At 41.0% G+C, this 72,089-nt stretch overlaps 1 protein-coding gene across 1 annotated transcript; it reads right to left on the reverse strand.

Moving 5' to 3' along the window:
- Positions 1-29,696: 29,696 nt before the first annotated feature.
- Positions 29,697-59,184, reverse strand: CA8 (carbonic anhydrase 8; the record flags this gene model as incomplete). The annotated part of the gene is made up of 7 exons (XM_084510919.1): positions 29,697-30,342; positions 40,140-40,312; positions 49,668-49,780; positions 52,580-52,628; positions 54,011-54,073; positions 56,510-56,605; positions 59,146-59,184. 6 exons carry the CDS (start codon positions 59,182-59,184, stop codon positions 40,178-40,180), a joined length of 495 nt encoding a protein of 164 aa, XP_084367045.1. The 3' UTR covers positions 29,697-30,342; positions 40,140-40,177.
- Positions 59,185-72,089: the final 12,905 nt, after the last annotated feature.

Below are 72,089 nucleotides of genomic sequence, written 5' to 3' on the forward strand. Positions count from 1 at the left end.
CTATATTTTGACATCTATTCACTTAAAGGATGGTTATTAATTAGTTTGTGCTTGGGAATGTTATGTTTTGTTTTGTTTTTTAGTTTCTTTGGAAGAAATTTTATTCAAACTTTTATACTTACTTTTTGCAATAAACTTTCCTGACAAAAAAAATCAACAAAGTGCACAAGTGTCTCCTTATTTTCTTTTTCACATTGATTGTCACATATATAAGAAGACAATAAATAGGTAAATAAATAGTCTTGTTACACACCTGAGCACAAATCGGTGACTGTGAAAGAATGACACATTGTCTAGAAATGATCTTGGCGGAAGTAACAAATCTGAAATCTTCTGTAAAGATTGTACAAATGACAGAGAGAAGCTTCAGTAAGTAAAAAACTTACCTTCTGCATTCGGGTTGGATCTGTTTTTCCTTCTGAAGAGGTCAACAAACATCCACTGCTTTCAGAGCCTGAGGGAAACTATTTCTTCTAGTGAAGAAGTAGAACCTTCTTTCCTCAAATGTGTGTACAAGCAGGCATCCAAACGTTTCAATAAGCCAAAGATTTGAGAAAACAGCTTCCTGGCACCCAAGTTACACACAGCCAAACTGTAGACAGTGATGCTCATCCTCACATGTCACTGCTATGAAGGCAGACTCATAAATAAGGTTGGTCTGTTCTCCCACATGCCTGGTGACAGGACAAGGGGGAATGGGCTTAAGTTGCGCCAGGGGAGTTTTAGGTTGGATCTTAGGAAGAACTTCTTTACCGAAAGGGTTGTTAGACATTGGAACAGGCTGCCCAGGGAAGTGGTGGAGTCACCATCCGTGGAGGTCTTTAAAAGACGTTTAGATGTAGAGCTTAGGGATATGGTTTAGTGGGGACTGTTAGTGTTAGGTCGGAGGTTGGACTTGATGATCTTGAGGTCTCTTCCAACCTAGAAATTCTGTGATTCTGTGATAAATAAGGCTTTTAGTTGGTGCAGTGTAGCAGGCCAAAAATACCAGGCTGATATTCCTGATTCCAGCTTTTTTGCCTTATTTGTCACCTGACAAGTAGCAAAAACATCAAATGCAGGTCAGTGGACACAGCCTACACTGCGTCTCTTAGGTGTGGTGAGCGCTCTGGGCTCCTGCAGGGATCACCTGCAAGCACTCATGGTGTCCATCAAGGGTACAGAACCAGTGCCATCAGCTGCACAGACCCCTTGGCCATACAGGAACATGTACCAGTCTCTCAGGGAGTCACAAACAGAGGAATCAGTAGATTGCTGCCCAAAATGAAAGAGCAAGGTTGTCAGTAGAAGATAAACAGGTTGACAGATCTGACTAACACGTCATCAATCTTCCTTCTAATTTGGTACATTTCAATAACAGATTTCCTTTATATTTGCCTTTTTCTTTATCACAAAAAGAAATGCAGTTATATTTGTGTGCTCAGAAGAATGAGATCACCTAAGAGATCCCCTCCACCTCCTGCTTGGAGGAAGAGATCTGAATCAGCTCACAGGGTCTGGGGCTGTAATATCAGATAATGTAATGACAGAAGGCTTGATAAACATCTCTTAGCAAATACCTGGTCCTGTGGAGGAGGTGGACAGATGAACTCTAGGGGTTATTTTCAACACAGTTTTCTAAGATTTTGGGAAAGCTAGTGATAATATCCATTTCTTGGTAACAATGGATATCTGGTCTTTATAACAGCAGCGAACAGTGAAGATATTATCACCAGTGATGGATATTCCAACTGAAAATCCAATCTGCAGTCAGCCTATATCTCCCTAACTCTTCTTAGTGAACATTTTTATTTAATTTTAGCTATGCTTTATTTTAAAAAAAACACAATTCACTCATGGTTAAGTAGCTCACATTCTAGGTTTGTAAATAGCTTATCTGGTAAATGGAGAAGAGATGCTGGCAGCAAGCACCCACTTTCAATATTTTGATTAGTTCTGCTTGGCTTGTATCATCAGTTGATTGAATGTAAGATTGTGCATGTTAAATAGAGTAATGTATTTATGGTGACTTGGCAATTATTTAACCACTGCATTGTACCCCAAACTCCATCTTTCCCAGATGAATAAAAAAAATCCATCATTATCCACCCAAAGTGAGAAAGGATTATTAGGACATACATGTACATATTAAGTCATAGAAAGAGGTAATAATACACTTTTAGTATGCTTTACACTGAATTTGAAAATGAACATCCTGCTGTGAAAAGAACTCCATATAGACAGCTTGTGCTGGTGTTCAGGAGGTGTCATTGTTCAAAATCTTTCATAGTCTGATGGATCTGTAGACATGATGCGTCTCTGAGAATCAGGCCCAAATTACTGTGATATCAGTGGAGGAAAAGAGGATGCAAAGGGTGCAAAGCCACCCAGTAATTTACAAAATGCTGGATGGAGGGTGTTCAAGGGGTGGTCAGACTAATTCCTCAAGATTACATGGGGAAGGGAGGTCTTGTATGTCACCAAAACCAGAACATGACTTTTAGTAATACTTTGTGATGAAATAGTGCACACACACATACACACACACACACACACACACACACACACAAAATAAAGGTAACCTAGATAATTATGTGATTCTGTGATTTTTATGATGTGTCTATCTCTGAAGTATCTTTACAACTTTTCTGAACTTGTTCATGTGTAAGGCCTCAGCTTGAGCCTTATAGGCATGCCAGTCTTATGAAAACAGATGCACAGGGACAGTGACACTGTGTTACTGGAGGCACCTAATTTGTTCCTGGGCTGCAGTGCTCAACTCTGAGTTTTCTGCTTGCTAAGTGAAGAGGGGAAGAAAACTTCTCCAAAAACAGATAAGGTGTAAGGGGACAGAGTCATCTTAAATTTGATGAAAAAAAGTAAGGTTGTGTGTTTGGTCCAATCTGTCTCTTGATTTCCTTCAAGTTTGCTTGCATTCTCAGGCCATAATTAAAGCATTAGTTGAAGTAACTTGAGGCTTCATAAAGCAAATGGTCCTAATGCAGAAACTTTTCCGTGAGATGTGCTGACTGCTACTCAAAAGAACTGAACACTGAAAGGGCTATTCATTCACCATGTACTGTTAGATGTATCAGGTCCATCTTTCATTTGCCTATTGAGTGTATTAGGATTTCATAAAAACTGGGAGTTTATTAAATTAATTTGATTAGAATTGGCAATAAAAGTGTTAAATAAAACTTTCTTCACCCACCTTTCTAACCAGTAAGTAAAAAAAAAAATATATAAAAATAGAAATATCAGCAATACAAATATGTATCTGTAAATTTAATAATAATCTTTTAAAATACCATTCTTCAAAAAATCTTTGAAGCAGCTGCAGCAGACATTGCTACCCAGTAACTTTGTGTAGGTGGACTCCCAAACTATACACAGGCCTGTTGAGGACAGCAGACAGTATCTGTGCTTTGCAACTCTTCTTGTGTGTATTGGTCCGCAGGACTGGGGCTGCGTCTCACATCTTGGAGAAATGCAACTGTTCCTGGAAAAAAAAAATAAATGTATTTTTCCACTTTATCGCTATTGCTTTAAAACTTCAGAATCTGGCAGCAATATCAAATATATATATACATTTCACTTTTTGTCACAGTTCGTTTTAATGCTTTTCTGGTAATGTGGCAGCTATTTGCAAGAAACAGCTCAGTGCAGTTGGAAATATTTAATTTCCAGAAAGTAGAAGTTTGGGGCTCCTGTCGAGTCCTAAAGACTGAAGTTAATATATAGGCCCCAACCTTGCTTTCATGTATGTCATTGGCAAAATTCCCATTGACTTCAAGTAAAGCAGGATTGGCCCCATTTCAAAGAAAACGTATTATTAAGTTTAACATTTTAAACCCACAAACATAAGGAGTAGACTTAACATTATCGTGATTGAGCATTTTATTTTCAAATACATTTGACAGTGTGTTCAAACAAAGAAATGTGGCTTATCTTTTAAACTTTCATATTGCTAGGTTGAGCAAAATGGAAGCTGCTTTCAATTAAATAATGCAATGAAATGTATTGGGACAGAATTGCATTTGGCAGGAGAAAATACTGTATTTATCTCATTGTAATCCATTCATTGGTTTATGACTCCAGAGTCCTCAAGCAAATATCATAAATCCACATGATGTCTTTGCATGTTCTAGCAGATTTCTCATTTAGGATTCAGAGTTAGCTGAAAGATGTGTTAAAACTCATGTAACTGGGCAGCTTCCTGTCAACCACCCTTTCTGAGAAGCCTCAGAAGTGGCAGTGATTACAGTGAGGTTTTGGATGAAGTTGCACACTAGAAATTGGCTCCAGATATGTCCACTGCAGAGGAGAATACCATCTGAAGGAAGTATAACTGAAATCTCCTGCAGCAAGCCAGCCAAAATGCTTTGGGTGTTTCTGACATCACATCTGTAAAAGAATGTCAGTTTTAGGGGCAGATGTATAAAACCCCTATACTAAAAGTGTTGCCAGGATGTAAGGCTATCCTAACCAGTGATGGATGCCACTGTTTACCTGGATGGAGTTTCTCATGCATTGCCCTATTTTACTCCATGGGGGTTTGCCTACCTCTTAGTTGCACAAGTGACAATACCTTGTTGTAGATACTCTGCTAATGAAAGTGCAAAAGAGATGTGCTCCAGGTGCTCCTGAGTACAGTGAGTTGTATTCTGGTTTGGGTGTAGGTACAGGGAGCAGGACAGAGGAGGGGACTGAAGGCTTCCTCAGCCCTGCTCAAAGGCTGCACTGGAGATTGTGCCGCTCTGGGTGCAGGAATCTGTCTCAGGCAGTTAATAGAGGAAACCTCCCACATCCACTTGTGTGATGAGACCTCTGTGAATGGGGTTCTGGGAGGACAGATGGTCAGGTTTGAACACACACACACACACAAACAAAACAAAACAAAACAAAACTAGTATTTGAACAGTATTCTTCCTCCATGTCTTAGATGTTGATTGGACCTTGCTTGCTCAGTTGTGTATAAATATGTATGTGTTCTATGATGTGTTTGATTTCTTTTTGTATTATTCAAATAGAGGACATAGAGATGATTCAAAGGCAGTCAAGAGTAGGGTTGTTACATCCTAACTTCTCAGAGCTAAGAGATTTTCTAGAATGTCTCATGAGAAGCTTCTGATACCAGCTTTGAATTGCATGAGCTAAGGTAGGGCTAGTTCTCTCTAATGTTTTTATAAATTATCTGGATGCAGGACTTGAATGCATACTAAGTAACTATGTTTGCAAACCACACTAAATTAGGAGCCACTCCTGATTCCCTCAAGGGTGGGAGGTCTTGCAGAGAGATCTTGACAAACTGGAGGGCTGCTTCATGAAGTTTAGCAAGAGCAAGTGCGGGATTCTACACCTGAGATTGGGCAACGCCAGCTATATGTACAGAAAGGGGGACAAGGGGCTGGAGAGCAGCCCCCCAGAAAAGGACCAGGGGGTTCTGGTCAATACCAAGTTTAACATGAGCCAGCAGTATGCCCTGGCAGCCAAAGGGGCCAACCATACCTTGGGGTGCATCAGGCACAGCATTGCTAGCCTGTCGAGGGAAGGGATTGTCCCACTCTGCTCTCTGGTGCGGCCTCACCTTGAGTACTGTGTGCAGTTTGGGGCACCACAGCGTAAGAAAGGACATAAAACTATTGGAGAATGTCTAAAGGAGAGCTACAAAGATGGTGAAGGGTCCAGAGGGGAAGATGTATGAGGAGCAGGCTGAGGGGAGGCCTCATGGCAGCCTGCAGCTCCCTCATGAGGGGAGCTGAGGGGCAGGCACTGAGCTCTGCTTTCTGGGGACAGTGACAGGACCCGAGGGAACGGCATGGAGCTGGGACGGGGAGGGCCAGGCTGGGTGTTAGGGAAAGGCTCTGCACCCAGAGGGTGGTCGGGCACTGGGACAGGCTCCTCAGGGCAGTGGTCACAGCATCAAGCCTACTGGAGTTCAAGAAGAATTTGGACAACGCTCTCAGACACATGATCTGATTTTTGGGTGGAGCCAGGAGCTGGACTCTGTGATTAATGTCCCTTCCAACTTGGGATATTCTGTGTTTCCCGAGTATATGCAGGGACTTGAGCTGCCAAGGCCTCCAGATTCCCTCTGTCTGCTCTTGCAGTGGCAGGGGGTGAAACATGACTTCTCACTTTCAGGGAAAGTGATGAAGGTGCCTGGTGTGTTAAAGGTCTGCTAGGGCTCCAACAGTCATGGAGAAAACATAAAAAGCTGACCATGAGAAAACAAGAGTATGATAAAGTACTCAGATAGGATTTTATTTTATTTTATTATTGAAAGAAGTAACAAAAATACTTTTATCATTGTCTGTTTAGTAAACAAATTTACTGCAACATTCAACCTTCCTAACACTTGCATACTGAGTTAAAAGTAACAGGATTAGGCCACTAATGATATTACCAGTAACTGGAAAAATGCATGCTTGTTTACAAAAATGAACCTTAGTATGCTGTCAGTTGAAAGAACCTGACTGTATTTACAATATGGAAGATGAATCTTTTCATCCACTGCTTTTTACTACAGCAATTACAGATGCTGTGAGCACTGTAATTGGGGGAAAATGATTCTGATAATTTTTATACTGACAAACCCATTCAAATAAATGATAACCGCAATTTCCCCTATATCCAGAATAACTCCTCTGCAGACTTCAACATAGACCAATGAGTATTTCATTAATCCATCTAATTTCATGTTTATCATAATACAGAGAGAACATGTACTGAGTAAACAGGTTGTTTCAGAAAGTTAATAACTCCTTCTAGATGAGACTTTGTGACTAAACAAACACTGAGACATAAACATGAGCTAACTAGTCACAGTCAGCTCTAGGAAGCAAGCACAACCACATAACTCAGTTTAGGTACAGAAGATAAAATGACTCAAAAGAGTCATTTTCATTTCAGTATGCTAAGACAAATAATTCATTTAAAAATACATTTTTAAATATTTGATCCTGTTCCACTGAAGGGAGTGGTTTGCCACTGAACAAGACACCGAATTGTCAGAGCCAGTCCATTGATGAAGTCTGAAAACAGAATTAATGCAGAACGCTTATTTCAGAGTATTTCACTGTATTATACACTTTAGAATGTATATTTTGAAATATACTTGTGGCTTCCTAGAAATATTCAGTTTCTGTAATAAGGAGAAAAATAGCTGTGAGAAAATCTGTTCCTTTTTTTTTTTTCTGTAAAAAATGTATACTTTCTTGTTGATACAGGATGTAACCATTAAGTAGTCTTTGACATTTCTCTTTGAGAAGATTACAGATCTTTCTCTAAAACACCAATTTTAAATGCTGTCTTGTTATCTACAGTTGATGCTCTTACCATTCCTTTTTATAGCAACCATTTTTCAAATGCCTTTTGAGTCAGTCCTTCAGTCTAGTAACCATTGTCTCTTTAAACACTTTTTATTCTGCCCCATGACTAAACTGCTGACTATCCCAGATCTAAAAGATGAATTACTGCAACAAAAAAATATTCAGCCATCAAAATGGCTGCTGTCTTTGCAAGAGAATGCATTATATACTGGAAGTGGCCTAGCATAGATATTCCCAGTATTAATGATGTATTAACAAAATCAGAAATGCATTTACCATTTAATGTGTTAATGAGTCAAGAGCTAGTGGGATAAGCATATCAGAAAAAAACAGTGGATAACTTCCTTGTCTCTCTCTGTGTATTATCTTTTTTCATGAATTGTTGTTTACACTGAAATTTCCTGTGTCTCTACAGAAGTTATGCTACCTCTGCTGGTAAATCTGGCTGTTTGGATCTGTTTATATGTTGATCCAGCAAAAAATGTGCTTGGTACATCCTCTGCTGGCAACATTTGGAAACATCAGTTTGGTTTGTAGAGAACTGATTCTTTGTTTTCTACCTTGGTGTATCAGAGCTGCGTCTCTACCATTTAGGCACCTCTGACTTTGTTGGAGGGGCTCCCAGGAACCAGACAAGAGGGACAGGGTCGCCCCCACCATTTGGCTGCTGGGGCAGGGGACGCCAGCCCGGGGCTGTTTGCTATATGGCTTCAGAACAGCTGATGGCACTGTCACACCACGGCTCTGAGGCTTGCATGTTGCTGGGCTGTCCAGCTGTCTGAAATCGAGGAGTGCAACTCTCATCGTTTTTATGGAAAAGAAGTAAAGTTGCATAAGTCTCTCTGCTGGTTCCTTTTACCTTTTTCTCTTGGGGAAACTGTTGTAGTGCTCTGTGAAGAGCTGTCACTCATGGAGGTGCAGTAGGCAAAACCCCACTCCAGAGTGGGAGTTAATGTAGACAAGAACATACTCCTGACTCTCCATATTTAATGCAAACAGGGCAATGTAAAGATTATTGAAGTCGTTTTCTGCTAGAATGTACAAGTTTGATTTAGCAGAAAGTGACAGCCTGGCTGTTTAGAAGCAGCAAGGTTAGATCCCTTCACCTCTCCCTGCTTTTCTGTGCACACCAGCCCAGTAGTGCTAGCAGCAGGGCTGGGAGCTGGAGAAGGACAATGTCAGTTACAGATTAATTATGTGTATGAGGAATGAAGAAAGAGCTATGAAATCAGTGTGAAATTATATTAATTTAAAATTGGCTAGAGCGGGATCATCTGAAGAGCATGTTGAAATTGTTCTTTTTCTAATCAGAAGGTTTCCTATTCTACCCAAAAAATAGTTTGCCTTTTTTTTTTTTTTTCCCCTTCTTCATTCTCTAACTTTGGGAGATAGACAGGTAATGTACAAAATGTTCCACTGTATTACATTTCACTCTAATAGCAGAGGGAGATTAGTTACTACTTAATCAGATGCTGTCTTCCCAAGGCACATTGATGAGGCCATGAAATTAAGCTGTGCAAATTTCTCAGTCCCAGAGCCTTGATTGTGCTGGGGATGAATTTGTCCTCCAGGGTGAGCTGCATGATGGAAGCAGGGAGGCAGGGAAAGAAGAGCATCAGAGATCAATGGGATGTTGGCTGAACCACCAGAGGTGCCCAATGCCTGGGGCTGGGGCTGCCCTGGTGCCCCTGACTGCCCAGTTCCTGGCTGGGCAGTGGGATGGGATGTGCTTCCAGGTCCTGCCCTGCTGTCCCAGGGAGCCACCAGTCTTCATGATGCAACTGTCATACTATGTCCACATGCAAGAGGACCCAAGAGGGACTGGGGGGATGACAGGAGGAGACAGTGAGCACATTTAGTCCAGAGGAAAGGCTTTCTAAGAAGACGGGGAAGGCTCACACATGAATCTCTCTAAAGCAGTTTGGACCAATATCCATCAGTCACCCTTACTTCAGTGCTGGTATAGGAACAGAGAGTGCAGTTCACCATCCCCATAACTTTATAGCAACAACAGGTAGAAGAAGCTCATGCATGGCAAGGGGAAACCTCTTCTGGAAACAAATGCTCCAGACAAGCCTGCTTGAAGGTATTCCCATTGGATTCTCCCAGGCAGAGAGAATAAATCATTATTTTGCCTAGCCTTTTATGACCTTCCTCAGTGATCCAGGAAGGATCAAACTTTTTCATTAAGTCCTTCCAGCTCAAGAGCTGAGTGCCATGGATTCAACAGTGAGACTTCAGACCTCCACGAGGCCTGTTACGTCTACTGGGGTGGCTCTGCCTTTTTCTCCCAAAATAGAGGTGATCTTACTGCAAGTACCATGAAGTCCATCCATTTCCAGCCATACGAACAATCCCTCTTTCAAAGGACTGACTACAAGGTTGGGCTGAACTGATGTAATTTCATCATATCTTGCTGTGAACAATCAACATGTACAGCCTGCAACCCTAATGTTACATTAGTATTTGAACATTGAAGTATTTGGACAAATATTTATTCAAATTGCGTTATTAGGAAAGGCAATGTATGAGACATAGCTTCCTGGGTACTAGAATGGCTTACTATGGCTCTGGCAAGAGGAAAATATGTGCAAGTATAACATAAACCTGATAAGCAGAAAATAAATAGCTTCCAGGCCATCTCCTATTGCTCATAGAAGGTTTGCCTGAGGTGCTATGTAAGAAACAGGTCCTGAGCAGGACTAGTCTCAGAAGGTGACAATCAGTTTTGGAGAAAAGTGCTATGCTTTGGCCAAATCCAATCCACATACCATCAGATCAAGAGCTTTAAAAGTGGATAGAATGGGAAAAACATTTATCCCAAGAAGTGCACGAACATTTACATGACTTTCATGCATAATTAAACTCTGATTTGATCGCTTTGTTAAAAAATAAAAAATAAAAAGTAAAAATACATTTGTGACACCTGGCACATCCACAGAAAGAAAACTGTGTCCCTATCTAAAGCAGTCAACAACCTTTTTTGACTCTTCACCTAACATCCATCACCTGATTTCACAGACAGGGAAGATTTAAAACGGATCATAAAGTTCAGAGTTCAGCGTAACTTGTGCTTTTCTCTAGTAAGGCTTGAGAGGGTTTTCCACAGCTTGCTTCATTTTCCAGTCTCTCATGTGAGCAGTGCTCTCTTACACTGCATCTCATAGAATCATTGAGACTTGAAAAGACCTTCAATATCATCAAGTACAAACATCAAATAACCTACCGAGTCTCAAAACTAAAGCATGTCTCTTAGTGCCACATCCACACATCTCTTAAAGCCCTCCAGGAATGGGGACTCCACCCCTTCCCTGGGCAGCCCTTTCCAATGCTTGGCCACCTTCTACATGAATAAATTCTTCCTGATGTCCAATCAAAACCTCCTCTGGTGCAACTTGAGACCATACCCCGGCACAACTTCAGATCTCCACACTGTGCCTGACTGAGACTTCAGCCTGTACATGATGAGCCTGCTAACTCCCTGCAAGAGTGGTCTACATCCCATGGCCAAATGCAGATCTCAGCTGGGAGGCAGCAGGCAATGGAGTAACCCAGTGTGGTAATCACTGGCCACAGCTGTCTCCTCTCCGCAACTGATGCCTTACCTTGAGCTACAAACACCAGCCAAATACAGGATGCCTGCCTCTCCCTGATAAGACTAGCGCTTGTCTAAACTCCTCTTTCTATTCTGCTGGTGGCTATTTGGCTGCTGGCATCAAGGGCTACTGAGACGAGCCAAGCAGTGAGCTCTTTCTCTGCCTGGTCTCTGCTGGCAGAAGGAAACCACTGTGTTGGGCTATATAACCTCCAAAAAGAGGGAGCTCAGGGAGTGATGGGACTCAGGCTGAGGAGTCCTGTGTCTAACCTAAGAGGTTTCCTAGGGCCCAGAGTGAAAGAGTGACTCAAGGTGCAAATCCCAGACACTTGCAGCCTAAATGATGTGTTGATCAAACATAGTATTGCTGGATGCTTCACTTATTTTATATCTCAGGTCCTTGGTATTCGAGATTGATGGGAGGTTGTTGAACACAATGTGGATCACTGAAGGAAACTCTACGGACCAGGTGGTTCACAACTAGAGGTGAAATTACCCAAAGGATTCTTTCTGGTCTTACCATCAGGAAGGTTATTACTTTGCTAAAACTGAGGTTATACTTAGACAAGATGGTAAACCTGTTTTAAGATGCTTATTACAAGATCAAAAGCCCCATGGCCATATGACACAAAACACTAAAACAACTTCAGTCTGTCAGTTCAAATTTGTTCCAAATATTTTGAATTCTTAGTACAGCTTCAATCTGTCTTGACAGATCAGTTTTTAGCTCATCCTGCCCACTCTAATTTTGTGCTGAGTACACATCATCTGTTTATCCATAGTTGGGATAAAGTCTGGCATATATCCATACCCAGTACTCTGGCTAATTCATCAGAAATATGCCCATGTCTCACTCAGATCAGATTGGTAGCATGGCATGATCCAGGAGAAGAGAGATCTAATGCTGTTGAAGCAGAGCTTGCATGCACCCTGTTTTCAGAAACAGTACATGACAGGAAAAAAAAAATCAAGGAAGAAAGCAAAAAGTATGGAATTCTCAAGAAAGCTGATGAGGAAAAAGTAATTATATTGGATTTAAAAGGAAAAAAGGAAAAAAAAAAAAAGAAAGAAAAAAAAAGGAAAAAAAAAAAAAAAAGCATGTGAAACAGAAGAGAAACAGAAGATATGAAAACCATGCAAAAAATTGCATGCAATGCACATATGGCTACACATACTACTACAAGTAAAGCATTGAGAATACAGATTAAACATAATTCAAGACTAGGCATTAGGTCAATGAAAGCTTCTTCAACTGATGAAGGAATTACTGGATGAAGTTCTGTGGACTGTGCTATGAAGATAAGGCTAAGTAGACAGAGTTAACCTTTGTGATTTAATGTTGGTTGACTTGTTGGTTGTAAGTAATTGAAAATCACTTTGGTAAAATAGTCTGGATTTCACATATTTTTACTATAGCTCGGAATGTAAGGCTGTACAACTGGAACCAAACGGGATGAATGTACCAGTAAATGGGATGACTCTATATGGCGGAGAAGAAGAAATATCATTAAAATCTAATGAAAGGCAATTTAAGAGAGCAAGAACATTAAAAAAAAAAAAAAAAAAAAAAAAAAAAAAAAGCCACACGATCACATTAATAGTAACTGAAGAACTCTTGAGAGCAGGTTTAGACTTGACAGATTTCTAACTCCTTTCCCTCTTTTTCCAAATGTCCTCCACTTACAGGTGTGACTGCTCCATTTTTAGGTGACATGGGTCTGCAACGGGATATAGATGTAGATGTCCATCACAGATAAACTGTCATCTGGAATTCTTTGGTGCAATGGAGACCATATTCTGATGGACTCATGCTTTCCAAGCTACAGCAGAGCAAGGTATCTGAACAAATTCAGTTTCCTCTCCCTCAGAGCACACTTGGTGCCTGCTCATCAAGAAGTGGACAGGGAACTTGGCTGATTTTAATGTGTAAATACATCATAACACTTTATAATTTTTTTTCTTGAAATAGTTTATTTTCAGTTACTTGATGTATTCTAAATAAATATATATATATATTCTGCTGCAACACTCTTGAATTATGTTACCTGTGAAGTCAGTGGGAAAATAATGATTTTATCAGCAACTTTCAAAAACAAGTCAGGTATGTAGTATCAATCTTGGAATGAGCTTTAAACATTTAGAAACATAACTTCTTGTCAGGTATAAACATAGACCAATTCTGGTGAAACATCTTTAGATTTGAGCTGCTTGCTTTTTTTCTAAAAGGTGCTAGGTTTAACTATAAAAATTATTTTTCTTGTAAAACTTCTAGAAGAAGTACATTCGATTATTTATTTTATTTATTTATTTTTACATGAGCTGTAGGCTGACTTTGAATGCTTCTTTTACCAAAAATCAAAAGCTATAGAATTGCCTCTCCTAAGAAAACACATATTGCTTATGCTCATGAAAAGAACACATATGAAAGTCAAAGAGGTCTATAAAACATCCTGAACCTGACACTGCATGCACATTTCCAAATTCATCTCTACATCTTGGGTATTTGTTTTGGCTGTTTGCTTACAAATGCCATTTATACATAAATATTACCTTTCCCCACTCTGAACAGAGGAGGGAGATACATTTTCTTGCGTTACCTACAAGTGATTTAAGCAAACATTATGGAGTCTGACTTCCCAAGCTCTGTCATTAGTAGCAAGAATTTTACATTCCATGAGGTAACAGATTTCATATTTTAATGACTGAATGCTTTCTTACACAAAACAAAAAGAGAGAAGGAAAAGCAAGGTTTCCATCCCACCCTGCCCCAAAGCTCTTAAGCTTACTTTTGTGAAACTAAGTTTAGCCACTCTGTAGGCTTTTCTCTCAAGGCAACTAATTTGCTGAAAATAATTTCAGGATTTTTGCAAATGAAGGGGAGGTGTTACGGAGCAAAAGTGCAATGAAACACATAGTTCAGCATTCACATAAATGACAACAGGATTCTGCTCTAATTCAAAAAGAAGCAACAACAGCAACCTGTCAGTTGCACTTTCACTTCTTTAAAAAAAAAAAAAAAAAAAAAGATAAATATCCTCAGTGCTCTACCCCTCAGCTTCATGTAGGCTACAAAGACAGAACTTGACACTGACTTAAGGACAGTGGAAGAAAATTTCTGCACCTGATATCCACAGGACATCAAAAGGATCTTCCTTCTCTGCATTTACCAAATAAAATCAGTGTGAAATGAGCTTTAGAGTGCTTGTTAGCCTTTTAGTGATTAAAAACACAGTTAATTGTGATGGAACACTAACCACAATTACGATAATCAACTCTAAAATGAGAATGAATACTTAATATTAGATTCAATTTTGTTAATGAGAAATGGATTTAGGAACTGTTACTTGATTAACTAACCAAGAGCTGTAAAGAAACAAGGAAAGCCTGAACACAATACAGAGCTCAAATCCTTCTGAGAAATGATAAATATTATAAAATCAGGTAGCACACAAAAAGCAGCTGTGCTCTGCAGCTGCCTACTACTAAATGCATTTGGAAAAGAGACTACACCAGCAAGGGAAGGTATCAGACGAGGAGCAAGAGGAGGTTGTATCTTGGAGCATGGGCAGAAAACCAACATGAACAAGTGGCAACAGGCTGTGGACGGAGGAGACAGAGCTCAAATGTAAGCATTATAGGACACTGCAAATGACCCCTCAACATCCCACTGTACAGAGGCAAGGGTCCTGAAAGTTGCGAGGTGTTTTTTCCATCCACATCTTGTATCCTCAACACAGTAAGCCCCCAGGAAGGGGCAGAAGATCCTTGCGCCCTGGGGAAATCCTGTGAGAAACGTGTTCATATGTACTGGGTTTACATAACAAGGTTTTGGTAGCAGGGGGCAGTATGAGCAGCCTCTGGCTACTCATACAAAACAGTCCTGGTCCCCATTCCTGGTCCCCAGATTTTTGCGCCAGGAACATGATTCCACAGAGCCATCAACCATTTTTTTAGCTAGGCATGCAGCAGAGTTGGGAGGGGACTGACCCAAGACAGCTGACCCAAACTGGCCAAAGGGTTGTTCCATACCCTCCGACGTCATGCTAAACAATAGATAGGGGTGGCTAGCTGGGAGGGTGGGGGAGAGAAGAGATCTCAGAAAAGCAATTTTAAATGACATTAATGGCAAGAAAAGTCATTCTGATTCCTATATACTTTACTTGTCGTGACTAGACAGATGAAAATCTATGACAGCAAATTTGCCTTTAAGGTCATTTTCTTTTTTCTTTTATTTATGTTTATTTATCTTATTTTAACAGGCTCTGTTCTAATTTTCCTCACAGAATGACTAACAGAAATATGACCCTTATACACCCTTTGTAGTTAATTCATTAGGTCAACTCTAACCACTAAGCCCCGTGTCAGGTTATTTCTCTTAGCAATAAGGAGCAATTGACCTTAAAACATTGAAGCCAGGTAGATGAGCCTATTCCACAAGGTCTCTTGGCTCCACCTTTGTTAAGTGAAATCTGCCAGGTGGGGATCATTTGACCTTTGCTGTATAGGAAGCATGAGGACTTATGGGAGGAATAGCCTCTTCAGGGGAGTTTGAGGCTCAGGTTACCTAGGGTGCTTGGAATGGACTCAGTGTTCCCCAGCAGGCTGCTTTTTCTTCATGTTTTCTACCATCTCTGTGAAATAGTTTTAGAGACTCTATGAGCTAGTTACGTTGGTGGTGCCTTCTCAGTACAGTAAAACCCTGGTGGTGCTACTTCAATGGGAAGCAGTTTGGCAGTGACTCAAGTTCAGAAGCTGGCAGGTAAGTGTTCCACAGTTGTTTCGTGTTGGGGAGTTTGAGTACTTCCTTCACCTTTTCTGTTTTCAGTGAAGTTACATGGATTCTAAGCTTCCTTCCCAGCCCTAAATAATAATAATACAACATCAGAAGCTCAAGTGCATGCAGGTAAGGCTGACATTAAAGAATTTTAAGTATTAGTTAAGATTGATCAACAGGCTGTATGAAAAAGGTGCCTTACTGTGAATTCAGACCTCACATTGTGGTAAGAAGAAAGATTTGGGTAGATACTGGTGGCGTTATCATTACTTCTGGGAAGTGTCAGTTGTGAGAATGTGCTGTTCATAAAAGAAATGCTGTTTTCACAATACACAAGTCAAAAGCCTTTCAACTACCAGATGTTACAGTTTCAAGGAGATAACTTGAAAGGAACAAATTATTGTTGGCCATCTACCCCTGACCCCTCCATAGACTGGCACCCTGAAGAAGTGTGAAAGGGGTCATTGTTAATGGTTTCTGAGGTAGGGTCAAGGGAAGATATGTTTCCCACTTGTTCATTCTCCCTTGCTCTCCTCCAGGTGAGTTATGGTAGCTTTGCAAAGCTTCAACTATCCTTGGGATGTTCAGAGGAGCATGTTCTTCTTGGTATAACTCCAGAATGCACTTCAGGTTTTCTTTAAGGTTAAACAAATCCTTAAGAGTGTCATCCAGGGATGTGTTGAGAGGCAGAATGGCTATGTGTGGCTGGGTTACAGTAGGAGAACCAGTCCTGGTCACCAGTCCCTGAGTTTCTTTTTTGTTACATGAACAGCCAGAGAGACTCCATCGTTCTTCTCTGTTGAGTTCAGTGCTGCCTAGTCTTATGTTTTCAGTACTCAGTAGTGTACCCCAGACTTATGTATTTTGAGAGGGATTGCACTCCCCTAACACCATATAGGAATCCCATTTTTCTGTCTCAAGGGTGAATAGTGTAAGGCACTTGGAAATCATTGCAGGTTGTCTGTGTTGTCAATTGCCATGTAAATTAAGGCTTCTTAAACTAAATTAAGGCTTAAATTAAATTATTAAATTAAGGCTTCTTCAGCTACCTTCTACTGTTTCCTCTTCCCTTTCATTTGTTGTCTGGTTACTACCAAATATTACATATTTGGTGAAATGCCTTAAAATAACATTACTTCTTAATTAACAACTTTTTTCCTCTCTAGGTCTTCCAGCAGTTGACAAAGTAGAAAGCTGTGCTTTTCTCTTTCATTCTTGTATAGAGTTAGAGGCAATGCCAATTGAATACATGACTGAGGCTCTGCAATGGTGCAAGGCTATCCTACTACTTCAAATTCAGTGATGCAACCTGAGTTTATGCTAATTAACTTCCACGGATTGAACCAATTTAAAGCTTTTTGGACTACGACAATTCTTGGAAAACATTCCCACAGGTTTTTCTTTTACATTTGTTTGCTATCTCCGTCTCATTCAAAGCAGTCAGGACTGGTTTGCTTCTCTCTTCTCTGGAAAAGTTCTCTGCACCAGGAATCATTGTTAGAATCAGAATCCTGATCTAAGAGTATGATGAAATGTGTTGCACTCCAAGTTGGAAACTGGAGAGGAAAATGTTCCTGTATATGTAAGAATTGTAATCAGCTGTTTGAGTACACTTCTGCTCACATCTTTTAAGGGAAAACTTTAAACCTGAGAAGCAACAGGCAGTTTTCTATGTTTCCCTTGGGGCTAGTGTACTCTTCTGTATTTTGCTTCTATATAAACAGTTCAAACTTTTAAAGTCCCATTGTCTGTCATACAACCAACCTTGCATGGCATTTCATGTTCCCCTCTAGACAGATCAAGCCCTGAATGCAAGATCAGACAAGTAAATAATGCCAACATGTAAAACTAATTTTACAAATTTACAATTTGTAAAAACATTACTTTTTTTTTTTTTTTGGGGGGGGGGGGGTGGGGACATTTTGTGGGGCTTAACTGTACTGCAGTGAGAAGAATGTCTTCTGGTGTGAACTGAAATTATACCTCTGCCACAATGTCCTTTTTTTTTTTTTTTTTTTTTTTTTGGTGGTGTTGGGGGGGGAAGTGCAAAGTTCTTTGTGGACACCTGAAGGAGTTGCAGCATAATAAAATTAGGTGAAGGAAAAGTTCCTTCTCTGTTGTTGCCTTTGTATGGAAAAGAAAAACAGTCTTAAAATGAAGGTCCCATTTTCTGGCCTTTGGCAGACTGTAAGCATGCCGGAACACTTCACATTATACATAATCATAGTTGTCTGAAATGCTATCATACCTATGGTCTGCTGCACAGTGAAAAGTAGCCTATGCCTCAGGTACTGTTTTATGCCTTTGCTTTTGTTACTATGTCCTGGTAAGTCTTCTAAAGGGCAATGAAATTATCCTACCCAGAAAAAACACTATCCAGAAGACACTTGAGTTGTTAGGGCCTGAATTCTCACTGAAACCACAGGCAGGTATGCTTACTAACCTGAAGAAAGAGGCTTTAATCTATCCTGGCTTGTTTACTCCCAAAGGAGTGTGAAAAAGACATGTGTCCTTGTATCTGAAGAGGAGGTGAAGGAATAGCTAGTGCAAGGAGCACAAAAATCCATTGCACCAGACTAATAGGTGGTTGACTCTGAACTGGGAGACTGCAACAGAATTACAGAATCATCTAGGTGGGAAAAGACCTCCAAGATCACTGAGTCCAACCTCTGACCTAACACTAACAAGTCCTCCACTAAACCATATCCCTAAGCTCTACATCTAAACGTCTTTTAAAGACATTCAGGGATGGTGACTCAACCGCTTCCCTGGGCAGCCTATTCCAATGCCTAACATCTCTTTCAGTAAAGAAGTTCTTCCTAATATCCAACCTAAACTTCCTGTGAAATGTGTTCATCTGATTCGTGTCCATGTGGAACAATGCTAGGGCTGCATGATATGATGAAATATGGTATGTCTTACATACCCTTGTAGTTATACAAGTCTAAGAAAAACAGAGTGGTTAATGTATATAGTTCTTGTATCTTTCAAAGGAATTGTCCAGCAATTTGTGTCAATAGGGAACAAGAGAACAAAGGGGTTTCAGAATAACTGCTAACTACTAAGACTATTGTATGGGACACTATGCAAGTCTCTGATATGTGGCCAAGAGATTAAGGAGAAGGGAAAAAGCTGAAGGACGACTAAAAGACAAAGCTTTCATGGGATGCTGCGCAAGTCTCTGACATCCAGCCAAGATGGACAAAGGAGAAGGACAAGGAAAAAGCCTTGGAGGAAGACTACGAACCTTTAGCATGAGAGACTCCCGGAGAGACCATCAGAGACTGATACGCATGTGCCAGTGGGAGGGTTTGGATTCCAGGAACTAATTATAATAACCCTGCCTTTTCTAGAAGTAGTAATGAATATGTATTAGCCTAGGAGCATAAAAACTAGCCGTTTGATGTTACTTGTGTGCATTTTGGAGGAGCAGAGACTCCTGGCACACCCAGCGCTGTTTGCTTAACTCTATTCATTTAAAAAATTGTAAACTATAATTGCAATCCTATTTGGGACTCAGTAATTTATTACACTCCTCTGGCACAACTTCAGCCCATTTTCCCTCATCCTGTCGCCAAGCATGTGGGAGAGTAGAAAAACCCCACCTCGCTACAGCCTCCTTTAAGGTACCTGTAGAGTGCGATAAGGTCACCCCTGAGCCTTCTCTTTTCCAGGCCGAACAATCCCAGCTCCCTCAGACACTTGTAAGACTTGTTCTCCAGATCCCTCACCAGCTTCATTGCCCTTCTCTGGACTTGCTCAAGCACTTCCATGTCCTTCTTGTAGCGAGGGGCCCAAAACTGAACACAGTACTCAAGGTGCGGCCTCACCAGAGCCGAGTACAGGGGGAAAATCACTTCCCTAGCCCTGCTGGCCACACTGTTTCTTATGCAAGCCAGGATGCCATTGGCCTTCTTGGCCACCTGAGCACACTGCTGGCTCATTTTCTGCCCACTATCAACCAATACTCCAAGGTCCTTCTCTGCCAGGCAGCTATAAAACCACTCAACCATCTTCAGACTTACAGAGCTAGAGGAACACTTTGGCTGCAGCCTAAAAGCCATGTGTACAGAAGTTCCCCAAGCCAGACAATCTTGCCACGACCTGCCAGAAAACAGCTGCCCTGGTTTCACCTCGGATAGAGTTAATTTTCCTCCTAGGAGCTGGTAGGGTGCTATGTTGTGGATTAGGATGAAAAGAGTGTTGATAACACACTGATGTTTTAATTGTTGCAGACCACTACTTACACTAAGCCAAGGACTTTTCAGCTTCTCACTCTGTCCTGCCAGTGGGCAGACTGGGGGTGCAGCAGGAACTGGGAGGGGACAGACCCAAGACAGCTGACCCAAACTGGCCAAAGGGGTATTCCATACCCTCCAACGTCATGCTAAACAATAGATAGGGGTGGCTAGTTGGGATGGGGGGGGGGTCTACTCGGGGATAGGCTGGACATCATTCAGAGGGTGGTGAGCAATTGCATTGTGCATCATTTATTCCGTACGCATTAGTAGTAGCAGTACTATTATTGCTGTTTTTATTATTTTTTTCCTGTCTTAATAAACTGTCTTTGTCTTGACCCACACGCTTCATTTTCCTACTTCTCTCCCCCATCCAAGAAAGGGAGGGGGGAGGGTGAGCGAATGGCTGTGTGGTGCTTAGCTGCTGGCCAGGGGAAACCACAACAACAGCAGTGTATTAATGTAACCAAATTAAAGCCAAACTTTCTCATCACTAAAGCATATCCCTTAGTGCCACATCCACACATCTCTTAAAGCCCTCCAGGAATGGGGACTCCACCCCTTCTCTGGGCAGCCCTTTCCAATGCTTGGCCACCTTCTACATGAATAAATTCTTCCTGATGTCCAATCAAAACCTCCTCTGGTGCAACTTGAGACCATACCCCGGCACAACTTCAGATCTCCACACTGTGCCTGACTGAGACTTCAGCCTGTACATGATGAGCCTGCTAACTCCCTGCAAGAGTGGTCTACATCCCATGGCCAAATGCAGATCTCAGCTGGGAGGCAGCAGGCAATGGAGTAACCCAGTGTGGTAATCACTGGCCACAGCTGTCTCCTCTCCGCAACTGATGCCTTACCTTGAGCTACAAACACCAGCCAAATACAGGATGCCTGCCTCTCCCTGATAAGACTAGCGCTTGTCTAAACTCCTCTTTCTATTCTGCTGGTGGCTATTTGGCTGCTGGCATCAAGGGCTACTGAGACGAGCCAAGCAGTGAGCTCTCTCTCTGCCTGGTCTCTGCTGGCAGAAGGAAACCACTGTGTTGGGCTATATAACCTCCAAAAAGAGGGAGCTCAGGGAGTGATGGGACTCAGGCTGAGGAGTCCTGTGTCTAACCTAAGAGGTTTCCTAGGGCCCAGAGTGAAAGAGTGACTCAAGGTGCAAATCCCAGACACTTGCAGCCTAAATGATGTGTTGATCAAACATAGTATTGCTGGATGCTTCACTTATTTTATATCTCAGGTCCTTGGTATTCGAGATTGATGGGAGGTTGTTGAACACAATGTGGATCACTGAAGGAAACTCTACGGACCAGGTGGTTCACAACTAGAGGTGAAATTACCCAAAGGATTCTTTCTGGTCTTACCATCAGGAAGGTTATTACTTTGCTAAAACTGAGGTTATACTTAGACAAGATGGTAAACCTGTTTTAAGATGCTTATTACAAGATCAAAAGCCCCATGGCCATATGACACAAAACACTAAAACAACTTCAGTCTGTCAGTTCAAATTTGTTCCAAATATTTTGAATTCTTAGTACAACTTCAATCTGTCTTGACAGATCAGTTTTTAGCTCATCCTGCCCACTCTAATTTTGTGCTGAGTACACATCATCTGTTTATCCATAGTTGGGATAAAGTCTGGCATATATCCATACCCAGTACTCTGGCTAATTCATCAGAAATATGCCCATGTCTCACTCAGATCAGATTGGTAGCATGGCATGATCCAGGAGAAGAGAGATCTAATGCTGTTGAAGCAGAGCTTGCATGCTTTTCAGAAACAGTATATGACAGGAAAAAAGGTGCTAGGTTTAACTATAGAAATTATTTTTCTTGTAAAACTTCTAGAAGAAGTACATTCGATTTTTTTTTTATTATTATTATTTTTTTTGCATGAGCTGTAGGCTGACTTTGAATGCTTCTTTTACCAAAAATCAAAAGCTATAGAATTGCCTCTCCTAAGAAAACACATATTGCTTATGCTCATGAAAAGAACACATATGAAAGTCAAAGAGGTCTATAAAACATCCTGAACCTGACACTGCATGCACATTTCCAAATTCATCTCTACATCTTGGGTATTTGTTTTGGCTGTTTGCTTACAAATGCCATTTATGCATAAATATTACCTTTCCCCACTCTGAACAGAGGAGGGAGATACATTTTCTTGTGTTACCTACAAGTGATTTAAGCAAACATTATGGAGTCTGACTTCCCAAGCTCTGTCATTAGTAGCAAGAGTTTTACATTCCATGAGGTAACAGATTTCATATTTTAATGACTGAATGCTTTCTTACACAAAACAAAAAGAGAGAAAGAAAAGCAAGGTTTCCATCCCACCCTGCCCCAAAGCTCTTAAGCTTACTTTTGTGAAACTAAGTTTAGCCACTCTGTAGGCTTTTCTCTCAAGGCAACTAATTTGCTGAAAATAATTTCAGGATTTTTGCAAACGAAGGGGAGGTGTTACGGAGCAAAAGTGCAATGAAACACATAGTTCAGCATTCACATAAATGACAACAGGATTCTGCTCTAATTCAAAAAGAAGCAACAACAGCAACCTGTCAGTTGCACTTTCACTTCTTTAAAAAAAAAAAAAAAAAAAGATAAATATCCTCAGTGCTCTACCCCTCAGCTTCATGTAGGCTACAAAGACAGAACTTGACACTGACTTAAGGACAGTGGAAGAAAATTTCTGCACCTGATATCCACAGGACATCAAAAGGATCTTCCTTTTCTGCATTTACCAAATAAAATCAGTGTGAAATGAGCTTTAGAGTGCTTGTTAGCCTTTTAGTGATTAAAAACACAGTTAATTGTGATGGAACACTAACCACAATTACGATAATCAACTCTAAAATGAGAATGAATACTTAATATTAGATTCAATTTTGTTAATGAGAAATGGATTTAGGAACTGTTACTTGATTAACTAACCAAGAGCTGTAAAGAAACAAGGAAAGCCTGAACACAATACAGAGCTCAAATCCTTCTGAGAAATGATAAATATTATAAAATCAGGTAGCACACAAAAAGCAGCTGTGCTCTGCAGCTGCCTACTACTAAATGCATTTGGAAAAGAAACTACACCAGCAAGGGAAGGTATCAGACGAGGAGCAAGAGGAGGTTGTATCTTGGAGCATGGGCAGAAAACCAACATGAACAAGTGGCAACAGGCTGTGGACGGAGGAGACAGAGCTCAAATGTAAGCATTATAGGACACTGCAAATGACCCCTCAACATCCCACTGTACAGAGGCAAGGGTCCTGAAAGTTGCGAGGTGTTTTTTCCATCCACATCTTGTATCCTCAACACAGTAAGCCCCCAGGAAGGGGCAGAAGATCCTTGCGCCCTGGGGAAATCCTGTGAGAAACGTGTTCATATGTACTGGGTTTACATAACAAGGTTTTGGTAGCAGGGGGCAGTATGAGCAGCCTCTGTGAGCAGAGGCCAGCAGCTGCCCCATGTCAGATCAGAGCCATTTCCAGCCCCTCCAAAAGGAATCCACTGCTGGCCAGAGCCGAGCCAGTGAGCGATGCTGGTTGTTCCTCTGGGAGAGCAGACTGAAGAAAAGAAGAAAAAAAATACTGCTGCTTAGCAAAAGCTGGGAGAGAGGTGTGAGAAATGAGAGAGAACCAGCCCTGCCACCCCCCTGGTCAATGCAGCAGTAGGGGAGGAGTTGCTTCAGGCAGGCAGCAGCAGTTTCCCTGTGACCTGTGGAGCGGCCCCTGGTGAAGCAGGCTGTCCCCCTGCAGCCCATGGGTCCCACATGGAGCAGATCTCCACGCTGCAGCCTGTGGAGGAGCCCTTGGTGGAGTAGGTGGAGGTGGCCTGGAGAAGGCTGCGACCCATGGAGAGCCCCCGCAGGAGCAGGCCCTGGGCCAGAGCTGCAGCCAATGTGTAGACTGGGGTTTCCTGATGTTCAGGAGTGGGACTCCCCAAAATATGTGTAGATAACCTTGAAGTAATAAATGGTTACGTTATTTTTAGTATTACGAAGACCCTGGGGATTCTGCCGGGGGGGGGCAGGGGGTGGGATGGTGAGCTTGCCCCGTTCCCATGCTGGGTGTCATGCTTTCCACCATGGACCCTCATGTTAACACTGAGGTGGCACCCACCCTCACATAACTGCCAGAGCCAGACTTAACGCTGTCTCTGCTACAGGTTGCTGCTGCTCCTGGAGCCAAGCAACCTGCTTAACTGGAATTTGTGCCAACTCAGGTACATTAATTTTTATTTGATTTCCAGAGTTTATTTGTGAATTTTATCCTAGTAGATGTGATCTCAACAAATGGCTTAATCTACAGTTTCCTTTCAAATAGAAACGAGCCTCACTATATATATATATATTTTTTATTATTATTATTTTTTTTTCTTGTAGAGTATCTCTTTGCCTACAGATCTCTCCTTGAATAAGGGGCATAGGTAAAGGGAAAAAAAATGCCTGTCTGATACTAAGAGAGATATCCACAGATGCTGAATTATTTTCTTTGTCTGCCTTTTATGGTGGGAACCAAACTCTGCCTGAAGCTCTATAGTATGCAGACATCTAGTGGCTGTATAACATAGTGCAATTAAACATATTTACTGGACACCTGTAAAAATTTTGCAGTCACATCATCTGAAGGCCAGATACCATAACTTCTGTTGAAAACAAGTTATTTGGATCTACAAGTCCATTTGCCGTTCATTATGACCCTAATCACAGGTATTGACATGCTCTGGCCTTGTGTTTTTCTAGGATTTTGTACTAGGAGTGGTCAATACATACAATGCCAAGAAATGAGAAAGGTTCAAACTGCTGTGGTACATCTGCTAAAGTGCAGCCTACAATTTCACACTGAGAATCATGCACTTGATAATCATTACCAGCTTCCCTGCCAAGAGCACAAAGATCTCAGGGTTTTTGTGTTTGTTTTTGATTTCTCGTGAGTAAACATCTCCTTATCTCTGTGAATTACTGCATGTTTCTAAGCCATGAATAAATCTTTCTGCTACTTTTGGTTTGCATTTTTTCTTTTTACTCAATCACACATATATGATAATATAACTAAAGAGATCAAGTGTTTTTCTAATTATGACTCAAGATAATGACATTCAATTCCAGCTGACCTGTAGTGCATTAAAAAAAAAAAAAAAAAAAAAAAAAAAAAAAAGGTATCTTCACAATATGAAGTAAAAAAAAAAAATGTTTTCCAGAATTGCTTTATACCTGCTATTTAAAATACCACTGACATGGGGTATCATATACAGTTGTATATTTCACTGCTTTATCATAGCTTTCATCTGTTTCAAGCTCACCACTGTCAGATGTTTACATAGGGGGCACTTCAGAAAGCACTGTTTGTAGCGTATATTTATATTAAAGCCTAAGGGATGCAAGGAGTTTATGTCTATATAAGATCAAGATGTTTTCATCTCCATCTCAGACACTAACATTGTCTTAAATAATGTGCAGAAGAGTTGCTCACGTGCTTGAAACTCCAGCCTTCTCGAGTGCTTCACTTTTCAGAATAATGGAGCATGTGTATGTCTTTCTTGTCTTCCTGGGAGAACAAAAAGAAAACCACAGGGAATGTGGTGAACAGTTGGGGTTTGTGACAAGGACTGTGCTGTGTGCTGCCCAAGGAGGAGCAGCCACTTCCCTGGGGCTGGTGTGAGAGGGACAGAACAGCAGGCTCAGGGAACAAGGCTTCCTAGATGTGTTTTCTAACCACTGGTTTGGGGGCTGGCTGTGACTTCATCAGAATGGGCCATTTTCAACCCAGAATGGGCCACTTCCAACACAGTCGAGTTGAAATGGAATTAGAGAAGGAATATTTCCAGCCACATCTCTGCTAGAGGAAAGGACACTTACAGAAATTTCTCTATGCTGTCTTTGCTCTCTTCTATCTTTGCACTTTCTTTTCTTCTTTGTTGTTCAAGGCTTAAATAACTCATTGTGTACTTTATTGGGCAAATTCTTTTCAAGTTTACCTAATATTTCCCATTCTCAGAACCCATCTTCTGTTGTTTGCCTGATATTTGGGGAGGAGAAGGGTCTCTTTGAATCAAGATGGGGTCAGGCTCTGGGGAAGACAAGCAGAAATGAAAAGCTGATATTGCCGCTGTACACAGCATGGCAAGAACATTGGTGAGAAGGATGTAAAGGTACTGGACAGAAGGGCCACAAAAATGACCCAGCATTGAAAAACAAACCTTGCAGTTGAAGTCATCAGCTCAGCGAATTTATCAGGGAGAAAGCTGAAGAGGTAACCTAACTACTGAGTCAATGCTGAGCATTTAACTTTGCAGATAAAGTCATAATACATTCTTCTGGACAAGGACCACTTGTTACAGGGCAATATGAAGAGTCTCTCTCTCTAAACTAGCTGACTGCCCTGCTTCTTATGCCTGGTACTGCATGGATAGTAGCTCTGTGATCAAAGAAATGTCCCTCAGGTGATACAGGGGAGAAGGCATTTTCAAAGTGCATGTAAAGATAAGTTCATTAATACATATGAAGCATTAAAACAAATGCTATAAGAAAGGATGCCCCATGAGAAAATTAATGATTATTTCTTTAGAGCAAGTCTTGAACACCATCCAGTACAAAGGACCTGGGACTGAATAATGAATATTGGGGAAAATAGAAGGAAACAGGACTTAGATATTAGGCAAAGGGAAAAATAAGCAAATCATACAAACACCAACTGAATATGTACGGTGGCAGTGAATTGATGTCAGATGCACAGTCCTCATACTGGAATTTCTTAGCTTTAAGTAGCAATTTTAAACTTCTTTTTAAACTGTTCTTGGTTTAAAAACAGTATTTCTATGTATAGCATTCTAAGGATATGAATACACACAGTGATGTGTGCTTATGATGACAGATATGGTTTCATAAATAAATGTGCATATAAACACTTCCAAACACATTCTGCGTGGTCCAATCTCAGGAGATGTGGTGAATGGTTCTCCAGCCACCTCGCATTGCAGCAGACAGTGCTGGTGTATGAAGGAAGAACACATTGCAAAGCTAGTTCAAAATTATTTTTACATGCCCAGGACCACAGCCCAGAGTGCAAAGCATTCTGAAAACGAGTCTGAACACAGGTGGAGATCTTTATGCCTCCGAGTTTTCCTTGGGAGCTCCAGAAAACTACAGGGAAACCCCAAGAGCACATCACCTGAAGTTGGAAATCAGCCACAGCAGACATCCTGCCCTAGCTCACCTGACTTCTCCCAAAAGTTGAATTTCTTCTTATTCCCTGTGCTATCCTAAAATTGTCATGAAGGCTGCAAAGCCAGCCTTTGCTTCATGAGGCATATATCTGCTTGTATAATGTCATAAATTTCAAGATCTACAAGTGTGTAACTGCTACCTGTGAATTTCTTCTGGCCTCAACACGTACAGGAAACCTCTAATTCACATTTGTAATAAGTCCTTAAAATTATATGGTGCATCATAGACATATATAATTATCTTTAAAAATACTTCCAATGCAGATAGCAATCTAATTCAGAAGAACTTTTGTGGCTACAGGCTTGAAGAGGAAATTATTAACCTTACACTACCCTTATACCACCTTTATCAATTCTTATGATTTCTTAAAAACATTAATACAAAGGCAGGCATGTGGAACTCTAATTGAAGAGTAGCAGAGCCTTGCCACACTCAATAAAATCTCTCATGGGTGCAGTGTAACCGGAGTAATACACAGAGAGCCTTTCTGCAAATTCCTCCCTGTGGATTCCTACTGAAACCAGAAAGACTAATTTAACTTTTCCCAGCACACCATGAATGTGGGTTGACCAATCTGTAATTAGAATGGGTGTGTTTGGGGAGTGAATTTGTTGTTATAATTAGATCTGGGTCTAAAGACAAAACACAGTACTAAGTATTTTTACTAGTGTTTTGTTTTGTGTTTTTTTTCAAAGCCAAGCCTTCAAAAAAAATTTCACAAATGTTGAGACAAGTTTTCTAACCTCAGTTTCTCAGCAGTAGGATTTATACAGCTCAAACTTCACTGTCCAAGGCAATGCAGGAAAGAACTGCAAACACAGGAAGGGAGCACAGGAAAAGGAAGCAATGGACGTCAATTTTTCAGTGGAGACATTACATCATTTGCTTTGCAATGTATCTGTATTTCAAAGCCAGAATAATATCAACCAGCTCCAAGATAAGGAACGTGTTTATTCAGAGAATAAACTACTTCAAATTTCATCAGAATGTCAATATTTGCTGTATTAATATTACAGTTTCCTTCAGTTAATACCCAGTAGTTATTAATATGTTTTGTACAAAGGGAGAAGATCTTACGAATGAGTTGTTCACAGAACCTGTGAATTGCCAGGTTCAGAATCTTTTGGACGGTTCTTTCATTACTGCATGCAAGGAGATAGCAAGAGGTCTTCAACTAGCAGAAACCCGTTGACTTCCACCTCCTAGGATTTTTATTTATTTTAATTTAATTTTATTTTAGAGCCAAGCCTGACAACTGCAATAAATTACTGGGCTACTGTCAAAAACCGCAGACAATCCAGCCAAGCTATTGCAGAGCAGACACTTTGTACAGCAGACCTTATGCAGACTCCTCCCTGTGCTGTGGCAAGATATAGACCCAGAGGAAGCCAGGCTCTGCTGTTGGGGTTGAGTTACAGCTGCAGCTGCTTGAGGAGTCATTGCTGAAGGAAGAGGAGCAGCAGCCAGTGAGTGAAGCTGCTCCTTTGACATTTTGAAGTGCTGGGACATTGCAGATGGAAAACCTATTTTTGGCCAGTACTGAAATCTCAAGCCCCTTGACTAGAGAATGTGCTTATATTTCATTAAATTTGGGCAGAAGGTAGAGGAACGTTCTTAAGCAAAACCCTAAGAAATGTGTTTTTCCATAGGCCCAAGAAGCAATTTGCCAATTACAACTCTGCTAAGCTTCTTAAACAGATGACTTCACGATGGGCTGCTTGCTGCATATTTTATGTGCATTTATTGCAATACTTACTACAAGGGCAGCTGTGTCTCTCCAAAGGTTGCAAATGTTTCTCCAGTACACACAGTCACGAGAACATGAAGTAGTGAGCAGTATCCACTCCCTCTCACACAGCTCAAGTGCAGTGTGTGAGTTTGTTGTACTTTTTTCTGTTGACCCTAACATACACACAAATGACTGAGAATTCATAATTCATTATTCAGCAGCAGCCCTCCCTATTGCCCTTGAAGAGGTGGATTAAGCACGCCTTGTGACACTGCATTTGCCACTGCATAGTGATGACTTTGTGATTGATGACTCACCAATCTGCTCTGAGGGAGTAAACTCTGCTTTGTGAACCTCTGTTTGCATCCCCATTGTGCCCTGCCTGCAGCTTGCCATCTGTGCTCAGGCGTTCTTCTACTCACATAAGCCTGCCCTCATCGTGCTAGCGAAACGGACCATGCTGATAGCCATGGCGATCAAAGCTACCTTCCACCACTTTCTTACCTCTGTCCTTCGGCTACCTGTTCTGCAGGAATCAGAAGCTATGAGCTTGATTAACCAGCTTAGGCTGAGTTTACCTCTTGGGCTCTGTCAGAGCTCTGTCTGTACCATGTGTGGCCCAGCGTGGTGACCCCCATGCTGTGCAGCAAGCTCAGGACATGCAGAGCAGGTCCCCAGACCACCATCCTCAGCAATGTGCAGAAACAAATGGAACTGTCATAACTCATGGGAGAACAAAGGCTGATAATTTTCTGCCCAAATTGAACATTTCTTTGTAAAATTCCATGACTCACCAAACAGAAAATAATCCAGACGATTCTGTTTTGTTACATCGGTTATTTTCCTTATTTCAAATTTGTTCTTTATTTGAATAAGGTTCCTAGTATTGCAAATGTCATTCAGCTTTATTCAGATAAACCATGTTAAGTGCATAGGTTTGGCAGAGAATTGTTCATTTCTGCCCCAAAATTAATTCAGAATTTGTATAACACTCTCTGTGAACAACCAATGTTTTTTTAACTTTACAGAATGCACCTCCCCTCTACAGAAAAGATGGTTACTGACAGCACAAGAAATGCTACAAAATAAAATTAAATGTAACATTCAAAACAATAATGAGCATTTCTACATATATTAACATTCATACCAAGCTTAAAATTAGTTCTATTTGGATCACAGACCACTATTGAATGCTATGGCAAAGAAACTATATAAGCAATGATAATTACCATTTTAAAATAGTTAACAGTGTGAATTGGAAGATTTAATGTGTTTTCTTCTTTTAATGTACTGCTCCATTCCCAGAATTTCACTGGACCGTGTGGACAGACCAACTGTCACAGCTGTCTATCAAGGCTGAATTAGATGAAGACAAACAATACAGGCTTTGTGGTTCAACTCAAGCAGCAGCCTCAAAAGTTTCCATTTCTCATCCAAGGGCACTGTGGGAGCATTGTCTTCCCCCTCTCTGAAAAGAGAATGGAACAATTATGTTACTGAAATTCCTCCGCAGCGGGTCTGAAAGACTGTTTATGTCCAGCCAGGGAGACACGGAAAACTAAAAGCAGGGGTTTCATGACAGCAGGTGGGGACAGTTTTAGAGTATATACTTCATGGACATAATGGTCCTGATTCTTCTCTTTCAGGGTAAAGCCAGTGGTGGAAGATTTAATAGCAATGGAGGAAATGGCAATAAAAATGCAAAGTGAAATGCTGCAGTAAACTTGAAACAAAGCTTTACAATTGGCTTTCTGAATCAATCAGGTAATTGATTCTAATGTGGAGAGCACAGCTGTAAAGTAGAAAGGAAAACATACTATCACCCAGAATTTGTTACCATCTATGGGGACCTACCAAGTAAAGTGCTGAGTACACAGCCCTCATGGGAGTCAGATGGGCTCAAGAAATAGAAAGCAAACGCCCAATTTAACCCTCCTAATAGCAGTAATATTCTGACGTGTTAGCAGTAGAGATAAATTAAGACTTTGTTTCATGCAAACACATATTCATGTGCTGCAGCATAACCTTAGGAAATCAGCTACTCAGGTAGCCCCCATTCAGAAGTGGTAGGTATGAGAGCAACAAATCATTTCATTCCGTTGTACTAACAATCTCATTTTTCCTGAGGTTATTTTAGGGCTCAGTACACATGAAATCCACAAATGTTTGGATACAATCACCTGGGGCTACAACTGCTTGCAGGAACATTCAATACTTCTCTAGAGAGTTCCCACTCCTTTCCTTAAGGAGAAAGGGAGTGTAGAGGTCGTTAGTCTCCTATGGTACTGTCAAGGATTCGGTGCCTACACACAGGACAAACTGTGCAATGATGTCTGTATGCTCCGTAGTTACACAACACACCCCAAAATCATGCAGTTTGACAGCCGGATCATTTGATGGTCAACCTGAAGAACTTTCTGATGGCTGCTTTCTAAGGGAGTCTGTAAGCCCTTCTCAGAGCAGCTGGTTTTAGACATAGTTATATACTTCATGCAGTAGCACAGAGTATTCCCACTTCTTCCTGAGGCTTGGTATAAAAGTACAACACAGGAAAAAAATATGTATACTACTATAACAAGTTATTTGCAGTCTCTGGAAAAACTCTTGGCATATTTTCCAGTGGGCTACTGATATGATGGTGCAGGGACCAACCCCCTTCCTGAAAAGAAAGGTTTCTCTTGTGGGGACAGAAGATGCTGGATCAAGGCATTCGACTGAAAAACCCAAGTAAGCTCATAAGTTCAATGAGCTCAGAAGAAACCAAAAACTTTTCAGCTTCCGTGTAGGCAAACTAATGCTTTGACAAAGTGATGTTTTCTCAATCTCAATTAGTGCTAAACTAATTAACAAAACTGTTTTATACACTGCACTGAGTAGTATATCTCTTCTTTCTTGGAGAATCCCTAGTGTGATGTAAGGGTGATTGAGTATCTAATTACTCCTTAATTGAATGCACACTTCGTACATTTTTCACTAGTTCAAGCTTAATGCTTTTGGTCCAAAAATCAAAGTCAGTGAAATTAAGTTGAACTGGGATTTGGGCAGCTATTGTATTAACGGATTACTTTTGGAAAGGAGCCTAATTATGAGCCAGCTTGAAGATTTCAGTTGTGGTTGTACAGAAATACTTTGTATTGTCTCACAAAAGACTAATTGTATATATTGGTGGTGGTGTTATTCATGTTTACCCATTATTCGCATTTAAGACTAATTTTTCTACCATGCTAAATTAATAGCACTGTTCTACAATACATATAGTCAAGTAACATACTGTTCAGGCTAATATTTTATGCATATATTAAGGTACTTGTTTCTCTTACTCTTCTGAAGAGTTTTTGGTAATGTAATAATTAAGCTAAAATTGTACCAATGTACTTGCATATTATAATCAAAAAAATGCCTAGATGACCTGCTTGTTTATATTTATATTTCTGTCTCTTAAATCTCCTTTGCTTGGGTTGAGTCCTACATATAGGGTCCCGCTGCTTCTGGAGGAGTCCTTTACAGGTCAGATAACCATCTTCCAAGAAAAACTTTTTTAAGGATCAGTGCCATCAAGTGTAAATTTCTGAGAAATTAAATAGGATGGCCACAATCCTTTCCATCAGATACGGAGGAAGCAAGACACCCCACTACAGCCATCTTAGGCTTATAGTTAATCACTATGCAAGATCAAAACCATCTTTCTGCTACTTAAAATTAGTCAATCTCCTTTTTAGAGAACTTTTCTACCTCTTTTGTCTTAGCATATTCTTTACCATTACTGTTGCACACAGTGTCTCTCTTTATTATTATTTTTTTCTTGTATTGTAGAAGCATCTTGCCTCCTCAATACCAAGTTAAACTAAAAATTTTGTTGAGTTAAAAAAGATTCAGAGTGTCCCACTACCTTATGAATCCTCATTTCTTGCAACTCTTCGTAACTCTTTCCATGAAAAGGTCACAGTTTATAGAATGCACCATCTAGTTCTGTGGGCATTTAACAGTATCAAGCTAACTAAAGTGTACCTTTGTTTCTCTTGAGCTCTGAGTCTGCATAAAAAGGTATTAAAATTACAAAAAGTTCTGCTTTGTAGGATTGCTGCCACAAAATCTGGTCTTAGTCATAAAATACAGCTAACAAAAATCACTTCTGGTATTCTCTTCCTTGAATGAGAATTATCAGTTGCAGAAATATTGTCAGTAACCCAAATAACTGGATCACTTTTCTTTGATATTTATTTTCAAAACATTGTTGTCTGCTTAGCAAGAGTTTGTATGCATACTCATTGTTTTCATCCATATGAAAGAATTAGAATTACAATTTCCAATAAGAATAAAGATCTGTCAATCCCTGGATTCTCGGTTCCAATGGAGTAATAATTTTCTTGCTAAAACTCCCTGTGTTATTTCATTGAGGCAAAACAGAACATGCTGCCATTTCCTAACATGCTGTACAACCATGTAGAAGAAGGAATACATCTTGTGGGCTTTCTTCTCTGTTTCTGTAGCCAGATGCATGTACTTATATGTCCTTCTAATACCCTTAACATTTGAGAGCTGTTACATTACTATATATTACACATACTAATCTATAGTCTATATACTTTAAAAATCAGGTGTAGTTCAATTAGAGATGATTAAGCTTCAGACCATTTTGCCTCGACGCTGATCTGCAGCATTTTCCCCATAAGTGAATAAAACATGTCACAGTTCCACCTAGCTTTCATGCTGAAATTGCCAACAAACATGCCGTGAGAAAGTTTTTTTATGACAGGTGCTCCTCAGTAAGTTTTCAGTTTCCAAGCAGTAGTGTACAAACCATACACGAGTTATGGTAAGCAGCTGGGAATTGTACTTTTTTTTTTTTTTTTTTTTTTTTTTTTTCTTCATAAAAAGGCTGATGAAGGCAGTGCATTGGGGAACGTGTGGTGTTGAATGTGTGGTGTTGATAGAGAGGCACAGGCCAAGAAATTTGGGAGCTTTTGTCAACATGAAGTATCTTATCTGAAGCACATAGCAGGGGGTTGATTCCTATGCTACCCTATGATTTTGTTTAGCTTTAGATGGACCTTACAGGGTTAATCTGCACACCCCTTTTCCTTCTGTTGCAATGAAGTAGTGGGAAGCAACCTGAAAAGATTGCTTTCAGCCATTCCTGAAGCTCTCTGTCCCCTAAACTCTCCAAAGTTTTTGGCAGTATGCTTCCAGTAGCTCTTCAATTATGGTGTGTGGCTCACAAGCCAAAGGTATTTGGCTCTCTGTCCCATAGTCACTCAAACGTAAGCTCACTCTCAAGTACTCTGAAGTGGCAGCAGTGTGCTGGGCACCATACATAAGCTCTCAAAAACAGAAGAACAGTAGTTGGTTGTGTGGATAGCGTGATGCTGTGTGTCTCAAAGATTGAAACTTAACAATTAAACAGCTCTCTTTCAAGAGAAAAACTTGAACTCATGGAGACAAATAATGACTGATGAAAAATCACTTGATGAAAAGCAGCATAATTATTCACATTTCATCGTATCTAGGAAATCATTGTATTTCTAAAGAGCTAGTGTTGATAACCTCTGTTTTTTGTTTTTGTTTTATTTTTAATACCAGGAAAGAGAGAAGAATGGCCATAGTAGCATAATGATGCATGGCTGCTGAAAGCTCACTCCAGATCTGGATCAACACAACAGGAAACCATAAAACTCCTCAGTGTTGGAACTTTCTCAGAGTAATTTGTTTGTGAACTTTAGGAACCACAAAAGCTATTAGTAACTGAGAGCAATGACATAGTCATTGGTAATGTGAACCCCCTTTCAAATGTGAAGTTCACTGAGATCTACTTAGGCAAAGAAATACAGACTATAGCATCATTCCACTCAACCCTGTTTCTCAAAGGCAAGGCACTGCTTCACAGCTCACTCTGTAAATACTCTAAATATCCTTTCATATACTGTATTCTACTGCTACCATACAATGCACAATGCCACAAAGAGGGGAATGTACCACTACCTATTTAGTGATAGCTCATTCCCACCAGCACTGCTGATTCCTTGTTCAGTTTCACGTGGAAAGGGCAGCATAGTTTTGCTGCCACAAGAACAGCTCAGTAGCTTCAAAAGTGAGTAGTTTGCACTATGCACTCACAAAATGCACCAGATACGGTCACCATGTTGTCCTCCCTCCTTAGCTTATACTGTGAACCTAATGCTGTGCCAATTTCTGCTTGTTTGGTTGTACCTCACAACATCATCCAGACAGTCTCTGCGGTATGAGGCATGCAGTCTCTTTTATTCCTTCATGAAATCATGCAATCCCTGCAGTAACAAGCATGCAGCCACTGTTCCTCCCACCCTAAATTACCCCTTCCTGTTCTACAGGCCTAGCACAAACTTGGTGTTTTAATGACAACATTTATGTCTTTTTTCTCTACTATTCCTCCTCTCTTTCCTTTCAGAAAAGGATATAGGGGTCCTGCTAGACAAGAAGTTGAACATGAGCCAACAATGCACCCATGCAACAGCCTCCTGGGCTGCACTAGAAAGTACATTGCCAGCAGGTCAAGGGAGATGATCCTTCATGACTACTCCTCGTTGGTGAGATGTCTGGAGTGCTGGATTTAGTTCTGGGTTCCCCAGTTCAAGAGAAACATGGACATACTGGAAAGAGTCCAGCAACAGACCACAAAAAAATAATTAAAAGAAATACAGAAAATCTCATGTAAGCTTCTCTTACTCTAAGGGCACTCAAACAAAGAAATAGCTTGCCCAAAGATGTTGTGGAGTCTTCAGCTTTAGAATTATTCAAAACCCAATTGGATATTACCCTGAACAACCCACTATAGTTGACACTGCTTTGAGCCAGAGATTGGACTAACACATATCCAGAGGCCCTTTCCAACCACAACTATTCTGTGATTCTACTGTTCTTCAATCTAAAATTAAATTCAATTTTTTTTACCTTCTATATCTGAAAGCAAATCTGCACTGAGCTTTCCATACAAACTCCCTGTCACCTGACTAGCTCTATCACTATTCTATTGGATATGACTAAAATAGGTTATAAACAAGGAAAAAAAAAAAAAAGTTTTATTTCTATGGAAACGTGAAAACTTCAGCAATTGCAGAAAAGAAAGGATGTAAAGTTTGTTCTGTAAACAATATATTTCAAAAAATCCAATGAACAGATCCAAGAGGTTTGCTAACCCCAGGCTATAGGATAGAGATGCATTTTTAGTGGAAAAGCAGAGCCAAAAGAGGTCAACTAAGCAGCAAAAACCTATCCTAAAACCAAACAGGTTAAAAAGAGCAGTGGAGCTACAAAGTTCTACCTGCTGTGTCCTCCTTAATATCTCTATTTCATCTTAGACGAACTTTGCTCCAGAATTGGAGGCGGCTATTTTGAGATCTGTTCTCTCTTACAATAAAGGAACAGTTGAAAAAATAAGAATATTTTCTTTACCTGAGATTACACAATATATGTTTATATCATCTGTACCTTCAATTCAACAAGCTACTGCAAATTGCATCAAAGATCAACATATACCATTTGATCATAAGCCACAAAAGGCTCAATTCTGTCAAGGTTTCAATCAAGGCTGAAAAGCAGATGCTCAAAAGATTTATGAGCGTGGCATGCAGAAAGCCTGCATTCTGATTCAGTCAAAAGTAATTAGACCTTTTACACAACCTCTCCCTATGCCTGTGTATACACCACTTATAAAGGAACATTTGTCTCCTTTTCTTGACAGAGTGTTGTGGCCACAGGAAAATAATGTTTCTCAAGGTTCTTTGAGTGCTTGCACTACACTGGCTTGAAATGAAAGAGGAAATATTGAAAGCTCTACAGACAGGAGTTCCAGCAGTCTTGGCAGAGGAGCATCATGTCAGAAAAGAAGTGTTTGTAACTGTAATACTCAAGACATACCAGACCTGGAGAGCAGCCTAGAAGAGAGGGATCTGGGGGTCGTGGTAGACGGCAAGTTGAATATGAGCCAGCAGTGTGCCCTGGCAGCCAGGAGGGCCAACCGTGTCCTGGGGTGCATCAAGCACGGCATCGCTAGTAGGTCAAGGGAGGTGATTGTCCTGCTCTACTCTGCGCTGGTGCGGCCTCACCTCGAGTACTGTGTGCAGTTCTGGGCACCACAGTATAAAAAGGACATGAAACTGTTGGAAAGTGTCCAGAGGAGGGCTACGAAGATGGTGAAAGGCCTGGAGGGGAAGATGTACGAAGAACGGCTGAGGTCACTGGGCCTGTTCAGCCTGGAGAAGAGGAGGCTGAGGGGAGACCTCATCACAGTCTACAACTTCCTCGTAAGGGGTTGTCAAGAGGCAGGAGACCTTTTCTCCATTAACACCAGTGACAGGACCCGCGGGAACGGGGTTAAGCTGAGGCAGGGGAAATTTAGGCTTGACATCAGGAGGGGATTCTTCACAGAGAGGGTGGTTGCACACTGGAACAGGCTCCCCAGGGAAGTGGTCACTGCACCGAGCCTGTCTGAATTTAAGAAGAGATTGGACTGTGCACTTAGTCACATGGTCTGAACTTTTGGGTAGACCTGTGCGGTGTCAAGAGTTGGACTTGATGATCCTTAAGGGTCCCTTCCAACTCAGGATATTCTATGATTCTATGATTCTATGATTCTATGACCTTTAAAATAAAAGGTAGTGTCCTTTTTGAAAGCAAGCAATACTTTCTCTTGGAAGTAATCATTATGTAGATCCAACTCTGCAAACTATTATTTCCCCATCCACTACTGGGTCTTCATAACCCATGTTAGAAGCCCCAGCTGAAGGACCGTTACTCATTCCTAGGAAGGAGGGGAGTTATCTTTTCTGAGGATGTCTGAGGTACGTGTGGGGAGCTACTGTTCCTCAACACCTCCCACCTGGAGAGAGCAGTCTGAGAAAACCACAACAAAATAGGTAAGACTGTTTATTTTCTTTTCTGAGGAGAAAGTGCAGAAGAGAGGCAATCAAGAGATTTTTCTGTGGGCTACACAATGCTGAGAGTCACAGTCCTTTCTCAGTGTTTAAGAGTCTATAATTAACACAACCCAACAGTGAACACTGGCATTTCACATTAAAAATTCCATCATTTGGGAATTAAAACTGCAGATTATTTTGTGAAGCATAGCCAAGATAAATCTTGTTATTTATAACAATTCATCAAAAGTATCGACAAATGTAATAAAATTTCAAACATGAAAGCAAAAGGAAAATTTTCACATTTCAGTTCCAGCATTGTAAAGGGAAGCTCTTTCATGCTTAAAATTCAAAGTCAGAGTGTCAAGTAATTTCACTGTTAGAGACCTGAATTACCTGCACTGGCCTGAGGGCATTATTCATTCTCTGGGAAAAATTGTACTTTAATATTGCTATGATTTTCCCACGTAATTTTAATGCAGAAGCCTGGATGAATTTGAATCATCTATTTCAAGATTAAAGTGACGATATTCTGTGACTGCAGAGAACTATGTAATTGAGAATTGGGCTTCAGGATGTGCCCAAATTTAAATATGGGAATGAGAAAGCAATATTAATAAAAGGACTAGTATTTTGCTTTCTTTACTTAACTTCTGGGATGCTAATATTAAATAGAGTTATAAAATACAAATAAACACATTAAAATATTTAGATGCATATGTTATATTGAATGCTTACACTATATCAAAAGAACATTAAAATTGTTGGCCACTGTCCCAGACCATTTAATAATTTGTCAAGTGCAGAGGGAAAGACAATCTTCCCACTAGTTTTTAACAGATCCGTTTTTGGAAGCACTTAATTATTAATCTCTTTTAGGTGCTATCTACTGCTTGATCATTTGTTAACTTTATATGAAGTTGGGTATGGGATCCAGAGCATATTCTGAAGTTTAACCCCACAACAGAGCCTGAAGTGAAACAGGCAGTTCCATCACTGACCTAGATAGTGCGTGAGTTTAATGTACAAATAAATGTCTGTACCCTACAGTGTATATCAAAAACCTTTCAGCAGCATGCTTCCAGGTGAAACTCTGGAAGAATTGCTTCTATTATAAGCATATGGCTTTGAAGAAATGTGCAGATAGAAAAACTGATGCCTTTATATAATAGATTCTACCAGAGTACCCTATGGTTTTTATTATTTTTTTTTAAGTTTATTTTAGAGTAGGAGATGAACATTTCTATTATGCTAAAATGTAGCAGGACTTACTAAAGAAAGTAAGTGAACAGATTCATTCTTTTTAAAAATATTTTCTAGGTTAGCTTTCATACTATTGGTATCAAGATGGGACCACTGTATTACAAAAACAACCATAAATGTTGGTGTCTGACTGATCAAGGTAACTAGCTGTCTTGATAGCAAATTTTCTTTAACTCTAAGAATCTCATTACCAGGGTTTTCATTATAGTAAAGCATTGATTACCTAAGTGTAATGAGCTTTAGGAGTAACAGTTGAGTACTAAGGGAATTTATGTTGTAATTGATAGAAGCTAAGGGAATACTACAGGGGCGGTTTTAATAACTCATGTGTGGATAATACAAGTTCACGTGTGTATTAGCTCTTCTGTACTGAATCCAAAGTCATCCTTGCTCTGAGAGCCAATGAAAGAAAAAAGCATCACTGAGGATAAGAAGCAGCAACTACTTTGGGGAATGATGTAACATGAAAAATCAGCCATGACTGAAGTTGTTTAACTATCTCCTCTTGTATCTGCACTGGTTTTGCCCAAGATTCATTGTTTGGTTGGGAAAGTACAGCATTCTAAAACAGGAAAAAGGGATTTTAAAAAAAAAAAAAAAAAAAAAAAAAAGGACCTCCAAAGGGCCTCCAGAACTAGTAACCAGTACTTTGTTTAACAGAACACTAGATCACAAGATTCACCAGTGACTGGTCTTAAAACAGGAAGAAATCAGTGTCCTTTAGACCTTTAGAAGTAGGCAAATCTATCACACAACCCTAGGCATAATGTGCTCTTGCTCATTGCAGTAGGAGAAACTTAAAGCTACAAGAAGTAACTGCGAACTAACTTTGCCTACAACTGCCTACTGAAGTCAATAGAAAGATTTTAATTCACTAAATCACATACTAGATTCCAGCCAGTAAAGAACCCAATTATTCCAATTATTGGCATTTCAGAAAGGAAAACCAATGTGTTATGCCACAGGATAAAATAAAACAGTAGTGTCAAACGTTATAGTTGTGAAAATATATCATAATATTAGCTGAAATTGACTCATTTTTTCCTTTGGCAATATCTCCCCTATGAAAATTATTTCAAAGTTTTGATATTTCTGCTAAGCTTTTACTTACCTAAATAAAAATTGATTTTTGCTGTTTTTCCTCTTCTGCTACTGAAATGCAGCCCTGATGACTCTGTCGCTAAGTGGCTGAGTTGGTCTGAAGTTATCTCCTAGGATTCCATCACAGCCCTCTAAAAGTTCTGCACCTTTAGCATGTGTCCTCAGTCTACGAAATTCCTCTATCTGAAAGGCAGAAAAACAGACATGAAGAAGCTGAGATACATTCTTTGTTATGGGACTAATGATTGAAATCAACTTTTCCTGTCACTTCTGCAGCTTTGAAACCTGGAGCGCTCAGATACCATATGCTAACATCATTATATCTATATATCAGCACTGTCAAAATAGAGAAAAATAAGAACTTCTATGCATGTGGTTTAGCAAACATATCCTTTGTGCTTTCATAATTTCTTTTGGGATCCATCATCTTTTACCCACTGTAGATTACATCCCCATGAAATCAACCTCACAGTTGTGACATTAAAGTAATCATTATGGTCTTCCTCAAAGAAGTACAGGAATAGCTCAGTCAACAGGAAACTTTTGTATTTCTTCCAGTGATTTATTTATTGTGTGAAACTGTTGCTTCATTTAAATTAAAATTATTTGCTAAACCAGGAGAATTTTAAACAGGCTTTGAACTGTAGAGGAAGTCTGTGACATATTATACATAACAATATGTTATTTCTTGAAATCAAAAGGAAATATCACTTCAAAAGTTACGTAGGTATAGGTGCTAAATATATATATATAAATCAAATATAATCAAAAATCAATATAAAACTTTTCAAATGGTCCAAAATAATGTATTTTTGGTGGACTCTTTTTAGATTTCACCCTAACCTGATGTAGTGGACAGTGTCAGAGCTTCCATCTTCATCCCTCGTATAAGCATCAAGCTCTATGTGACATAAGGCTAAGAAAACCAATGCATCTCTCAGCAACATTATACCTTACTGTTCAACAGTGCTGTGTCTAGTCTTTTGCATATGTAATTAAAATTACTCCAAAAATTGTGTTTGTTTTTGCTTTGGCATATTGTCAAGCTACCTTAGCTGGATACAGCAAATGTAGTTGAAGGCTCTGTATCAGCACCGACCCTGTCGTGTCTCACTATTAGCTCAGCTGGAACTTGAAACTGAAACTATACAGAAAGCAAAAGGGACCCTGAAGTATTTAATCATTTTATCATCTAAGAGGTTGCAGAGAATGAATTTCTCCATGAAAAACACCCTATGAAGGGTTAAAGGGAGAATGCAAGTGTGATTCCAAAATTAAAGGAAATGAGGTACTAATCTAAGTAATGACATTTTTATTCTTATATTGCTTGCAGAGAATACTTTCTTTCTGCAATGGATGACAATCACCTTCATTGTTGTTTTCCACTCTAAAGCAGAAATGATACAGACTTATTTTGATTTATATTTTATATATTTTATATTTGATTTAGAGGCTAGTTTTGCTCTGCTGCTTTTTCCTCAAAAGCCAACGTGCTTAGAAACGAATGTTGCTCTGTTTCTTGCAGCTGAGATATAAAGCAATAGTTTAGACTGAAAAGATGAAAAACAGAAAGAACCATAGAAGGTCCTTGAAAATGTTTTCAGAAGCAGATTCCTATTTTGGAAGTTTTGTGTTTGTTTTTTTGTGTTTTTGTTTGTTTGTTTGTTTGTGTTTTTGTTTGTGTTTTTTGTTTGTTTGTTTGTTTGTTTTAATGTTTATCAAAAGCAAACTGAAAACAAACCCACTACAGGCTTCAGAACTGAAAAAGTCTTCAGGAGTCAAATGCTGTTAAATCACTAAATTAGTATTGTACCATCTTTCACCATCACTAAACTGAATCAACTATGGGAAGTCTGAAATAATTGTAGTTTTGGAAGAGGCAGGGGCATTTTACAGGAATGTGTCTTTTGTTTGATCTTTTGAAAATGAAATACTTAAACAAACACAGATGAAGGATAGGGAAGAGCAGACTCTGCAAACCTGGCATTTGTGAATTATCTACTACTACAACTACAAATGCTCTGCCCCAGTCCCTGTAGTGAAATCTTTCTCCAGGAGGTATTCTTCACAAAGCAGCTTCCAGTTTCCTCAGTCAGAAAAGACTGATTGGATCCCCACATCCATTCTTCAGGGAAGTCAGGAATTGCAGCCCCACTCTGGAGGGGTAATTGCTTCTGAGCCCACCAGTCTCCTTGCTCAATCTTTCATATCATGGTTCAGACCCCACTGTCAGAGACTTGGTGACATACTTGGTGGCATGCTTCAGTTTTGAGAAGTGGTTTTGTCAGAAAAGGACACTAGCTGTGCTGATGGTACTTTTCATATTAAATTTCCATGTGAAAAGAAAATATATATGCCCTATTCATACTGCTTCATCTAATACGGAACCATTTACTATTTCCTCTTCACCATCTTATGCCAACGCCTCACGTGACAATGCTGTAAAGTACACCCTGTAGAGGATATAGATACTCTAGAGGCACACAGATAAACATTCTTGAATATTCACACATTTTTTAACAGGAATAGCCATCTACACCCAGTAGTCCCTAAGTATGACTCTACTTTTCACGCTGAAATTCAGAAGCAAAGTGAAAGAGTGATTCCACAATGTTAACAATCAGGTTTCTACTGAGTGAAAATAAAGTTAGCTTATATTTTGGAGAACTTTGCAAGAATGTTTTTGCCACTTCCCAATAGTCAGATTCTGAACATTGCTTTATTCTGTTTTACTTAAATATTAGCTGAAGAGTAGAACGCACAAAACAAAGAATATCTGCAAGTTTTCTGTATGAACATTTATTTTACGTGAGAAACAGAAGTATTACCTTCTACTTGAGAATTTCACATGCCTTCATCACACCTTCCAAGAAAACAGACCTGTCTCTCAGTGAATAAAATACCATGAACTTCACAGATTGTTTTATTTCACAGACTACACAAATTTTGCACAACTCCCACTCCAGTTTCAAATGCTAGTTACTATTTCTGCCCTTTAGGACTCAACTTCGAATGAAGTAGACAAAAGAACTAGAGATCTCACCATTCAATACAAAAACAGTTAACTCCAACAATGAGTACAGCAGAACAACAGCTCCTCACTTCACCATTGTGTAAAACCCCTATTCTGACTGGCTTAGACAACGTATTTGTTCTGGGCTTCAGTGAATAAAAAGCACATTATTCACAAATGTCCTATTAAAAGTATATATATATATAGTGGAGAGAAGAACAAGCAAGTTTTTTTCAATTTTCCTCCTGCTCTTTGCTGGCCTAATGGGAGAGATTTTTCTATTTTCTTGCATTGTATTCCAGCAGTGTACCTCATGGGTAAGGGGTCTTACAAAAGTAGTCAAAGCAGTTCTTTCTGTGCTGTATATTTTAATGTAAGATAAGTGAGGATGATAAAAACACAAAAGCAGGGCAAGAATGTGCAAAAAGAATACTTCAGGATGCGACTTTTCAGACAAGGTTTGATCTCCTTCCCACACAAGTCAGTAATAAAACTCCAGGAATCAGGTTTGCCAAATCTCTTCATGTATTGTGAATCATCTTGGCATGTCTACTCCAATCTCTCTCTGTTCCAGAGACACATCTTTGCTGCACACTATGTCAGTGGCAGGGTGGTCTTGTTACCTAAGCCCTTCCATGACTTGTGAGCCCTTCATCACTGCAATGCTCTTGTTGGACTGAGTTTATACCAACCAAGGTAATGCAACAGTAAAGACCATTTACCCTTCAGCCACAGCAGGTCATAGTAATGCATCCCTCTCTTTTCCCCAGACACTTTATGTAACAGAGGCTCTCTGTTAAAGAAAGGTAAGCAAGATGTGCTCAGTAATCAAAGCAAGAAGGCAGTACTGAATCACAGGTTGTTACACCACTGCTCAGTATTTCTTTTCTGAAGATTTATCCCCTTCATACCACATTCCAACATTTTGTTTTCTTGCGGTGAATGAACATAAACATTAATTAAAGTTTCATTTTTCACAGAATCACAGAATCACAGAATCACAGAATTTCTAGGTTGGAAGAGACCTCAAGGTCATCGAGTCCAACCTCCAACCTAACGCTAACAGCCCTCCACTAAACCATATCCCTAAGCTCTACATCTAAGCGTCTTTTGAAGACTTCCAGGGATGGTGACTCCACCACTTCCCTGGGCAGCCTGTTCCAATGCCTCACAACCCTTTCTGTAAAGAAGTTCTTCCTAACATCTAACCTAAAACTCCCCTGGCTCAACTTAAACCCATTCCCCCTCGTCCTGTCACCAGGCACGTGGGAGAACAGGCCAACCCCCACCTCGCTACAGCCTCCCTTGAGGTACCTAAAAAGAGCGATAAGGTCGCCCCTGAGCCTCCTCTTCTCCAGGCTGAACAAGCCCAGCTCCCTCAGCCGCTCCTCGTAGGACTTGTTCTCCAGGCCCCTCACCAGCTTCGTCGCCCTTCTCTGCACCCGCTCAAGCACCTCGATGTCCTTCTTGTAGCGAGGGGCCCAAAACTGAACACAGTACTCGAGGTGCGGCCTCACCAGAGCTGAGTACAGGGGGACGATCACCTCCCTAGCCCTGCTGGTCACGCTGTTCCTAATACAAGCCAGGATGCCGTTGGCCTTCTTGGCCACCTGAGCACACTGCTGGCTCATATTCAGCCGACTGTCCACCATCACTCCCAGGTCCTTCTCTGCCTGGCAGCTTTCCAACCATTCCTCTCCCAGCCTGTAGCTCTGCTTGGGGTTATTGCGCCCCAGGTGCAGGACCCGGCACTTGGCCTTGTTAAACTTCATGCAGTTGACCTCAGCCCATCGGTCCAGCCTATCCAGATCCTCCTGCAGAGCTTTCCTACCCTCAAGCAGATCGACACACGCACCTAACTTGGTGTCATCTGCGAACTTACTGAGGGTGCACTCGATGCCCTCGTCCAGATCATCGATGAAGATATTAAAGAGGACCGGCCCCAGCACCGAGCCCTGGGGGACGCCACTAGTGACTGGCCTCCAACTGGACTTGGCTCCATTCACCACGACTCTTTGGGCCCGGCTATCCAGCCAGTTTCTAACCCAACGAAGCGTGCGCCAGTCCAAGCCAAGAGCAGCCAGTTTCTTGAGGAGAATGCTGTGGGAGACGGTGTCAAAAGCCTTGCTGAAGTCAAGGTAGACCACATCCACAGCCTTTCCCTCATCCACCCAGCGCGTCACTCTGTCATAGAAGGAGATCAGGTTCGTCAGGCATGACCTGCCTTTCATAAAGCCATGCTGACTGGGCCTGATAGCCTGCTTCCCCTTCAAGTGCTGCATGATGACTCTCAGGAGGATCTGCTCCATGAGCTTTCCTGGCACTGAGGTCAAACTGACAGGCCTGTAGTTTCCTGGGTCTGCCCTCCGGCCCTTCTTGTAGATGGGCGTCACGTTTGCTAGCCGCCAGTCGATTGGGACCTCCCCCGATAGCCAGGACTGTTGATAAATGATGGACAGCGGCTTGGCCAGCTCCTCTGCCAGTTCCCTCAGTACCCTTGGGTGGATCCCATCCGGCCCCATCGACTTGTGCACATCTAAGTGCCGTAGTAGGTCACCAACCAGTTCTTCATGGATAATGAGGGCCACATCCTGCTCCCCATCCCCTTCCACCAGCTCAGGGTACTGGGTATCCAGAGAACATCCGGTATTGCCGCTAAAGACTGAGGCAAAGAAGGCATTGAGCACCTCTGCCTTTTCCTCATCTCTTGTAACTAAGTTTCCCCCCGCATCCAGTAAAGGATGGAGATTCTCCTTAGTCCTCCTTTTTGTGTTGATGTATTTATAGAAACGTTTTTTGTTATCTTTAACGGCAGTAGCCAGATTGAGCTCCAGATGAGCTTTGGCCTTCCTAATTTTGTCCCTGCACAGCCTCGCTACTTCTTTAAAGTCCTCCTTAGTGGCCTGCCCACTTTTCCAAAGCTTATAAACCCTCTTTTTCCTCCTAAGATCAAGCCACAATTCTCTGTTGAGCCAGGCCGGTCTTCTTCCCCGCCAGCTCGTCTTTGGGCACGTGGGAACAGACCGTTCCTGCGCCATTAAGACTTCCCTCTTGAAGAGCGCCCAGCCTTCCTGGACCCCTCTGCCCTTCAGAACCGCCTCCCAAGGGACTCCACCAACCAGTGTCCTGAGCAGCTCAAAGTCAGCCCTCCGAAAGTCCAATACAGCGGTTTTACTGGTCCCCTTCCTGGCCTCGCCAAGAATAGTGAACTCCACCATTGCGTGGTCACTCTGCCCTAGACAGCTCCCGACGATCACGTCCTCCACCAGTCCTTCTCTGTTTGTGAAGAGAAGGTCTAGCGGGGCACCTCCCCTGGTAGGCTCACTAACCAGCTGCGTCAGGAAGCTATCTTCCACGCTCTCCAGAAACCTCCTAGACTGCTTTCTCAGGGCTGTGTTGTGCTTCCAGGATATGTCAGGGAAGTTGAAGTCCCCCACGAGTACAAGAGCTGATGATTTTGCAACCTCTGTCAGCTGCCTGTAGAATTCCTCATCCGTCTCCTCATCCTGGTTCGGCGGTCTATAGCAGACCCCGACCAGGACACTAGCCTTGTTGTCCCTGCCGATCCTAACCCAAAGGGACTCGACCTTGTCATTCCCAACCTCGAGTTCTACAGCCTCGAAAGACTCTCTAATATAGAGAGCCACACCACCACCCCTTCTGTGCTGCCTGTCCCTTCTATAGAGCTTATAGCCAGGCATTGCAGCACTCCAGTCATGAGACTGGTCCCACCACGTCTCCGTGATGGCAACCAAGTCGTAGCCTGCCTGCCGCACGATGGCTTCCAGCTCCTCCTGTTTGTTACCCATGCTGCGTGCATTGGTGTAGATGCACTTCAGCTGGGCCATTGCCTTATCCTCCGGCCTTGCCATTGTTCCCCCTGGCACAGCCCCAACAATCCTAGCCTCAGCCCCATCCCCCTTCCTACCTAGTTTAAAGCCCTCTCAATGAGCCCTGCCAGTTCCTGGCCCAGGATCCTTTTTCCCCTAAAAGATAGGGACCCGTCTGCGGCCATCAGGCCAGGTGCTGAGTAAAGTGCCCCATGATCAAAAAACCCAAGATTTCTGCGTTGGCACCAGCCCCGGAGCCACGTGTTTAACAGGTGGGCTTTCCGTGTCCTCTCTGAACCCCTCCCTGCCACCATAGGGATGGACGAAAACACCACCTGCACTCCCGCTCCATCCACTAACCGACCCAGCCCCCTAAAGTCCCTTTTGATAGCCTTGAGGCTTCTCTCTTCGATGTTATCACTGCCCGCCTGGACTATCAAAAGGGGGTAATAGTCAGAGGGGCGTACCAGGTTAGGAAGCTTCCTGGCAACGTCCCTGACCCTGGCCCCAGGGAGACAGCAGACTTCCCTACGGGTAGGGTCAGGCCGACAAATAGGGCCCTCTGTTCCCCTAAGAATCGAGTCACCAACAACAATAACCCTCCTGTCTTTCTTGGTGGAGGCAGTCCTGAGGCGCGGAGTCGACCTCCTCGCTCCAGGCATCCTCCTGGGAACATTTGCTACCTCTTCCTCACACACCGGCCTCTCAATCTCTAGGGCCTCAAACCTGTTGTGTAAGGGCACCTGGGAAGGTGGGGCCGGAAGGGGAGAGCATCGCCTGCGATGTCGAGCAGGGACCTGTTTCCATTCCTCCTCAGCTCCCAGATCCCCTCCCTCTGCCCGATGGGGACAGGGCAGGGGGTCCGCCCCCATTTGGGGAGTCTCACCTCGGCACCTCCCCTTGAGGCCCTGCAGGGAGTTACTCCAGAAGTCTATCTCCCGCTCACACTCCCTGATGGCCCTCAACCTCTCCACCTCCTCCTTGAGCTCCGCCACCATGCGGACCAGGTCATCCACCTGCTCGCACCTCACGCACGCAGTTTCTCTGCCTCCCGCCGATGGCAGCAACAGGCTCAGACACTCCTTGCATCCGGTGACCTGAACTGCGGCATTTTTTAACGGGTAGTCGGTCTGCGTGTGTACCGACTTTCTGGAGAGCGCGCCGTGCCTGGTGGCGACCATTATCGCCTAGTTACGGCTGTTGTTAACGAGGTGTTGTTTGTGTGTAGGGGGAGCGCTCCGCCCTTCCTGCGCGCCCTGCCTGCGCGAACTGCCGCGCTAACTGCCGCGCCACTCCCTCTGACGCGCCACGCCCTGTTTGCCCGCCCTGCTCGCCGCGCTCCTGGTCGCTCGCGCTCCCTAGGGGCTGCTTTTTCTGCATAATTCCTCCCTCATTCACCTCCCACATCATCTCCCAGAAAATGCATGGCTTGAACTATACCCTCCTCTGTCCACTGACTGGATTATAAAAGAATAAAGAATACAAAAGATGTAACTAACATGAACTAAAATGTTATACAATGTGTTGGTCTAATGGCTATGATTGTTACACCTTTGATTAAGTCCTCTTATTTATCCATATCATATCTGACCAATTAGCTGACACGTTACAAAATGCACTGTTTTTAAAAGTTATTCTGAATTTAATAGTGCCAACAGAGTTCTGTTTCCATTTACTCAGTAGTAAGCAGCCATAAGACTTATCCTTTCATAAATAAATAAATAACAGATTAGTGATTGATAAAATACATTTAATTGGCAGGTAACATACAATTAAGCTTATTGGGAACTATCACTTTTATCCTATGATTAGAACCAGAATCCACTCTTCAAGTGGGAAAAAAAAAATAAAAATTGCTGATTTAAAATGGTATGTTGTTAAAATATTCTGCTGGGGTTACTAGCAAAATTTTAGATTATTAAAGCTGAAATAATACAAATTTATCACCTTTATGCTTTTTTCCCTTCTGTTTGCACATCCTTCAGTCGAGAAAATTAGTGCATTCAGCTTCAAGGATTTTAGATAATTTCACTTAAATATACCCACATTTCTCCAGGTGGGTCTCATAGGCTGCAGGAGAATAATCATTGGAAGTTTTTGTTGTTTTATTGGGATTATTTGTTGACAAGCTTGAAATTTCTTATATAGAAATACTTATGTAACTGTTAGATATTACAAAAAATATACTTAAAAATACATATACGTGAAATCAACTTTAAACAGGTAGTTTCCACTTGACATTTATTATAAAATAGAACTAAAAAACAGCAAGGTAAGATAAATATAGTTGAACACAATATAGCTAGCTTGTACAATGTTAACATTTTTCATTCTCTGGGACACAGTACACAGTATCTCCCTGAGCTTTTTTGTTCCTTTAACATCAAAAAGCAATGATATTTGAAAGCTTACAGTTACAAAGAACTGAATTTCTTTTGCCCGTTGACTTCTTTCTTTTTCTTTCACTTAAATACAGAATTATTTTAAATGCATATTATAAATGATAACGTTTTTCATCTCTGACCTTTGCATTGCCTTCAGTGACTCAAAAGGCTTAACCTTTACTTGAAAAGCCATGTACTGATCTAATGGGATCTTCATGGAGAACAAATATAATGCCCTGATATATATATTTGCACGCTATAACCTTTAGCTCATAACCATATTCCAAGGTCACTTTAAGCACAGCTGTTACCTGCACTTGGGACACAGTCAAAGGGTAGCGAAATAATATCCAGGTGACACCTTCACTGCAGGGTGGAATGGTGAGGGAGCCCTCATATACCCAGTAGTCACGCAGGAGAGGATCTGAAATTAAAAGAAACGTGGAATTTTAATGACACTAAGGAAAAGGATTGTGTCTTTTAATTATGACGACTTATGATAGCCATGGGCTTGCTCCTATGATGAAGTTAGTATGCAGTAAGGTAAGGTGTGAATTTATGACCTGCCAAGCACTGTCCAATGCTTTCTCATATGACTGCACATGAGCACACAGCTATTACATAACAGTAACTTCTCCCTATAGATGAATGTTTTAAAGATGAAAATGCCACTTTATAGACATGGCAAATAACATGAGCACAACTCCTTAAACTAACAGAGCGAATAAACCATATCTTGGGAAAGAGCCTCCAGCTTTCCCAACTCCACATTCTCTACTGCAATAACTGTTGTTTGACCTGCTCTCCTTTGGGCCTAGCTCCATGTTTGAAAAACAAATGAAGGAATTGGATTTCTTGTCAACACTCTGGTCATGCAGAATTTCAAACCCACTATTGCATGGAGCTTGAAGTTCACTGCTGGATTAAAATATCAATCCCTTATCCCTAGAACAAGCAGAAAACATTAGAGTTAAGAGGCATCCCATTTTGAAGGTAGAGGGGATGTGTAAAATTGTAACTTAATTCTACATTTAGGATATGTCTCAAAGATGAATTTACTTCACTTTTTAGAAAAACAAAAGCAGTGAAAACAGCCCAAACCAAACTTTTCAGTTCATAATTCTGGTGACATATTTTTTGAGATGCACTAGTGCCTGCTAGCTTTGGAAAGTGAGCTGGACTCTACAGGAAAAAAATCAGTATTTATTTAAGAGATTACTCTGTTGTCTCTCATGAAAACATACAACAGTTTATCTCAGCAGAGTTTTAATTTTACATACAACATATTTTAATCATTTCAGTTTTTATTGCCCAGACATTCCAGTCACACCGCACTTAACTGAAACTACACAAGGTTGTCCTTTGCTGCTATAGGCCATAGTCATAAATGACTTCCTGACTCAGCTAAAGAAGTGGAATAAACTGCTTGGTTGTAAAAGAGGGGAAAAGAAACAAACCTAGAGAGCAATTGGAGACAAAGTGTAGTTAATTGTGACATGGAGACCCAGGGGAAGGTTGTGACTAGCTTGACAAGGACAGGATGGGGGGATGGGAACTGGAATAAACTTGCTTGGTTGACCTAACCTGTTACTGCCGTTTCACTACTAGCTAAGAGGAATGTCCTTAGAATTAAAACTTGCTAAAGAGGCCTGTGATTGTCAGTGAATGGATTTTGGTTTGCCGATATCATTTTCATTCTCAGTTATGGAATTACATAGCAAATCCATTGCAAGAAAGTTGCATTGTCAAGCACTCAAAGTTAAGAACTGCAAGAATTAATTCAGCCCATCCTGTGCATGCATTATGACACTATCTCATTACATGATCACATATGAAATTTCTAGAGAAGCTTTCATCATTTTTTTGCAAAGATGGATGATTCTATCTTGAAAAGCAGCAGCTAATATTTGGCTTTCTCAGCATAATATATGGTCCTAGGTCTTCTTTTTCCCATGCTATTCAACCCCTGCTTCCTAGAAAGACTAATTTTCTTGATTTTTCATTTCTAGTGCACTCATTTCTTCAGTGTCTGAGTGCTTCATTTATGTAAGTTTATCCTTTCAGCACCCCAGTGTGGTGAGAAAGGACAGACTACTCCCAATTTTTAAAGCTGGGGAACTGAGGCAAAGAGAGTTTAAGATCAAATGCATCTATTCATTTGAAGTGTTTAATATGAGATGCTTAGAACCTGATTTCTCAGAGTAGTTAACTTTCTAGCACTTAATGCAGTCAGAGCACTGCTCCCATTCACTTCAGTTGCAGGTGTAAGCACTCAGCACTTCTGCAAATCAGACCCCATGATCTCAAGTCGGCCACCTAGAAAATGAGGAACACATAATTAGAGATCACTTATGAAAATTTTGGCTTATGTGACTTGATCAGCATCAGGAACTGTGAGGCAGGGGTCCTGTAAAAATAAATTCTGGTAAAATATGTATTATCATGCATGTATATGAATGGACACAGGCAGCCAGCCTTAATTCCTGCAATTCCTAAATGCTGAGCACTTGACTTTGCAACATAAACCACATTATTTTTATATAATTAAAAGTTTAATATAGACCACGGTTATTTGGAAAATTAGTTTAAATATCTTGCTACTATGGCATGAAATTTAGCTCAAAAGATTCCTTGCAGAAATATTTGTTTTGTAGAAATGCATTTTTTTGAAGTCACTTTTTTTCAAGACAAGGTGGAGTGTTTTTTCTTATTGTTACCCTTGGCTATATGAATTGGAATTTGCCTCCCACTGACACTACCCCCCCCCCCCGTATCCTATACAACTGCCATTGCATTAAGGCATTGTCTTTTGTTGCTTACAAAACACTAACTTGATAATGGGCAACCTTACATTTTCTGAAGTTATAACAAGCCTCTCTTTAAGGAAATCATCTTCATATTTCATGCAGAAGTAGAGAAAGGATTACACATCACTCTCCCTCTAGGAGGGATAACAAATCATCAAGAAATCTAGCCACAATGTTGCCAGCAGGGCACTGTCTAGAATATCACATTCCACTCGCATGACAGAAGTGTGAATTTATCCCAAGTTCAAAAGGGACTTCTTCCCTACTCCTATTAGCACCATTAGGTGGAAAATGCATTATCACCTGATGGGATTCACTCTCAGGTTTGCAGTTAGACTGTTCTTTAGATTGAGATTGTTTCAGCCTCTGCAATTAGCTAGTAATCCACCCATACAGAAATAAATAAAGGCACCTACCTGGCAATAAAGAGTTGGGATTAAAACAGGGTATAGTTTTGGACTTTCCCTGAAAAAATGAATACAAATCAATCTCATCTCTAGTTTCTTATTAAAATGATGATGAATGGTAATGCAAAACACTGTGTGTTTGCTAACGTTAAACCTTGAATTCCTGTGCAAAGCAATCTCATTAACATTCCCCATTTAATCATCACTGTGTTTGTCCTTGCAAGTACACAAACAGTTGTGGATTTCATTGTTTGTTTGTTTGTTTTAATACATGTTTTACTTCTAAGATTATCTCAGCAATTAGTTAACTTTCTGCCTCTAGTACTTGTGCTCCCTCCAGGCCCCAGCCTTAAAATTCTTTCTCTACATGAATTCAGGGTTCCATACAAAATGAGTTGAAAAAAAAAAAAAAACAAGGGAGAAAGTGAGCTTTTCCTTGACTGATCTAGAAAACACTAAATTCTGGATTCACCTATTTAAGGCAAGAAAATTTTATGTGTGCAGAAAGTCAGTTTGATGCTGGCCCTGCAAAAGCCACTAGTAGAAAAAAATGCTCATAATGATGAAGCTTCCCACCACCTTCATCTATTTGGCTGTCTTCAGTAATGAAACTGCACAGTTCTGTACACTAATGTTTTCAAAGTCACCTTCATAAACAATGAGTCTGTAATATTAAACATCATGACTGAAGCTTACCATATATTATTTGCCTAAGAAAAGATTTTAAATTCTCATAACAGCTTCTCATTTTTCTATATTTCAGCACCCACTGAAGTGAATGGCTAGTCTCTCCAGAACAATATAGAACTTTTCATTAATATATCTCAAATTGCTTTAAAATCAAGGTAAGTATGATTATTCCCATTTTGCAGAGAGAGATGGAAGTAGCTTGCCCAAGATAGTATAAGATAGTGTTAGATAGCATCCTGGAGAGCACTCAGATCTCCTCAATCTAGATATGTCTTTAATCTGTTCTTCAGCATCCCAACACATAATCCACCTGACAAGGTAGCACTGTGTTTTTGCTGATTTCCCACTGCAACTTAATACAGGTGTTTATCTATTTTTTCCTCTATGAATTAAAACCAGAAAAGTTTGGAGATGCTGTTACTAGTGTTCACTAAGCATGTTGCAGTGCTTACAGTCACACTGACTCCATAATCACTAGAAAGGCAGTACTTGAAATCAGTTGCTAGTGTAGGAGATCAAACATTCTGGACATCAGACAAAGGAGGTTAACCACACAGATTGTACATTATCTGAAAATACTGTAAAATACTGAGCTTTTGATACAGGCCACTGAACTATGGCTTTCACATGTGGTTTTACTACAAATAAGTCTGAAAACATTCTCTTGGCCTCGGGGTTTCATATCCATCCTTCACTCACTTACTTCATCTCTGGCCTGTGAAGGAAACATTTCTTCAGCTGATGCCTTACCTTGTACTGGATGTCCTGAAGAATTTCCGTTACAGCCTTTAGGCCTACATGTTCTTTTCCTATCTGAAATACAACAGCAAAGATGAATTTCAGTGTTTTGCTATTTCTGAAATTGTGAAACACAGAAGTCAAACAGAACAGTAAGTTCTGTACTTGTTTTTACTTAAGCTACCCAACCTTGTATTAACCAAATACACTGATACATGGCAACTCCAAACAATGAAATTACTATAAAGGCATCAGCCAAAATTTAACAAGGTCTGAATAACTTTAAAGCAGAGACAAAAACTGACAGAGCAAGAAAAAGAGTCACAGTTAAGATTGATAAATTTTGACTAGGCCTGTTTTGCAGCATATACTGCATGTAAATTCAAAATCATGCAGCTCTATGACATATAAATGCCAACGATACAGTTTGTCCTTACCAGTTTTTGTCAGAAAAGTACACAGAAAGGAACAGAGTGAACAAACACGACAGACACTTTTTGAATTTGTTCCCACAGTACTGCAAATCTGGCTCAACATGTCTCTAAGGCTCAGGGGAGTTTTTTTCCTGCCTGCAGAGTGCAGAATGGCAGAGCCCCTCCCTCATGGCATCCCTGGGATTTTGCAGGCAAAAGCATGGCTCTCTGCAGCACTGTCTTTACAGAATGTTTTTTAAAGCTTTCAAAAGAAACCAGTTTCCATGAACACTGTTCACTCTGCACACTGATTTCATCTGCTTCTGATCTAAATCACCCACCTAAAGACCCTAGCTTTTACCTTCTATGTAGCATTGGCAAAGTAGAAAGACTGAGCATGGCCTTCCACTTGATTTCTTTGCCAACATGTGCATATATGACATGAAGAATTAAGTGCGAATGAGAGAGAGCAGAACAGCTGGATGCTGAAAAAATTGTTGGCCTTTGGATTTTTATTTTTTTTAAATAAAATGGAAAAGTAGATACTAGAAGAAAATAATTAAACATCAACAAAAGGTAGGTTTTATTTCTAGTAATTTAAAAGGGTTTTCTTTTGTTTCAGAATGGGATTTTATTTTAAAACCTTCGAAGTGTGTAGAAGATATCAAAATCACTTCAAAAATGTAGGTTCTAAATTGCACCAAGGTCTGTCACTTAAGATGGTGAAAATATTCTCATTAACCTTTAAATGATGCATTTGAGAACTGTGGTACAAAAGTATTATATTTCCATGTCATCAGTGGGAAATGGTCACTGAATTTCCTCTCCTCATTCCTTTAATAAACAGCATAACTACTCTTCTTCCTTAGTCAATTTTAATTATATGAAGCCTTTCCTGGCTGATGAAAATGCACTTTGGAATGCTTCAGACTACGGAGACAGAGAGAGACCAGAAAGGGAAAATGTATCATTTAAGTTTCATATTTGTTTAAGAACTTATATATAACTTTCTAACTAACTCAAAGGTTACCTCTGCTAGAATTAAAGGTGAGTTACATAAGCAATTATGACACAGCCCTCCAGGATACAAAACTGAGGGAATGAAAACCGCCTAGCTTCCATTTTTAGTAGTTCTATCTCCGTGTTGGAGCTGTAACCAATGTACCTTTAAATTCAAACAGAGGTAAAGCTCAAAGGCATTCATAAACTTGTTATGAAATATGACATATTAATATCACTGTGGAAGAAAAACCATTTGATCCAGGCATGAATTCTAAGTCTTTTCCTATAAACCTATTTAAACAAAACAGTTTGCCACTTTTCATGAGGAGGATGAGCAACTGGTGCTCGAGGAGTAAAACTGATGGTCTTCTTTATACGATGCAGTCCTTGAAAAACCTTCAGCAGCAATTAGATTATGGGCCTAGCTTCCCAGCTTGCATTATGCCTTCTCCCAGCAAGCTTTAAGCCTCCATGTCATAGGCTTCTCTGAAGATCTGCAGAAAGACTCAGTACAGTCGCAGTCTGATGTCTCTGAAGAAGTAATGGGATCCTGTCTCACAATTCTGCTGTGTGTAAAAACACACTTGCACCTGTGTTTAAAAAAGCACAATTCTGCTACTGGGTTTTGGGTCAGTGGGTTCTTAGCCTTCTTTTTTTTTTTTTTCCTCTTTCCTCCTCTCCTCTATTTCCCCAATCCCTGCACTGCAGGCCAGGAAAGGAGAAGAACATATCAGAGACAGTGAAGCACCTCCACCTCCTGACAGTCCTCATTCTGTCTTCACAGGCATGGTGAGTGGATGTCTACTTACAGCCAGGCGCAGAGAGAAAAGATGGTTTGACTACATATCACTCCTTCTTGAACTAATATACATTAAATATGGTATTTAAACAAGAGGTACTTATCAGCATGTGCACAGGAGGCATGACAGAGACATGTCTTTCAAGTAGAATACCAGCAGAATAAAATAAATTTTCATAAAATAAAACACATTGTTTTATTTTACGAAATCATTAAAAATGAAAGAAAATGTAAAGGAACTATTTTTCCTCACACAAATGACAGTGCATGGTAACGACTGCAGCACAGAAAACCTACCTGTACAAACAAAGCAATAATAGCTATGCCGTGCTTCTTCCCCACTGCCTCATCGATGCTGCTGTACAGTGTGGAGTTCCAGTGCATTAGATGAAGCTAAAACAAAGCAGTGGAAATAGACCAATAGAAAAAAAAAAAAATATGTTTTGTAATTGAAATTAAAACAAACAGACAAAAACACCAGAAATTAACTTCAGTTAACAAAGCCTCCACGTTTGAGTGCATGTATGCATGTGCATGTCTGTGGTTATGCACATCTATCTAAATAGATTCCCGTTATAAACATCAGGAATCCCAAGGAAAAAAAAAAGAAAAAAAAAAAAAAATGTCAGCTGCAGAAAAAGCAATCTATAGCCAGTTACCAAATATCTGCTACAAAGGTGTGAATAACCACGCTAATGATGAGTTACATACTCCCTCACTTTGAACACTGAAGTAACACCAGCTAATACAACCTGCCAGCATTGCTCCTCATCCTGCCAGCTCTCTCCCGAGGTATGATTATGGACACAGGCTGTCCAGACATACATTGGACTGGACAACTGTATTATCTTAATGTCACTTGTCTCACATGTCACCTTCCAAGATGAGTCACTCAAATCTCAGCAGTAAGAGCAGGTGAAGTGATTTCAGGAAAGGTTAAACAGAGAGAAAGCTGAGCAGAGAAGAATGGCTGGAGGATCAGCTTTGGGGCAGCAGTGAAAGGGATGCTAAAGAGCAAAATGAGAGCCCTCAACTGCCTTCCACAGGGGAGCAGGCCCTATAGGATTTGATCCATGAACAAGTCAGGCAGCAGATACTGGATGGAAAACATCAAGTCTGTCCTGGTGAAGTGTCACAGCTGTCCATCTTGATTTGAGAAAAGCCCTGGAAAAAGAAGGGAAGGGAAAAGAAGGGGAGGCAAGGCGAGGAGAGGCGAGGTGAGGCGAGGCAAGGCAGGGGACACCACCATCTGCTGAGATGTAATATACATTTCAAACATGAGTTTCTCCACCACTGATGTAATCTAAATTACAGATTACTAAAATGTAATCTCTGTGGCTGAGTCTGATAATATTGCAGAGCTTCAACACAGTGATGCTTTCAAGTTTATCTGCCAACAACTTTTGTACATTCCAAATAGATAAAAAAGCTAAAAAAATAAAAAAATCCTACAAACTCTTAAATTTAATTCCTTTTGTAAAATCAAGTGATTGAAATTTTGCTCAGATACGTCTAAAGTTAAAATATCACTTCCTTAACTTGTTTCCACCTTCAGACAAATTGGTCTGTAAAACAGATAACATTTTCTGGTTTTGTGCTTCAATTTGTCCCGGTAACAAGCCCTATGAAATGCTTCTGACAAGCAGGAGTTTACCAAGCGACCTCAGCACTTGAGAAAATCCACTCCACTCCCCTTATTTCATCTCTGAGGATAATTTTAGGTGCTGCTCCTGATGACTGAGATTTTATATGCCTTTGTCAATGTAAAATTTTAAATTAACATGCTGTAAATCAAATTACATTTCAAGTTATCATTGCAAATAATTCTGGTCATGTTGATCACAGGCATTTGCTGTACTTAAAAAAAAAAAAAAAAAAAAAAAAAAAAAAAAAACTTTAAAGAATTCATTCACACATGAAAACAGGGATAAATGTACTAGACCACTGCTATAAAACTTATAGATTTAAAAATGTTCCCTGTTAGAACTATTCCATCTCATCATTTCCCATGAATGTACTTGGTGTCATGTACTTTAGCAGACATAAAAAGCTGGTCTATACATCCGATTTACCTTTGGCCTTTAAAAGAATAAAAACAAAGGATCAGCTACTGACAGTCCATTCCCTGACACTCCCTTTAGGAAACAGACCACCACCCTCAGAGTCCAGAGCTTGGAGCCTGCATTAGGTATCCACTAGAGGGGGCTCAGGGAGTCCCACGATGCTAACCAAAACCCTGACCTGCAGAAGGAAAGGGGAGCCGGCTGCAGGCAGGCAGGAGCGCACAGGCTCAGGAAAAAGGTTGCAGTGACTGCAGTCCCGACGGCGATGTCCTTGGTGCTGCGGAGAACAATGCCACATGGCACGGCCATTCGTTTTGTTTGAAATGTCACAGCAAGCTTTTCCTTCGGCGGCTGGAACAATAGCGCTGAGGGTGATAGCCAAATGGAATAAGCCCATTACTTCAGCTGTGTCAACAGGCGGGGCTTGGCTAAGGCTGCCACGACATTCAGCAGCTCTGGAGGTGAAGTCTGTAATCTGATGTTTCTCCGTGTTCTGACAACAGCGTTTTTTTTTTTTTTTTTTTTGTGAGGATTTGAAAGGAAAACGCTTAGCCTCAGAGAGGGAAAAATGAGAAAGCACTGCAGACCATACGAGCAATGACCCCAGGGTATCTAGCAAGAGGTTGCGGTTCTGTCTTAGGCAGCAACCTCTTCAGGGCAGAGACTGTTTCCTATGCTAATGTTATATATTGGCCAGGAAAATGATATCCAAACCTTTGTGTAAAATATTAAGACATCTAGAATTCGTCTGTGAGGCAGCATAAACAGCTTGCCAGGAGGATGTGCTGTAAAATACACAGAGCTGCTGCGTGAAAGGGGGAGAACGATGCCAAACACCCCACAGATGGAACTGCTTTCCAAAGCACATACCCACTGGCCAGCACCTCTTTCCACATCTCCCAGCGACATGGGAAGAGTAAGTTAAATATTAGCTACCCATTTCAAGCATATCTCTAGGCCTTGCTATTTACTCGGGGAAAGAAGATTCTCTGCATACTCTTAGAGCTTCCTTCCTTTCCACCAACTTAATGGAGGTCAGGATGGTCTATGACAAAAAGAAGATAACACAAAGACAAAAGATGTTTTCACATAATATTGATGTACCCTTGACATGGTTCAGGTTTAGGAATCAACATTACTAAAGGTACTGAAATGGACACTCATCACCTTCTGGCCCAAAGGTTCCTGTAATGTGGAGGTTCCACTCAAGAAGGTGAAATATTAAATGCTCGATATTTAAATAAATATTTGACTCCATGGAACAAGAATCAATATTTTGTACCATGTTTCTGTAGCCCAATGTAGAGCAAACTTCTGGTCTGTGTTAAAAACGCAACTGTGTTATTGCCTTTGAGGTAGTGATTATTACAGTAAATTAGTCATCTATTTTTTACACAGTAGGTTGTAAACTTGTTGCCATAAACACTTGTGGAGCCATATTGTACCAGCAGGTTCATACATGGGTTAGACAAGTTACAGCCAAGACTTCTAAAAACAGATACTAAAGAGAACAGCTAGAGATGTAGCCTCTAGCACTCCTAGCCCAACCACCATGGATGACTGAGGAGTACAACACAAAAAGAGGTCAGGCTCATGCGCTCTCCTCAGGCAGCGTCTCTTATTGCCACTGCTAGAGACAGAATACGGGATGTATCATTTGTTTGACCCAGCAGGGTTTCCATTAGGTTCCCATCTTCAGAATCTAGGTGATATCTAGAACTTCATGACAAATGACAGAAAAGGTTCTGTCATTAGGGATTTACAGGCTGAAATTAGGTAGGTGATCTAATGAAAGATAATAATACTATAACATCTCCCAACAACAGGTCACAAGGGCTCACATCTTTTCTCCTCTGATAAGTACCTTGCATGCACATTTAAATAAATAGATGTCAACATTTGTCTAAATACTTGGAAGCCAAGTCAAATGAATTCTTCTGCAGAAGAGGAAAAATGTAGCTCATATGGGGTCTGGATAAGTGAACGAACAAAGGATTCAGAAAGGGAAATATTACCAAGGAATCAGTAAGACCTAAGTGTGCTTAGCAAAGTGTTCCTTTCAAATTGTGGTTTATCCTATGCATTCATGAGGTTTTCTGAACTCTTCAGCCTTCTGTTCACTTTTTTTTTTTTTAATTTGCCATTAGATGAAAATCTAAGATAACAGAAAAAAATGGCTAAAAATGTATGAACATTACAAAAATTTGAACTCTAAAAGGGACAGTCCACAGCCAGCATGGCCTGTAACTCCTGTTATTAATGGAAATCAGATGTGCACATGGGAAATACCTCAGTGCTTTTACAAGTCTTGAAACTACCAGTGTAACACCTGTGTACACTGACAACTTCACAGCTGTGCACATGTATCTTACCAGTAGCTAACAGCCAGGCAGACTTACTAGATCAATGGTCTGTACTTTGGTAACCTTCAGTTTTACATTGATTTGAGAAGGCCATATTGATTTGGGACATTGGTTTGAGAGTGCATACTCACAAGGGGTGCCAGCCTCTGATGAAAACACAACCATAAGTTTTTTTAAATTGACAGCTCACTTTAGTGTGGTTCATTCCGAGTGCGCACAAGCTGCAGCAGGAAAGATGCTGTTCAAGTTGTTAGCTAATGTGTTGATGCTCAGCAGTTATGATGTTTCTGTACAACCAGAATGAGTCATCTATGCTGCTGATTGTCAGGGCTGGCTTGGAGTGCCAGACAGTGCATATTTTTACAGAAATATTATAAGATTGTGAGAAACTCTTTAGCATAATAATAATAATAATAAGAAGGAAGGAAAAAAAGTACTTTGGAGCCTTTTAACCTTCCAGCTGTATATCAGAGAATTGTAGTGGCGACTTAGTCAGAATAGGATGAACTGAAAACTCACAAAGGCAAATGATAAACTACTGATAAAGTTGATTTATTCTGTCAACAAATGGAGAGACTGTCCTTCATGGGAAGAATTAAGAAATTATTCCAGGCAGCAGAGTGAACCCCACAGAATGGTTATTCTGTATGGAACGAATCCTGAGAATCCTCTCAATTTTTACCCATTCTTCACTCAACTAAAAGATTTTTGATCCTAGTCCTGATGTCCTTGCTCAAGAAAAACATACGCTGACATTAACTAGGGGCCTGTCTCAAATCAAGACTGCTTCAAAAATTAATAAGGACCTGAGATTCTGGCTTTAAAATCAATAAACAAATGAAAACCCTACCCTTTAATTGGTTCCTTTCTGTACCACATAAACGTCTTTTATACCTAGCTGAAAAGAAAAGGCCTGAGATGGTAGAGTTTTACACAGCATCAGTCACTAGGATGACAGATTCTGGCAAGAATTAGGGTCACTCTGTATGACCTAGCATTAGTTCTGGAAGCTAGTTTCTCTCAATAAAAAAGGTGTTACAAGAACATGTACATTCTTCCTCCATCTATGGTATTGGCTGCTCTGCAGATCTTTGCAGGGTGCTACACTCACTGGGAACAAAAATGATCTTCTAAGCTCTGTTGCTGGTCTTACTCTATTTCTAATTAAGAAACTTAAAACCATAGAATCACAAGATAATTTAGACAGGAAGGGGCCTCTGAAGGCCAGCTGATGCAACCCTCCTTTCCCCATGCAAAGCAGCTCCAACTTCAAAGTCATCCACTAATTCAAAGTTGGATCAGATTGCCTGTCCAAGCTTTGCATATCTCCAGGGATGGAGATCCCCCAGCCTCCCTGGGTAGCCTGCTCTATACTTCATCTCCCTCATGGTGAAGAACTTTTTCTCCGTACTTAATCAGCATCTCTCTTGTTGCAACCTAACCCCTCTTGCCCTTTCACACTTCTCAGAAGAGCCTGGCCCATCTACTCTCTGGTCAGGAAGCCAGGCATGAAGTGCCCACAACTGCCAGAACAATGACTCTTGATTAACTCTCAAATGATGACTCTTTCTCAGACCCTGTCAGTGAACATCACCTAGTAAATGTCTAAGTTTCACCTAAGTTTACTTTCACCTGAGCTTACTTAACTCTTGCAATGTCAGAAAGTCACTATTGTGACTATCCCCCACTGCAACATGCTAGTGGGTCTCTGTTATACAAGTGGCAGACCAGGGCTATGTGAGACAAGCTAGTGCATTATAGGAAAATACTTTCTGAAATACACCACAGCTAATCTTTCGTTATGACATATCTGATTAACAGTCGAGGAAGAAGAAGGACCCTGTGCTCAAATGTTTCTGCTCTCTTATTTAATCTTAATGCTACAAATTTGCTATAAATCTGCAAAATGTCTTGCTACCATAAGAAGTAGTTCATATAATATTGCTGCTTTCTTTATGAATACTTCTTGCTAAACTCCTGGAGCCCCAATTTGTTACTGGGACCCCTTTTAAACACTGTTCAATGTGGAATGTTTTTATCGACTAAGCTAGGCAGTTTGGACAGAAATAACAAACCCACAGTTCCTTGGAATCAAGGTACAGGTGCCGATACCAAAGTCCTCAATGGCATCAGAAGCAGGTCATGCAGCAGACTTACACCTGATAAAACCACTGGCAGCTGGGGCAGCAGGAGGCAAGATGAAACATCTACATAACCTGGGTGTAGGTCCTGCCTCAGCAACCACAGCCAATTTTGTAAGGAGCTGTGACATGGGGAATCACTCTGTTCAAGAGGCTCCTGTTTGTGCTTTATACACAAGAGAAGACCATCATTTTTAAATAATCCTGCTTCAGATCTGCATGTTAAACTATTAAAACATCAAACTATGACACTATCATCACTAGGCTTACTTGAATGCATGCTGCTTTTGCAATCACCCACTGTACTTTTTTTCTAATCCATATACTCTTGCTCTTCACTAAGGAGCTAGGTATTCCAAAAGATTCTCTCTGCAGTGCATGCTGCATCAAGAGTAAATGAGTCTGTTGGAAAGCTTTTTTCTCTGGTCAGAACTAGGTTATGCAGGTATTTCTGGTTAGCTGTGCAACTAGCAACTACAAGCTCCCAAAAAGTCTGCTTAGTCCAGTAATACTACAGGCCAAGAATTTATCTCAAGGTTAGAGATATATTATTGCTCTCCTATCTTCTTGATCCTTATTTCAATTCATAGGGGGTGTTCTTTAAAAGACCAACAGGTGAGTAGTGCATCACCACGTTTTAAGTAGAGTTGCATCTAAAACATGTTAGTCTGGAAACATAATAGTATCTCTTTTTGTCATATTTCTGTCACTGCTGAGAAAGACAGTGGCATTGAAACATTGTTTTGAATCCACGTATATGCCACCTCAGTGATTACCTCTTAAGGTAAATTAAAGAAGCTTTAGAGCTCATAGAATCATAGACTATCCCTAGTTGGAAGGGACCCATAAAGATCACAAAATCATAGAATGGTTTGGGTTGGAAATGACCTTAAAGATGCTGTGGGAATCTTTAAAGATGCCATAGGCAGGGACACCTTCCACCAGACCAGGTTCCCCAAAGCCCCATCCAACCTGGCCTTGAACACCTCCAGGGATGGGGCATCCACAGCTTCTCTGGGCAACCTGTGCCAGTGCCTCACCACCCTCTGAGTGAAGAATTTCTTCCTAACATCTAACCTAAATCTACCCTCTTTTAGTTTAAAGCCTCTTTGTTCTATATCATTGAGCCCAACTCCTGGCTCCACACAGAACTACCTGAAAATCAAACCGTATGTCTGAGAGCATTGTCCAAACAGGCTGACAGGCTCAGTGCTCTGACCACTGCCCCGGGGAGCCTGTCCCAATGCCCGACCACCCTCTGGTGCAGCACCTTTCCCTAACCCCCAGCCTGACCCTTCCCTGTCCCAGCTCCATGCCATTCCCTCGGGTCCTGTCGCTGTCCCCAGAGAGCAGAGCCCAGCGCCTGCCCCTCCACTTCCCTCATGAGGGAGCTGCAGGCTGCCGTGAGGTTTCCCTTCAGCCTGTTCTGCTCTGGGCTGAACAAACCAAGGGACCTCAGCTGCTCCTCATACATCTTCCCCTCTAGACCTTTCACCATCTTCATAGCTCTCCTTAAGACATTCTCCAATAGTTTTATGTCCTTTCTTATGCTGTGGTGCCCCAAACTGCACACAGTCCTTGAGGTGAGGCCTCACCAGTGCAGAGCAGAGCAGGACAACCCCTTCCCTTGACCAGCTAGCAGTGCTGTGCAGTTGGCCCTTTGAGCTGCCAGGGCACACTGCTGGCTCATGTTCAACTTGACATTGACCAGAACCCCTCAGGTCCCTTTCTGCAGGGCTGCTCTCCAGCCTCTCATCCCCCAGTCTGCACATATAGCTGGGGTGGCCCCATCTCAGGCGCAGAATCTGGAACTTTATCCTGTTAAATTTCATGCAGTTAGTAAGAAAGCAGCTGCTCTGATATCTACTGTAGAGCTTAACAATCATTCTCCTGGACTCACACAGGTTTATTAAAGATCAGTACACTCCCGCTCCACTCACAACATGCCATAAAAACTGAGGAGGGAACAGTACAAATGGGAAACTCTGGATTCCTAGCCAGGGCCAATATAAAGTCCTTTCCGTGGTCTGAGAAGGATGAAATGAAGCTGAGGATTTCAGCTAGTAATAATGGATAGCAACACAGCCTAGACATACTTTGATTATGCATATTTAAAAAAAAAAATGCATAAACTATATCACATAAAGAAAAAATGTGGAAAAACTGTGCCTTTCTATTATACATGTGCATAAGAATTTATGAGTTGATACTTGACTTGGCACTGAATTGTTTCAGGAAGCAATTGACTAAGCTGCTGGCAGTGACCATAACACACAGTAATTAAGTTCCAAATCCTCACAAGGGGACCGAACCAAGGATATGACCAGGGCACACAGCTTCAAGAAAAGTGATTAAAAAAAGTAGAAAGTTAGTTATTAACAGCCTGAAGGAGAGGTTTCGGAAATTAAAGTTAATGGAAATGATACAGAAGCTGTTTGAAAATATCAGAAAAAGTGGGAGTACATTTATATACTCTGTACCACGAAAAAAGACGCAAAACCCCATGAAATATAAAGCCTGCATGGTTAAACATTACAGTTCAGTCGAGGTAAATACATTCCTTTAAAAAAGCAAATGCAAGTAAAAACAAATGACTGTATTATGAACTCTGGGCAAAAGCAAGAAGAAGAGGAGAAAGAGAAAGTAGACAAGGGAGCTAGGATATTAATCAGTGAACTTGGTTTATGCTTGTAGACTTGAATTTTTCAAGGCTTCTGTCATGGATAGGTGCCAAAATGCCACTGAATTTCAGTAGGAATTAAATCATCTTTATCATTTCATACATAGATTATTGTCATAACAAAGACATAAAGGGAACTCTGTGCCTATCTTTGAAAGCAATGCTGAGGTCAGTGCTAAGGAAGAAAGACAGGCTGGAAGCAGTGCCAAGAAACACAGATGACAACACTGTTAAGTAAAAACCCTCCTGAATAATATAATGTAGGAGAAGGAAAAGCTAAACTTCTGTTCAACTTCTGCTTGTTATAATTTATTGAAAATCTAAAAACTTAGGTCTAGTCTGTGACTTAACTGTAAGGTTCTGGGTATGTACAGAACAAGATAACATTCCCTGAACAAAGAAGTCTGCAATCTAAAATCAGACAAATTAGGTGGAAGCAACAAATTGGCGTAGAGTAGAGTACAAGGTATGCTGGAGACTGTGTTTAGACAACCCTGCAGTCACAGTGTGAGATACAAAGTGTCTCAGGCCAAAAGCAAAATTCATGGCTAAAACATTCAGTATTCTGCTCGGCTGGGACATAAGCTAGTCCAGAAGAACCCTTGCTGACTGTGCTCTTCTCTCCATGGACATTTTTGAAAGAGGATTGAACCGTAATGTCACTGTAAAAAAAAATATTTTAGTTAGATTGTAGAAGGAAGGGTTGCAAAGACCTTCCAAAATCTGTTCTCTTTCCAAAAAGCCAGCCCAGCAACAATTACCTAGACAACAAAAATAGATTGCAAAAGTTGTCCAGGCAATTGTGCAGCATACCTTCAGGCATGCCACTGGAAAGACAAAGCATAATGGGACTGTAGGATTGTTTACAGCATCTCAGGAAATACCCTAGCAGTCACTGTGGCAAATCCCTTGTGCTAAAGAAGTATCTACCACATTAGTGAACCATACTGAAAAAGAACAATAAAAACATTGCAACATCTAACATTAACCAGGCTTCTGTGTTCCCTTTGAAGAGTCTGATAACATGCAGTAGCCTCATTTCATGTGAGGAAAACAATTGCTGGACAACTGAAACAACAAAATTAACAGCAGGAAGTACACGTGTATATGGAGAGATTCAAAAGACCACAGCTATGAAAAATACTCTAAAAAGAAAAGTAATGGCAACAACAACAACAAAAATCCACCTGAGTGCTCTTCTTTCTGTTCTGTCAAAAGAAGCTAAAAGGCTAAGGGAAAAAAACATTTAACCTTATTAAAAAGGCAAAAAATGGGTCAAATCTTGTGTCCCTCTTCAAACTAAGGATGTGCCAATTTGTCACAGAAAGGCTTCATTTCCAAGGTTAAGAAAAAGGAAGCAGCACAAGGAAGACACAAATCCCCAGAAAGTTTTGCAAACCTCACCTAGGCCCCTTTTGTCTAGGTCTTGAACAGAAGGCAAAGTATTTCCTCAACAGCTCACAGAGGCTACTGAAATGTGGCATTAGCTTGTCTGGTTTTTAGGAAAATCATTGGCAAAGCATCAAAGGGTATAGGGGAAACTGAGGGTACTATAATTTGTATTTACTTTTTCTTCCTGCTTGAAAGCACAAGCACTGCTTATTTCTATTGGCATGCAGAGGAAATTAAAAGAAAACAGGAATTAATCAAAAATGAACATTTTTCCAACCTCAGAAAAAATTATACAGGCTAAGAAAAGGAATGAAAAAGGCAGAACACCCTTCTATATTGCTGACTTTCAGTATGAACCCAACCAGTACATTAATGAAAAGCTACATAGTCCTCACAGACAGATTCATGGGTCAAGTTCTTCACTGTGCCAAGTTTCTGCTCGGTGTGTGAAGCAAGGAGCACCACAGAAGGTCATTGTTCCCTGACACCACATCTGGCCCCAGCAAACACATAGGCTGAGGTGCCCCAGCTCTGCCCTTACCTGTGCTTACAGGAGCAAATACGCATTCAAGCCTTTCTTCTTCCTTCCCCTGAAGGCCAGGAAGGAAAAAAAAAGGATTTTAGCACAAGACCCTCCATCCTGCTGTTAGACTGGATTGCTGCCAACCTGTGTGGGTGTACATGTGCGTCTGCATGTGCTTTTACATCTCCATAGCTGGAAAGTGCAAAGCTTGGTAGAAAGGAACTGGACCTTGATGAATAGTTGATGATATTACAGGCAAGCAATGCCAACAACACAGAAAACACAAAGTGGTGGAGGTTAAGTGGTTAATTCTGGAAGTGTTATTTATATGACTAGGCATTTAATATAGGCATGCCCAATTCCACAAAGTGTTGGCTGCAATCTGTTGTCCTGGATTTAAAACCAGACTGTTTGTATGTGGAAGGATTTAAATCACTGATTTAATTTTCAACAATAGATTCTCTAATGAAGGCAGAATAAATTAAAAAATAATACTCTTTCCCTCCTATTTATTAAGTTTTATTAATAACTGATTTGAATCCTGTGGTTCTGCATGTTTCAAAGCTAAGGGTCTCTCTAAAAAGATGAGAATCTGTGTCTGCATATTATCATTTCAAATTATAAGCCTGGCTGTTTTCCAGTGAGCAGTTGCTCATCCATACTACACTCCTCTTGGAAACTGAGTCGGTTGTGTGTTTTTTTCCATAGCATCAGCTATGCTTTTATTAGAATAATAACCCTTGTAATGCATATCCAAGTTTTCTCCTGAACTGTACATTTGCACATTGCATAATGGTATTATACTTCTCTTCAGTCCCCTAGCTGCACTGACTCCCAAAATGTTGTCGAGCTTTAATTGTGCTTCACTCCAGTTCCTTACATGGCTTAGTGCTGCCACCTTAGATGGTAGGAATAAGCAGTGAGGCTGTCTCATTGGCAACAGTGTGGTCCACTTAGCAAGGCATCAGATAGCCCTGTGGTTTAATTGCTGAACTGGGATTTACAACCTAAATTAGCTATTTTGGTACTGTAGTGTCTCAAAGTCTCTCTAGAATTTGATGATCTAGGAATTATGAGTCAGTTCTCCGTCAGTCCTGAAAAAGACATGCATGACCAAGGCCAAATAATTTAATCCCTCTGAACTTGTTTTGTACCAGTTCATTGGCAAGAGCGGAACTTGCCTCCCTCACGCTGATGTTTCAAGTATTACATTATTTGTGCTTGTGAAGCGCTCAGGCATGACAGTAAATACTTGTGGAAGCCTTCAAAGGTCTTCAGCTCTTAGATGAGCTTCAAGTTTTATCCATTACCTCTTGAGAGCCATATATGTACCATTAACACACATAACAACAAAAAAAAGGGGGGGAGCTTGGGGGGGGCGGACTAAGCTCATGTCAGAAAGCTATTGTCTCTCTCACAGAGTATTTACTCATACTGGGGCCAACCTAGGAACCGGTCCTGACATCAGCATGCAGCATGGAAATGGGGGAAATGAGGAATCTCCTTTCCCAGCTTCTTCCACAAGTGACAGATCTTAGACAGAAAAACAGTTAGGCACAGGAGTTAGGGCAAAGTGCCAAGGCACCAAGAAATTGAGGCAAGACATAAAGCAGAGTGTCAGCAATGATCATGGTAGAAACTTTAAAATTACGTAGAACCAAATCAAAACAAGTCAAGGGCAGACAGCCAAGGAAACCAGCAGAGAAAAGACATGTGTGCTGAAACCTGGGCTTAAATCCTTTTCAGAAGTCCCACCTTCTAAGTGACTACACAAGCTCTTCTCCCACAGCAGAGTGAAAACATCAGTAACTATCTTTTAATGTTGGGAATGGGGTTTCCAGTAAGGGATGTCACAGCAGCAGTCTTTAAATGAGTAGAAGCACTGTGACCAAGACAGTTCTGTGAGAAAGTAAAATAATGAGAAGGCAAAGCAGTATTTCAGCTCAAGGAGTGGAAAAGTTTCACGTATTTTAACAAAGTCTCAGAGGATCACAGAATCACAGAATCACAGAATTTTCTAGGTTGGAAGAGACCTCAAGGTCATCGAGTCCAACCTCCAACCTAACGCTAACAGCCCTCCACTAAACCATATCCCTAAGCTCTACATCTAAGCGTCTTTTGAAGACTTCCAGGGATGGTGACTCCACCACTTCCCTGGGCAGCCCGTTCCAATGCCTCACAACCCTTTCTGTAAAGAAGTTCTTCCTAACATCTAACCTAAAACTCCCCTGGCTCAACTTAAACCCATTCCCCCTTGTCCTGTCACCAGGCACGTGGGAGAACAGGCCAACCCCCACCTCGCTACAGCCTCCCTTGAGGTACCTAAAAAGAGCGATAAGGTCGCCCCTGAGCCTCCTCTTCTCCAGGCTGAACAAGCCCAGCTCCCTCAGCCGCTCCTCGTAGGACTTGTTCTCCAGGCCCCTCACCAGCTTCGTCGCCCTTCTCTGCACCCGCTCAAGCACCTCGATGTCCTTCTTGTAGCGAGGGGCCCAAAACTGAACACAGTACTCGAGGTGCGGCCTCACCAGAGCTGAGTACAGGGGGACGATCACCTCCCTAGCCCTGCTGGTCACGCTGTTCCTAATACAAGCCAGGATGCCGTTGGCCTTCTTGGCCACCTGAGCACACTGCTGGCTCATATTCAGCCGACTGTCCACCATCACTCCCAGGTCCTTCTCTGCCTGGCAGCTTTCCAACCATTCCTCTCCCAGCCTGTAGCTCTGCTTGGGGTTATTGCGCCCCAGGTGCAGGACCCGGCACTTGGCCTTGTTAAACTTCATGCAGTTGACCTCAGCCCATCGGTGCAGCCTATCCAGATCCTCCTGCAGAGCTTTCCTACCCTCAAGCAGATCGACACACGCACCTAACTTGGTGTCATCTGCGAACTTACTGAGGGTGCACTCGATGCCCTCGTCCAGATCATCGATGAAGATATTAAAGAGGACCGGCCCCAGCACCGAGCCCTGGGGGACGCCACTAGTGACTGGCCTCCAACTGGATTTGGCTCCATTCACCACGACTCTTTGGGCCCGGCTATCCAGCCAGTTTCTAACCCAAAGTGGATGTACTGCCTCCACCCCAGACAGGGATTGCTGAGAGCTATTTTGCCTTCAAAGCTCCTTGCCTCCCTTAGCGAGGATGCAGTGCCACCAAGCTTGATTCACTTCTCACTTTCTTCTCATTCTCATTTCCTTCACTAAATTCCATCCGCCTGCAACACGTCTGCTTAGAAGAGTTCTTCCTATTTTGCTCAGTCATTTGTAGTTTGGACCATTTAGTTCTTGAAATTCTCCATCCTGGTACAAGTTAGAAATCACAGCCTATTGCACCTGCCCCTTCAAAAGTTTTAGATGTGTGTGAGCAGTGAAGCCACAACACACAACTGACTGCAAGTAAGACAACTCCTAAAAGAGAAACGAAAGAATAAAGCTTCATTATAGACTGTTAATGCCACTCTTCTTTGACCCGATGTCTGGCAGCTTATATGTCTTTCACAACCAATTAATAAATTGCAGATTTCACACAGAAGGAAAAATGACATTTACTACATCTGATCTTCCTGATCATTAAGATCTTCCACAGAGCTTAACTGAGCGTTTCTCGGATGCTAGCCAAGCTAAAAGCATTTGTGGCAGCACATCAGTCCATTTTTGCACCTGTTATTTCCATGAATTCACAATTCGAAGTGCATAGATGTATTCCCTGGTAAATTCCAACTACATGTGACTGAGCAAAACAAGGGCCAACCCAAGCTCATATTGACAAATTACCTAGAAACAAAGTATACTTCAGAGACTGCATGTGCCTATTTGGGTCAAATTAACCCTCAACCATAATAAAAATATAATACTGGAAGAGCCTAGCAACTAGCAATCTCAAGAGTCATAAGATGCCCATGTGTGCTTTTACAACGATAGTAATCTTGTTTTTATCTTCTTGTCAGTTTTCATTTAGCATACGGGGAGGGAACAGAGACCTCCCAGCTTTGTACCACTATAAAAAAAGCAAACAATAGTCACATCAACTAGGGTACCACGGAGTGTATGGGATATACAAAAGCACAAAAAATACTTAAGCACCTGCACGTATGGGGCTAGGGTCACACAATACAATTCAGTGACAGCCCTGGAATTGGTCCTAGGACCAATTTTGCCCATGGAGTGCTGTGTAATGCTAAGTATTATTATTATGCTTCTAAAAAGCACCTGCATAATGGGCAAAAAAATCTGTTTCTCTGTAAATCAGTGCAGATTTGAAAATCAAAATTGAATACATCTGCTTATATTTGATATCTGTGTGATTTTCCTGTGGTTTTCCACAATTTTGTCCTCAAAAAAATAAATAACATTCAATGGGCATGTCTAATTTGAACTATAATTAATCTGTTATTCATAACCTGTCAGGGATATAGCTCTACAGCTCCCTACAACTTCCTGAGGAGAGGAAGCCCAGGGAGGTGATGGTCTCTTCTCTCTAGTAGGCAATCACAGGATACACAGGAACAGCACAAAGATGTGCAGGGGAAGGTTCACACAGGGCCTTACAGACTATTTCTTTACCATGAAGGTTGTCACACACTGAAACAAGCATCCTAGCGAGGTGCTTCATGCCTCTCGGTGTTCAAGAGACATTTGGAGAACACCCTCAATAACATGCTTTAGCTTTTGGGTAGCCCTGACGTGGTCAGGCAGCTGGACTTGGTGATGTTGGAAGGT

The sequence above is a fragment of the Aythya ferina genome (assembly GCF_964211825.1).
Source record: "Aythya ferina genome assembly, chromosome: 2".
Lineage (NCBI taxonomy): Eukaryota > Metazoa > Chordata > Aves > Anseriformes > Anatidae > Aythya > Aythya ferina.